Below are 71,469 nucleotides of genomic sequence, written 5' to 3'. Positions count from 1 at the left end.
ACTGGCAGAAAATAGAGCTGTTAATAATCAGTTAATTATTATTTCTCTACTCATCTCCAATGGATGGGAAGAGAGTGTATTTTGCCTGCATGTGTCTTCCCTGGCTTTCAAACACTGAGTTGGAACATTGGCCAAAAACCTGAATCAACCCTCCCATACTAAGTCAATACCTTGTAAGCTCACTGCCTCCATGTTGTCTCAGGATTGATTTTTTCAAGTTTCTTCAATGCTGATGAAGCATGCTAGAGAGGATTTCCCTTGGATTGTTGCCTCTTTTCCAGGGCTGGCTATGCCAGGAACACTAGGTGCTCCTTTCCAGAAATACCATGCGGGACAGGTTTTTCATCTTGGCTGATACTAAACTGTACTTTTTGCTTGCTGGCCATCTAAAATATCTCCTTTCTCACAGATGTGCTGTTCTCCTTGAGACTGCACAGACTGCAAACAATGCACAGCCTGGAGGGCATGTCTATTCCTTGAATTCTGTCCTTGTCACAAAGGGACCCGGAAACAAGAATCAAGCAAAGAAACCAATGTATGCATGTTCATCTGCATGGCCTTGTTCCCTTCTTTCAGCTACCTTGTGCTCGACGAACTCTGGCTGGTGATGGAGTACATGGATGGAGGCTCTCTGGATGATGTCATCGCTGAGGTTCGCATATGTGAACACCACGTTGCAACCATCAGTCGAGAGGTGAGGGATCCCATCTGTGCGTCCCAGGGCTTGGGCAGGATTGTCTGGGAAAGGGGCTCAGGACAGGAGCGATTCCGTGAGCCAGGCTTTGTTTCTGTGAGGCTGATATGCTCTGGGCAAGCAAGAGCATCTCAAGCGAACTGCCTGCCAGTGCCCCTGCACTCACTGGACTCTGTTCTTGTCCTCTTCTCTCCTGCTGTTGCACTTTCACTCTGGCTCTTGTATTTGCTCTTCTCCATCTTGCCTCTCTAAACTTTGGCCTGTCTGCGCTGCATTCCTTGCCTGTAAAAGCAAAGGTGGGGGTGGCACTGTTTGAAAGGAGCAGCAAAGAAGAAAGACTCATTTCTCTGAGTCCTCAGCTGGAAAGGTTAGCAGTGCAGCCAGAGTGCTCTGTACTTCTGAGCACATGCACTGCAGCAGCAGTCGTCCTGGCTGGTTTGCAGGGCAGAGTCTACACCAGCAGTTGCTGTTGCTCTTTGGCAAGCTGACATGCCTTTCTTTAGAAAGGTGCTGCCCTGCCTGTGTTGTAGCAGCGTGCTCTTGCCCTCAATGGCACTGTCTTCTGCCATTACTCCCCATTCCCCTGCAGAGGGAATCTTGGAGAGCTCTTTCCTTTGTTGTGTGATAAAATCACATCACTGATTTTTGCCCTCCCGTTTCTGGTTTCTCTCTCAGTGCCTGCAAGGACTGGATTTTCTCCATTCCAACCACGTGATACACCGAGATGTGAAGAGCCTCAACATCCTCCTCAAAACGGATGGCTCTGTCAAGCTGGGTCAGTATATTCTCGGTCAGGTGCAGCGTTCCAGGGATATGTGGGCTGTGGGGCTGCTTTTGAGTGAGTGCCAGCCCCCCCAGAATGGTGCTGGTGGCAGTGCAGGGAGCCTGTTGTGAGCTGACCACGCGGTGGCAACGTGCACAGACCTATGGCAAGGATCGAGCAGTGCACAATGGCATTGCTCTGTGTGTGTCCCTTCCAGAGGGAGGGGGCTACAAGTCTAAAGCTTCAGGGGAAGAAAAGACACTGCTGGAGGCCGTGTAAAAAATGTGGGGATTTTTGAAGCAGCCAATGCCATATTTCCTTGGCTAAAGTCCTGAGGAAACAGAGCAGGGACAGTTGTCCAGGAGATTCAGCAGCACATTCTCCAACTTCAACTGGGCAATTCTTTTCCTTGCTTTCCTAATTGCACAGGATTCAAATCAAAACGGTCTTTTGCTCTCTCCCCAGCTGATTTTGGCCTCTCTGCTCAACTCACCCCTGAGCAGAGTAGACGGAGCTCGGTGACCGGGACTGCTTGGTGGATGGCGCCTGAAATTGCAAAAGCTGAGTCCTATGGCCCCAAAGCAGACATCTGGTCTTTTGGAATTGTGGGCATTGAAATGGTGGAAGGAGAACCTCCTTACGGGAATAAAGGTCCTCTCTCGGTAAGGTGTAAATACTCTCTGATCCCGCTGTCTTTCTCCCCCATCCCACGTTCTGTGTGCCATTGGACAAAATGCCATTGCCATCTGCTGGAACTACTTCCACCACGGTCCCTTTCTGAAAATGTCCCTGCAGCACATCAGCATCTGCTGGGGTTTTGGTTGCATCCATGGGGGAACTCAAGCCTTAGCCCAGGCAGACAATCTCCCTTCTCAGGCAACACTGGGCTTTGGCTTAGAAGTCCTTCCAGCTCTTTTGGCCGTGTAGATGGCCCTACTAACAGGAAACAAGCATCTTAGAGCTGCTGTTATCTTTCCTGAAATGAAGGAAAGTAACCCAAACCCAACAAAGTTTCTAAAGCAGTGGTTTGGAGAGAAGTGTACCCCCATTCTTCTCACAGGGAAACTTGCCTTAACTGAGGGATTTCCTTTCTTTACTTTTAATTACCATTGTTTTCAAGAACCAAGGAAAAAGCTTGATGACTTTTATAGCAGCTGTGCTTAAGGGACCAACAAGTGCTGCAGAGATGCTTTTCATGTCATACTCCTTGGAAATACTAGAGTGAGTTAGTAGAGCAAAGTCCCTCTTCCAACTAGCCTGTCAAGCTGGTCAGGTGAATCCTCAGAGAAGCAAAGGTGCTTTTGCTGATGTAGTTTCCACTAAGGAGGTCAGTCAATGAAATCAGCTGCCAGGGCAAGATCTGCTGGATGCTGGAAAAGCTGTGACTGCATCAGGCTTTGGGTTTTTTGTTGGTCCAGGAAAGTCATCTCTTCCTCTGTGCCACGGCAGAAACTGCCACTGCAGAGTGCAGCTGAAACAATGGGATCTGGGAGAGCAGTTCCAGATGTGAAAGAAGCAGCTGAGAGACTCGTCTTTCCTTTTTCTCCAGGCTCGATTCCTGATAGCCACCAAAGGGATCCCAAAGCTGCAGCAGCCCAAGCTTCTCTCCCCTTTGCTGCGTGACTTCCTGAGCTGCTGCCTGCAGAGAGACGAGGAGCAGCGCTGGTCTGCCAAGGAGCTGCTGCAGGTAAAATGCCAAGGGGCTGCAGGGGAAACAGTGTCCCAGGGACGGGCTCCTCCTGCACTGAAGTGCCAGGCATCAGATGAGCCTCGTCCTCCTCGCCTCCACTCTTGGTGCTGTTCAAATGAGAACAGCCAGGAATCCTAGACTGGGCTGGGCTGGCAGGGACCTGTAAGGGTCATCTGGTCCAAGTGCCCTGCAATGAGCAGGGGCGTCTTTCAAGAGATCAGGATGCTCAGACCTGAGATATTTCCAGGCCTGGGACATTTAGCAGCTCTTGCAGTAAGCTGTGCCACTGTTGTCCCACTGTTGCTCCTTAGACCTACTCTGACTCAATCCCCTTTTCATTGAAAAAAAGATTACCCTGCCTTTGGGGCTCTTAGCTTGGAAAGTAATGGTTCATTCTTGGCTTTTTTGTTTTCCTTTGTGCAGCATCCATTTGTAACATCGGCCAAGTCTACATCCAGCCTGGTGCCACTCATCCTTACCTTTAAGAGGTGGAAGGAGTTGACAGGAATGGACCAGTCACTTAAAAACTTTTTCTTCCATCACCAGCATTGTAGTAGATTGTAGAGTAGGATTTTAGCCTAGGATTGTAGGGTAGTATTTTGGCCTAGGATTGTAAATAAAGTTTCTGAAACCTCAAGTCATTTTGAAGATTGTCCTCCTTCTGAGCCTGTGAGAATGCTCAACATTTCCTTCTGAACTGTCCATTTTTGCTTAGAGGTGGAAAGTGACATTGATGCCTTCTTTGGTACGGTTTGAAGGGGGAGTAGGCTCTTCTTTCGTCATGCTCTCCGGACCGCAGTGCCTTTGGAATATGGCCCAGGGGCTGGGTTTTACCCAGCTGTGGCACTTGTGTTTGAGGCAGAAAGGGCAGTGGCATTTGCAGGCAGAACCAAAGGACGAGTGGGGCAGCCCAAATACCCTGTGCAGATGCAGGCCTTGAGCTCTGACTCGAGAGCATTTGGGTTGCTGCCACTTGCATTTGTATCCCTAAGTGCAATCTCTTTGTCTGGGGGAGAGTTTTGCCCAAGTGAGACAGCAGAAAGATCAGGGAGGCTGCTGGGAAAGGCGCAGAGCTGGTGCAGAGCTGTCAGCGGCTGCAGGGTGAGCCCAGGCCCCGCCTTGCCCAGGCTGGAGCCCCAGCAGAGCCCTGGCAGAGCCCGGAGCAGCCTGAGCCGGGGCAGAGGCAGCTGCAAGGAGGCCCTTGGAGCTGCAAGAGGCAGCAGCCCGGCCCTGGGTGCCTCTTGGGGGCCCCGGGCGAATCCTGCGCTCTCAGAGCCCAGCTGGCAGCCGGCTGCTCCCGAGGGGAAGCGTGGCCGTGCTGGGCACAGCACAGACCGGTGGCATCGGCCGTCCGGAGCGTGCACAGGAGCAGAGAAAGGCAAACCACAGCCGAGGGCTGCAGGCCTGGCTGAGGATTGCCACCCTTGTGCCGGCTGCCCTCTAACTCCTGGCCAAGGCGAGCAGTGTGTGCAGCGCTCTGGGCACAGGGGAGGGAGCCGGGCTGCTCCGCAGGCTCCGGCACAGGGCAGCCTCCTTCAGGCACGGCGCTTCTGCCGGGGGAACCGAGGCCAGCGGCAGGCAGGGACAGCTTGTCAGGTCACATCTGCAGGAGCCGGGGCCTCACACGGCTCTGGGAGGAAGCGCCTGCAGCGCTGGAGTTGTGCACTGAGCCAGAGCAAAGGGGTGAAATGCAGAGTGTTCTGCAGAAATATTCCGGGGCGCCAGGCCAGCCTGCTTTGAGCTCTCTGGCACACAGCAAGCACTGTGCAATGCAGCCCTGAGCTGCTGGGAGAGGGGTGTTAGAAAGGAGCCAACTCTTAGATGAAATTAAATGGGGAGACAAAGTCATCAAAGCCAAAGAGAACTGTTTCTTAGGAAGGATTCACCTGAGCTGGGTGTGTATCTCCCTCTCCCAAGAGCCAAACACACACACAACACACACACAGAAAATGCTGCTTTTTACTGCCTTTCCCAGCCCAGGGCGAACCGTGTCCCCTTTCCCTTTGGCCGGGAAATAGGAAACTTGTATTCTGTCCCCACCGTCTCCTTTTCTGTCCCCTCCCCTCTTCTCCTACTTCCCTTTTGTTTTGGTCTTCACGCTGGCCCCTCTCCCAGCTCACAGCAACACCCAACAAATCAACTAGAACCAATCCAAACCCTAAATAACAACCCCAAGAACCAACAGCTTTCGTTCTTTCTTCCAATAACCCTGCAGCTGCAGCAAAATATTACCTCCTATCTCACTGAGGGAATCGGGCATGAGCCTGTGGCTCGTGCTTGAGCAGTGAACTGATTTGGAAGGGAGCAGAAGGGTTTCAGTAGGCAGTTTGTGTTTTTCTTCTGAATTGCTGAAGGAAAGACACAATGTGGCTTCAGTCAGCAAAAACATTTTCAAGGTGCATTGAGGACATGCTTGTGAGCAATTCCCAGAGAAGGCAGGTTTTGAGAAAATGTTGAACTGTAACAAATTGTGAATTCCCTTTGCATTAACAGACTGTTGAGCCCTCTATTCCTCCGGAGCAGTGATTGATGTGTGCAAGTGGCTACCTTAGCCTTGAGAATAGAGTAGTCTTCCTAAGAATGTAGCTGGAATGAATTCAAGGGGAAAAGAGTGGTTGTAGGAGGCTCTTGGGCATCAGAGGAGAATTGCAGGAATGGGATGTTCCCCAAATGACCACCTGAGACTCGCAAGAGAGCCCTACTCTCCTGTCAGTAACTTCTGAGAAGTGGTTTAAATATGTCAACTAATTTGAGGGAATGTTTAGCCTGTGAGTTTCAGCAAAGTAATGAGTAGGTCTTATTTCCATGGTTACAAATGAGTAGGTGGGATTTCTGGCTGAGCACGTGTTAGGAAAGTGATTCCCCACGCACCCAGCACTGAAATAAAGTCATGCCTCCTTTCTCACACCGAGCTGGCACCAGGGATCGGAGCCCTTCTTGGTAACTTTGATTTTAGTCGCTTCTATTGAAAGGTGAAAATGAAACCTTTTCCAGCTGTTCCCCTCGGGTTTACATTTCTGGGGGCCAAAGCTCTGTGCTGCAGGTGGCCCGGGTGTGTGCAGAGCAATGCAGCCTCCACAAAGCCCTTGGTTTCCCCACAAGTCATCATGATTTGTTGCCAGGTGTGCCCAGCTGTGGCAGGAGAAAGAGCCCGCAGTGCAGTGGGCGCCGTGCCCTGCCCAGCCAGGGCTCTCTGGCACAGAGGAGCAGCAGCAGCACCTTTCAACCCACTCCTGCCCTGGCCTCACCTGGGACACAGAAGCCTCTGGAAATCAGCACCACCTGGCCCCTTCCCAGCCTGGAGCAGCTCCTGCTGGTGGGCACATCCTGCACTTCTGCTGCTTCCAAACAGGAATCAAGGCACAGGGGGAGACGGACATACAGAGAAGCCCTGGGCTAGTGCAATAAATGGGCAAATGCATGGGGGAATGTGTTAGGAATCATTTCAGCTGTCATGCCAATCCTGCCTTCTCTCCTTTTCTCCCTTCACATTTCCTGTTCTTTTCCCTCTCACATTTCCACCCCTTCCCCCTCTCGAGTCTCACAGTTTTCCTCTCATGTTTGCCTCCCAAGTTTTACTCATTTTCCCCACCCTTTTCAGCTCCCTTTCCTCACACTTTGCCTCTCACACTTCCCCAGCTTCCCACTTTTTCCTGCTTTTTTGTTCTCTCACGATTCTCACAATTTTCCCCTCACTTATCCTGCCCTTTTCTCCCCTCATGCTTTTCTCCTTTCCTCAGTCATTTTTCTCCAAGTTGTCTCCTCATGTTTCTCACTTTTGCCCTCGTGTTTCCCAGGCTTTCCCTCTTACATTTCTCCCACTTTTCCCCTCACGTTTATCATTCTTTCCCCCTCATGTTGCTTCTACTTTTCCTCTAGCATTTTCTGCCCTTTTTTCACTCCTGTTTTCTGCCACTTTTCCCATCCAACTTCCCACCCTTTTTTTCCCCCTAATGTTTTCTGCCTTTTTCTGCCCTCTGGTTTCTCCCTCTTTTCCCCTCAGGATTCTCACAATGTTCCCCTCACATTTGCTGCCTGTTTCTCTCTCTCTGCCAGTAATTTTCTCCCTCTCTTCCCCTCACATTTCCCTCCATTTTTTCCTCTATGTTTTTCAGCCTTCCCTGATCATGTTTCTTAGAATTTTCCCGTCATATGTCCTGCCTTTTCCTCCTCTCACCTTCCTCTCCTACTTTCACTCACATCTTCACCATTTTCCCCTCAGTTTTCTCACCCTTTCCCACTCAGGTTTCCTTCCCTTTTCTTCCCTCACACTTCCCTCCTTTTTCCACTCCCATTTCTCACACTTGTCACCTCATGTTTTCTGCCTTTTTTCCCCTCACATTTCTTAACCCACTGAGTCCTGTCAGTGACTCTTCCTCTTCAGTAGTTGATGAGCTTCTTTTCTTCTTTCCTGCAATCCCCTCCTCCAAAGAATGGGTGCCAGAGCAGCGCTCCAAGAAGCCCCTGCCCGTGTGTCTGCTGAACAGAATGGCTGTGCTCGACTTGAACAATCTCGTGAAGAACAACCTAAACTGCAGTGGACTTTCAATTCCCTCTATTCTTCGTAGTGTTCTAAAGAAATGGGTACCCTGAGGGATACACGTCGCAGGTGCGCAGCCGCTGCACCATCCGCCTCAAGCAGATCCCATCTCCGTTTTCATCACCTCACACTCACTGTGACTCCTGCCTGGACGAAACCACTTGTGATGCTGCTTGATGCTAATTGAAGTCCACGTGGACATTCCCAGCACTTTTTCCTGCACTTTCTGCCCACCAAGCAGAAATGGAGCTTTTTAGAAGCTTCTTACAGTGACACCTGAAAGAGCAGTGCTGCCGTCAGGACGTTCCCAGCCTTTCTTCCCTGGGAATATTTCTTTCCCAGAGCCAGCCTCACACCCTGTGTGCCCCGTAGGAAAAGTGCTTTCCCTACAAAGCTGAAGGGATTTTCAGGGAGTCCCACCCAGCAGAAAATGCCTGAGAGGGGCTGTAGATGGTGTCCAGCAGCTCCTCGTGGCCCAGCAACCTTCCCCAAACACCGAGCGCTTCCAGGATACGGGAAAGAAACACACATCCCATGGGCCTGGGAAGAGGGTCTGGCTGAATCTCTGCTCCTCACACACATCTTCAGGGGAAGGAGAAAAATAAACGGGCTCCAAACAGGATAAATGGCTCCCTGCGGGGCTTGGCTGGGGGTTTATCCTACAGCCACAGCATCCCAGTCCCAATGGATGCAGGGCCTGGCTCAATCCCAGTTTGGGGCTGGAAGAAAAGCACCAACAATCAGCTTTGCTGAGGCAGCAGCCTGTGGTGGAGCTGTGAGAAAACCTTGGTGCTGTTGCAATGTTTTCCTCGTTGCTTTTGTGCGCTCTGCAAACAGATTTGGCAAGCAGGCATTGTTACCCTGGGATCCTCCTCCAGGATTTATTGGGGGTGTTTAATACCTGCCACAACCACCCTGCATTTCCCTGAGCTGGCACTAAATGCTGGCCCTGAAGTGACAATTTATGGTTGGGTCTGTTGTCTCAGGATAAACCACAAAGCCAATAATGGTTGTAAAAGTGCCGCTCCCAAAGCGTCCCACTCCCAAAGAGTCCCGTTCCCAAACTGTCCCAAAATGTCCCATTCCCAGTGTCCCATTCCCAGTGTCCCATTCCCACAGTATCCCATTCCTAGTGTCCCATTCCCAAAGAGTCCCATTCCCAGTGTCCCATTCTCAAAGAGTCCCATTCCCAAAGAGTCTCATTCCCACAGTGTCCCCACTCCCAAAATGTCCCAATGTGTCCCATTCCCAGTGTTCCACTCCCAAAGTGTCCCACTCCCAGTGTCCCACTCCCAGTGTCCCATTCCCAGTGTTCCACTCCCAGTGTCCCACTCCCAAAGTATCCCATTCCCAAAGTGTCCCACTCCCAGTGTCCCATTCCCAGTGTCCCCTTCCCAGTGTCCCACTCCCAGGGCCTGGGGAAGCTCCTGCTGGTTGTTCCCATCACCTCCCAGCTGAGGGACAAGGAAGAAAACCCAGGGATAAAATGTCTGCAGCTCCTGTTCTGATAACAGCTGGGAAGGTGCTTTAGCCCCCAGGCACTGCTGCCTCCAATCCAGGTTATCTTTGGGTTGGAATCATGGAATTTGGGATGGAAGGACCTTCAAGCCCCACCCTGCCACGGGCAGGGACACCTCCCACTGTCCCAGGGGCTCCAACCTGGCCTTGGACACTCCCAGGGATCCAGGGGCAGCCACAGCTGCTCTGGGAATTCCAGCCCAGCCCTCCCCACCCTCCCAGGGAGGAATTCCTTCCCAAGATCCCATCTAAATAGCTCCTCCCATAGTTTAAAGCCATTCCCCCTTGTCCTGGTGCTCCAGGTCCTTGTCCAAGGTCCCTCTGCAGCTCTTTCAGGCTCCCTTGTGGTCTTGGAAGGCCCCAATGAAATCTCCCCAGGTCTTTCTCTTCTCCAGGCTGGACAGCCCCAACCCCCGGTCTGAGCAAAGTCTCCTGCCGCCAGCTGCAGAAAAACGCAAAAATATCCAACAACTTCTCCAATTCTGCATTTTTAGTTAATGAAACAGATTGATGAGGGAAAACCCAAATTGCTTTATCAGCAAGGCTGAGCTGAACCAGCCCCTCCTAAACTCCTGCCCCTTCCTTGCTTTGGAAACACAGCAAATGGAAAAATGGAAACAGATGGAAACACAGCAAAAACAAAAGAAGGAAGGATTAATTTGGTTTGATTTTTGGTATTGACCTTCTACCCCCTCACATTTCTTTTAGCACACATCCCATTTCTGTTGCCTTCTCCAGCTCACTGAAACCTTCTGTGACTGCAGTGATGGCCCCTCCTGAGCCAGGCTTCTCCTGCCCTGGGGCAGAATTGTTTTCTGTTCTGTCCATGATGAGCAATGAGATCATTGCTGCCAAAAAAACCTGGGTGAGTTCAGCCCAGGTGCTGTGACTCTTCCCCTGGCACTGCCAGGCGTTTCCTCTCCCAGCCACATGAAATATTAACATCCCTCCCCTCCCTTTTCAGAGTCTTGTGAAGAAATGGCAATTTATCCCTAAATCCAATTTACTCTGCTGCCCCTCAAACCCTGCAACCACCACAACAAACATGGAAAGCTGATCATTAGACTTCAGAAGGCTGGGAAAAGGAATTGATTACAAAGAAATCTCTGACCTTTGGAGCTGTTCAGATCAGTGTAACTCCCCCAGCAGCACCTTCTGAATGCACCAGGAAGGTGGATCTCGGATGTCTCCTTGTGCCACTGGAATACAGGAGTTTTCCAGGTTGATAACAATTCCCTCAAGGAAGAGGCTCGTGGATCCCGAGGCTGGAGCAGAGCCAGAGGATTTGCCAGGGGAAGGAAAAGGGCTCAGTGGTGAGGGGAGCGTTTGCCATGATTGTGCTGTAAATACCCTCAGCACTCACTCCCCTCCCATTGTTCTCCTCTGGAATCAAGGGCAGGCAGGATCAGGGGAAGAAAGGAAAGTAAAATGTCAACACAGGTTGGAGCTTTCTGCAGGGAAACTCTGCAATGGCTAACACACACAAAAAGGGGAAAGTTCTCCCTTAAATACTCAAATTAAAAATCCTTCCAGAGGGAAAGGTGGGTGATATCAGGGATTCAGGCAGAACATCACTTCAATCATGGGTTACACTATATATATATAGATGTATTTATTTATAATTTATGTAGATGTGGCACTGTGGTGTTGGTAAACACATCACCAATCTAAAGAGATCTATGCTTAATAAATAATTATAGCAGCAGGCTCTTAAGTGGCAGCAAATTATTTCATCTGGGATAATTTCATTCATTTCATCCATACAAATAATTCAGCATATTCTAGAACCTGGAAGAATAAAATTCCACAATTCTGAAGGGATTTTTTTTTGGAAAAAAACCCAAATTACCTAACCCATCCTGGACATGCTTTTATATCCTAAGCCAAACCCAAATATTATAACCCAAATCCCTCCCTGGGAGGTTGGTGAGGGCTAGGATGGAATTCCCAGAGCAGCTGTGGCTGCCCCTGGGTTCCTGGAAGTGTCCCAGGCTAGACTGGAGCAGCCTGGGACAGTGGGAGGTGTCCCCGCCCATGGCAGGGCTTGGGAATGAGAGATTTAAGGTCCCTTCCAACCCATCCAGCGTGGAATTCCATGGTTCTGTGAACATTTGAAGGTACCGAATCCTCATTTGCCTCCACCCACCATGCCACCGACGCCACATAGAGCAAATAGACTGCCCTCATCACACAGCGTGCCCGTATTAAAAACCCAGATCGCCCACACATTTTAAAAATAATTACAAATGGACCAGAAAAGAAAAAAAAACAACTTTAGTCTCACAAACAAAGAAAAGCAAGAACAAGTGACACAAGCTAAAAAAGCTCCTCCGTACAACCAACTGCCGGCAAAAAAACCACGGTATGCCCTTTTAACTGATGGTTCCCGTTGCATTGTAAAAATGAACCGCAAGTAGAAAGCAGCCGTATAAAACCCCACACAACAAGTTGCAAAAGCCACTGAAAGGAAAAAAAAATCAAGTCAGCATGCTAAACTCAAAGCTGTCCAATTAACCCTTGACATTGCTAAAAACAAAGAGTAGCCAAAGCTCTACCTCTACACTAATTCGTAAATAGTAGCCAATGCTCCGTAGAGTTGGCTAAAAAAGTAGAAAAAGGCCAACTAGCAACGTAAAAAAAAACAATCTAGGCTGCTGATGAAAAAAAAACCATTGCCACTCGTGTAAAAAAATTACCTGTAAAAATCTGCCACGTAAATCCCCATGTTCCCAAGAATCGAGCTAATAAAAAACACCAAAATAATAAGCAAGTCAATCAAGCTGCCAAAATAAAAGTATCAAAAATAAATTTAAATTAGCAAGACAGAAAAAAGTAGTTCCTAGCTCAATAAGCCCATAATGCCTCAAATCATCCAAGCAAAAATGCCACCTCCAAGTGAGCCCAAAATCAAGAAGTAAATTTAACCATAGACAGCATTTCTCAAGTTATCCATAACTATAAAACACATGCTGCAATCAAGCAAGCCAAGCAAGTAAAGCCCTTAGAGTATAGAAAGCAGTAGTCCAAATATAAATATAAAAAAACCTAACTAATTAACTACATCACCCTTCCCCAAACCCACCAGGGCAGGCGCTATGTACTAACCATAGTAAAAGCCATCACTAAATAGTTAAAAACCTACCCTGTGCCTCATGCTACTGTCCAAAACACCATCCTGAGCCTAAAAAAACAAGTCCTGTGAAAACACCGCACCCCTGAAAAAATCAAATCAAACAATAAAACCCATTTCAAAAATTGTCTTATAAGCACCTAAGCTAAAAAACATAGCATTAAGTAAGTATGCCATATTCCTTATCATGCACCAGCGGTCGAAAAAATTAAACAGTGCAATAACCTGCTTAAAGCTACCTTAAAAGCACTAAGTAAAAAAAACTTTCAAAACCTAAAGTATTAATTTAGCAAAAGCCACATAGCTAGTAAACACTCAAAGTTCCACCAACCAAGCAAATCCTGCCCAATCTAAGCCCGTGCAAACAACAACAAAAAATAAAGTTCCAATAGTACACATGAAAAGTATACTGAAAAAACCTGTTTAAATTAATCCTGCCTCCAGCAAAAACAATCCCATCCGTGAAATTGTCTTCACTCAGAAACCAAGTTGCACCTGGTAAATAATGCAAAAAAATAAAAAAAAAACCAATGCATATCTTAAAAAAACCTTGTCTTAAAGTAAACTACCCATGACAATGTGACTGTATCCATATTTGCATGTATATATATATAAATATATATATATATTCTAACAGTTTAAACTCAATATAATATGTTAGTATAAAAAAAAATTCAAAGTAGATAATGTTGGGAGTTAGGTTTGTTCCTTCTTTCTCTAAAGAATTTTTTCCCCATAAGTTACCAAAGAGACCAAATGTTAAACACTTCAAAATACTTAGCTGAAACAAAAACAGAAACAAAGTAACAAAAAACGCCCACGCAAGTAAAAAACAAACCTTAAAGCAGCTAGAAGCTGTCCTTTTTTTTTTTTTTCCCCCCCTCCGGACCTTCAAAAAAAAAAAAAAGAAAAAAACCGTCTAAACTGTTGCTAACTGGAAAAGTTTCACTGTAGCCAAAAAAAATCCAGTCCTCAAAAATCTACTCTGGCCAGTTCAGCCGGAATCCGGAGCCTTCTCTGCCACCCGCAGGAGTTAAGCCAGCCCTGCCCCGCCTTCGGCTTCTTCAGCGCTGCTCCTCTTGCTGCAGAGTGACCCTGCAGCCCCGCGCTGCCGGGACACCCTGCCATCCCAGCTACCAGCCCGAAACTTTCCCCTCTTTCAGCTTGCTGCTCTAAAAATCCTGCAAGAACACCAAAACCAAACTGCCCTAAGTTTTGTAAAACAAAGCCCTCAAAGTTCTTAATACTGTTTTTCTTTTGTTATTAATACTGTAGTTATTTGAAGGGGGTTTGTTTGTTTACTTTGTAATACATACTAATAAAAAACTGCTATTCCTATTTCCCAAATCTTTGCCTAAAAACCTCTAATTGTAAATTTATAATTTAGCAAAAAAAAAGTTTACACTCTCCATTCCAAAAAACCCTCCAACTTTTACCTAGCAAATACCTGTCTTCCCAAACCAAAACAAGTTGCCATGCTCATCCATAAGGATAAAGTGGCTAATCCAGCCTTTGCCAACTCAGCTGAGTGGAAGGGGGAAGAGGAGGAGAGGATCAGCAGTGACCCAAAAAGAGAAATTAAAGAGGAATTGGTCATTTTGGATCGAGCAGCCTTTTGGAGATCTTAGCTGCCCAAGGGTTTGCCTGCACTGAGCTGGCTTTGAAGTGAAAGTCTGACTTTGGTTGAAGACAATTATCAGCTGAGAGAAGGGAGGCCGTGCCAGCTTCTGCGGCAGGCCCCATGCCCTTCCCGCTGCGGCTGCGTCGGCAGCCCTGGGGGCTCCTTCTGCCGCCCTGAGCCCGCAGAGCAGGGCAGCGGTTGCCGATGGCTCGAGCCATCAAATCATTCAAGGTCCTGTTGGGCTCTCTTAGACACTTGGGCCGAGGGATTCCTTCCGACCTGGGCCACTTTGGGTGGAGCGGGGGCAGGGCCGGGGCAGGTGGCAGGGTGTGCATGGGCCCTTTGTGACACGGTGCAGCAGCATGGTCACCGTGGCAGGGAACAGCACAGGGTGTCCGAGGAGCCTTTGTGACACGCGGTGACATAGGTGCTGGCAACAATGCAGCCACGCCACAGTGCTCGGAGCACGCCACGGGACAGGACGCGCCGGAGAGGTGCTGTGAGGAGTTCCCACACAGCCCGCTCGTTTGTGCCTGACCCGGAGCCTTTCCGAAGCGCTGCTCCTGCAGCTGACCTCGCGGCCAGACTGCGGGACTTGGTGACTCGGAGCTTTCCCGAGGCATCTCCCAACCCTGCGGTCGGTGCCCTCGCGGCCAGACCACAGGATCTGGTGACCTGAAGCACCACAAGGAGTCTCCTGTCATTGTGGCAGGAGCCCTCAAGACCAGTGTGCAGGACTTGCTGTCCTGCAGCCTTCCTGAGGCTTCTTTGTCGCAGGTGCCTTCAAGGCACAACTGCACGACTTGTTGCCTCAGGGTTTTCCCTGGTTTCCTCAGCGACATCTGTCTGAAGGTGCCCTCGAGGCCAGACGCTGACATGGCGGGCAGATTTCGCGACCTCTTCACAGTTTGCTGGAGGAGAAGAAATACGAGCCCTGGAGATGCTCCAGCACAACCCCCTCAAGAGCTGGAGCAGTTCCAGCCACAGCAGGATGGTGAGTGGCAGAGCCGGGCCACAAGGCCGATGACTGCGGACAGCTTGGCCCCATCCCATCCCCGTTCCCATTCCGCCCACTGACAGGATGGAAGAGGGGCCGAGGCTGCCCCTGCAGCAGCTGTGCTCCATCCCCTGGGGCATCCCGGGGCTGTCCCTGCCTGGGGAGAGCAGGGCTGGCTTCTCTGGCCTCTCCTGCAAGCCCTCAGCTCTGGCTGCGCTCGCTCTTTGCCAGATGCAACCATGGAGCAGACACAGGAGAAGAAGCCCACCCGTGGCCGCTTCCGCAGATCACTGAAGGTACGTGCAGCCATCCCCGCCTGGGCTGGGCCTGCTGTCACTGCTCGGCCGAGCTCCGCGCTTGGAGCACTCCATGGAACGCGTCTCTCTTCCCTGTCCTTTGCTCTCCTGCAGATGTTCCGGAGGCTCGTGCCCGTTCGCCTTAGGATGACCAGAACCCGTGCAACAGCTGAGCCTGACCGCAGGCTGACTGAGCTCCAGGCAGAGCCCAATGTCAGCCCAGATTTGGCTCAGCGCTTGGATGCTGCAATCAGTGACGCAGCAAATACGGACATGGCAGTGACTGAGTCCGTGGCCTTCAGAAACACCAACACAAAAGAGACCCTGAGTCTTGGAGGCCAGGAGAGTGTGGCGGGAGGGGAAGCACTTCTTGGGGAAAGCTGCTCCCTTGGACAGAGCTCCAGGTCTTCCCCATGTCTCCTCCAGGTGCCAGCCATGGTGAAGGACCTTCACCAGAGACTGGCAACCTGTGTCACTTTGGATGCCAGGATGCGCTTGGACTTTCTGAGGCTGGCTGAAGAGCAACCTGCTGACGTTGTGCTGACCCTCCTGCGCTGTGCCCCAACGTGTGACAGGTATGGGGCCCACCTGCCTTGAGAGCTCAGGGCTCAGCAGCCTTTAGGGCCCATTGCCCTGCAGAGCCTGTCCAATGGGCTCTGCCAGACAGGCGGAGCGGTCCAGGACCCTTGGGCCCCTCTGTTCCACCAGCCTGCTGCCATGCTCCCTCCCTGCCCCTCAGGGCACCAGGGCTCTGTCACCTGGGCCTCCACAGCTGCACAGGGCATGCTACTGTGACTGAGACGGCCCTGACACAGAGCTCCAATCCCACAGAGCTGCTGCAAGCATGTGGAGAGCCATAGGCTCGTCGGCTGTGACAGCGGAGAAGGTGCTGCCAGCACTCATCCACGTGATGGAGGATTGGCCTCTGCATACAACGACCACCTCCGATGGCGATGACGAGGACGTTTTTGCCCTGGCGGTGAGCTTCTGGAACCGGCCTCTGCTCGCTCCCCGGTCGCCTCTCCATCAGCTCTCCGTCCTCTCCCTGCCTCAGGCACTGGCTTAGGGCAGGCTCAGGGGGCTCCAGGCCCGTCGCTCCCCCTGCGTCTCCCCTCGGGCCCTGCCACACGGACATCTTAGCACTGAGCTCTGTCTCGGGCTGCTTCTTTTGCAGGCAACTCTGGGGCTGTGGCTGACTGTCCAGGTGCCCAAATGCCACAGGGCAGTGCTCCTTCATTCAGCCCATCTGTTTGTTGCTCTCCTCTTCCACATTGTCATCACCACACAAGAGATGCCAGTGGAAGTTGCTAACTTCTGGAGAGCGTGCCAGGAGGAACACGGCCTTCCCAGCAACCCCAACAGGTGCCAGTCCTCCTGTCTTTTCAATGTCCTTGTGGCCGGCGCCAGCGCTCGCCGTGTGACCTGGGTTTTGCTCTGCACACAGGTTTGCAGTGCAGGCCATGAAGGCTCTGTTCAGCCAAATGTGGTGGAACACAGAGATGATGGCTATGGAGCGCAAGCGTGGCTGGGACACGCTGCTCTGTGCTGACACCCAGCACTATGCCGTGGGTCTGCTGGCCAGGTGAGAACTCCTTCTCTCCCACATTTGTCCCCTGTGCCCCACACAGTCCTTGTGCTCATGGCCTCGAGGGCCTCGTCACCGAGGGACGGCCAAGCCGACTGGAAAAGGCTGGCAGAGGAGGGTGCCCAGAAGGGGCCGCCTCCCAAAGCGCCCACATCCCCCTCCAGGGATACTGGGGAAAGACCGGACCTGTGAGTTAGACCTCCTGGGAGAAGACTGTCCCCCCACCTCAGGCTCTTGCTGCCTTTTTCCCCCTGACAGGGAGATGCGCCGTCACTTGGGCCACACCTGTTCCCGCATTGGCTTCTACCTACTCCAGCCACTAAGCAGGGAGGAGCCACGCTGGGATCTGCCCTCCCTGGCATTCCTGGTGGAGGTGAGCCAGCGCTGCCTCGCTCAGCTGCCTCTCAGCCCTCTGCCCTCTCGTAGCTGCAGCTGCCTGGGCCGGTGCCCGAGCCCTGTGCTGCTGCTGCTGCTGCTGCCTGGGCCCAGCCCTGTGCGCTTCTGGGCTCCTGCTGTTCGGGTCACCTGTCACTGCCCTGTGCCTTTCAGGTCATCGAGTACCTGGACCTGAGGGAATGCGCAGGCCCTGTCCTGGAGGAGATGTCAAGGCACCTGCGGGGCACCTGCAGGCAGAGACGTCACCTGGCGCTCAAAGGCCTTGTGCTGCTCAGCGAGGAGCCCTCGATGGTGAGAAGGGGGCAGCGGCTGAAGCTGCGCTGGGGAAAGCAGCCCCTTGGGCTGGCTGGGCTTCAGGAGCTGAGGCAGCTGCTCCCAGCTCTCCTGCCTCCTGCTCCAGCTGCTCGAGTGCTTCGGGACAGGCCTTTGGCCTCTGGGCCCAGCAGCGGCAGGGTGGGCTAGCAGAGCCAGGGCGGTGTTGGCGCTGCAGCTCTTGGTGGCTTCCCAGCACAGCCTTGTGTTCCATACAGGCCGGAGGTGTACGCAGCCTGCTTCCAAGCCTCCTGGAGCGGCTTGGTGATGCCGACGGAGAGGTGGTCGCCATGTCCCTCTCTGCGCTCACCAATGTGTGCCAGCGGAAAGACACCGTGATCGGCAGGACCACTGCCCTGAAGCTAGCCGACCTCCTCCTGTGGCTCTTTGGAAACGTAAGGCTCTGCGTGCCACGGGCATTAGCTGCTGCCCAGAAACTTTGTGCCCTGGGGATTTTTAGGCTTTTGCCCGGCTGGGCTGGGGAAATTGGTGCTGAGGCCTCTTCTCCTTCCTTTCCTTCAGGACAACAGCCAGGTGCAGCTGCTCTCCATTCAGCTTTTCCAAAAGGTGATGGGCTTGGTAGCGGATGAGGGCAAAGAGCCACTGAACACAGTTGTGAGCCAGAGCCTGCTGCCACTCTACTTGCACTGCCACGAGGTGAACGAGCGCGTGGCCAAGGTGAGGCGTTGTGTGATGCCGGTGCATCCCTGACAGGGGGCTCGGCTGCCTCCTGCCCGGGCACCTCTCCCGGCTCGCAGCCTCCTGCTGGCCCCGGCGCAGGGACGCAGGGCCCGTGCCCTGGGCTGGGCTGCGCTGCCAGCTCCCGTCTCTGCTGCTCTCCAGGCCTCTCGGGAAACGCTGCATTGTGCGGCCGGCTTCCTGAAGAGGAGCGACCTCCAGCACGTGCTGAAGACAGAGAAGCTGTTCAAGTTCGCCGAGTGCGTGGTAAGGACGGCCTCTGGAGAAGCCCCCTGACGGCGGGGCTCGGTGTGCGGGGCTGGCAGCCGTGGCCCCTGCCCAGCGCCGCACGCAGGGGCTCCGGCCTGCGCCCCACACGCCGCTCCCTTCCCTGGGCCCCGCGGGCTCTTCTCCAGGCTCCTGTGCCCCGAGTCGGGCGCCGACGGAGCGCCGGCCCAGCGGGGCCGCGGGGCGGGGCGGCACCGCGGCTCCCCGGGCAGCGCCCGGCCCTCCGCCCCCTCCGGAGCCCGGCGCCCGCTGGCCGGGCCTCGGGGCTGTGCGGGCAGCGCAGGCCGGGGCTGGGCGCCGGGAGCGCCCGGCCGAGGGGCTGAGCCCGCGCCAACCCTTCCCTCCCTCCTGCCGTTCTCTCCAGCTGGCAGACGACAAGAGCCGAGCGGCCGAACACCTGCGCCTGGCCCTGCCCTACCTGGAGCACCCACAGGAGCCCCTGCGAGAGGCGGCCATCAAGCTCATCGGTGAGCCACGAGCCCGGGCTCCCTCCAGCCCCAGCCCCAGCCCCAGCCCCCGTCCCGGCAGCGGCATCCGCGCCCGGCGCCGTGGAGCCGCGCCTGCCCTCGGGGCTGCTGCCGCCCTCTGCGGCCGTGCCCTGGGGCGGCAGGATGCGGCAAGGGCCCGGGCCGAGCCCTGCCGGGGCAGGAGGCCGTGTGGCCACAGGGCTGGCAGCGCCGCTGGCAGGGCGCCGTGCCGCTGGGGCCCTGACAGGCTCTGTGTTCCCAGGGATCGCCGGGGTGCGCCTGAGGAGGCAGAAGGAAGAGCTCCAGGCCCTCAGCGAGGGTGAGTGAGGGCAGCGGGCTCTCAGCGGGGCTGCCGGGGGGAGCCGCAATGCTCGCGCAGGGGGCTGCAATCCCTGTCCTGGCTGCGGAGGGCCTGGCTCCCTGTGCGGACAAGGGCTGGCGTGCGCAGAACACGGAGAGATTTCGGGGACGCGGGCGGGGCGATTCGTGTTTAGCACCTTGCGGCGAATCCCGTTGGCCCCCCTCTCCTCTCTTGTGGTGGCCACGGCAGGAGCTGGCTCGGATGGCCCTTGGCAGGAGGGTCTCCTTGGACTCCCGCACATCCGGGCTCTGACCGGGGCTCTGTGCCTGTCTCTTCCAGCTCTTCAGGCCCTGAGAGACGACGACAGCCCCTCCCAGATAAGCCTCTTTGTCCAGCTGATGTTCGAGGAGCGAGTTGCAGAATTGCAGTCATCTGCTAGCTCAGAAGAACCGGTGGCCTTAGAAGACCTTCAGGGGCCACAGAAGATGAGACCGCCTGGAGACGGGGGAGCCGGAGCTCCAGGCACAGCTGATGATTGACGCAGCTGATGCCTGTGGGAAGCTCCCGTGCCTTCAACCCTCTCCCTGCCTTGCTACACCATCCGTCCCTTTTCCCTCCACCCTTCCTCCCTTTTGACAGCTCCATGTCTTCAGCCCTCAGACCATGCCCCTCCCCTTTTTTCCCTCCCAGCTCATCCCTTTGCTTTGCCTTCCATTAATAAACATTCAAAGAGAAGCTGATTGAAGGCACTGAGGTGCTTTTCCCAAAGACTGGACTCGGTTCCATGGGATCACAGACTGGTTTGGGCTGGAAGGACCTTCAAAATCACCTTCCACCATGCCAGGGTGCTCCAAACCCCAATGTCCAGCCCAGCCTTGGACACTGCCAGGGATGGACACCCCAGGATGGACACCTCGTGCCAGGACCAAGGCTGGTGCACATCAGGCACCCAAACAAGCCCCAGCAGCTGCAGCCTCGGTGGTTTTAATCCCAACCATCCAACATTCCCGAGCCGGCAGCGCGGCAGTGCTGACCTCTAGTGAGAGGTCCCTGGAAAAGGGAGGATTTCTTGGGATAAAGTTCCCTTCCCAAAGCCTCCGAAGGCAACACCAGAACCCTCAACAACCAAAAAGAACGGGTGACAGTGTCCAACGAAAGGTTTTTTTTAAAAAACACCCCAAATTCACAAGGAAAGCGTCCAATCAAAGCCTCAGGGCTGGTCCCGAGGAGCCCAGAAAGGACCAGGACAGCTCAGGGGGACAGGGAGCTCCCAAACTGCTCCTTTGGGTCCCCTCATTGTCCTCCAGAATCCAGAACTTTCACCCAAAATGTCCCTCGGGAAGATGAGAATTTTCCAGGCACGTCAAAGAAATCTCCACTGCACAAAAATCTCTTTTAAAACCAAGCTTTAAGACTGGGAGTTCTGCTTAGATTGAAACGATGAAATTCAGGATATTCTACACCAAATGCAGCTTTTTGATTCTAACGGACTCCTCTCCCTGCAGCCAAACAAACGTCAAAGGCTCCTGAGCTTTTTGTGGCACACCAGGATTCCCTGGAGCCATCCCAGGAACATTTCCTGGAGTATCCCAGGAATGTTCCCCATTCCTGGGGCTCCACAAACCTCCTGCCCCTTTACAGCAAGCTCAGCTCGGGTCAGAGATAATTGATCCAATTACCTCCAGGAGGAATGAAAGCAAAGCAAAGCGCACTCTGCAGGAGCCCTGGGAAGTCCCTGTTCAGCAAGGAGCTTCCCACTGAAATGATGGGAAAATGATGAGTTCCAGCATAGAATTCAAGGCTTTTCCCTCTGGAAGCAAAATCCAGTCCTTGCATTAACTCTTTTTATTGGTTTTAGTCACTAAGTCTTAAAAAATAAATCGGTTTTCACATTGTTCAGGCTTGGAGAGGTTAGTGCTTTTCCTGAGCTGGGATAAATTCCTGAGGCTGGGCACTTTTTGTACTTCTGGAACTGGAGATTCCTCTGCAATATTCCCTGGGGAGCTTCTCCTCACCTTTTCCTCCCTCAGAAAAACGAAGCAGAGCAAGGAAGGTGTCCAAGAAGGAGAGGCTGGAGAAGCCCCACCTCCCTCCAGGCTCATCCCAGCACTTTCCTGATGGAATTTTCCCATTTCACAGCCAGAGAGCAACCCCTGGCCCCTGACTCAGCTACTCACGGAGTAATTCGAGCCAAGAGGCTGGAGCAGGTACTCAGAGGTTCCACCAGAGCCACAATCCCCCATCAGGATCCTCTGGATTGTCCAGGAAGGAGGAGTTTTTAGGCAATATTGGAAATCTAGGATCTAGGCTTGCAGCAAAGCACGGAGCATCTGCTGGCGCTGGGCTCTGCGTCCCAGGAAATTCAGTGGATTCCTGCTTCTCCACAGGGCCAAGCTGCTATTTCAACACACTTCTGTGGGCCAGGATTGAGAAACAGGAGGAGTAATGAGCTGGGAGCTGCAAAAAAATAAAGTTCAAGACATTCCTCAGCTTCTGAAATGGGCTAACCTTCGAATCCTTTCTCTTCATTAGATTTTTCATTACTGGGAGGTTTCTTCCTGAGAACAAATCCCAGGGATTTCACTCAGAGGTGGAGTTGCTGGCTGGTAAAACCCGCCAAATCCTTTAAATAAACCCCTCAGCATTCTGGTTTTTAATCAGTGATACCTGAGTTCCAAGTTTGGACAGGTATTTATTCCTTAAACTAAAGGCATCAGCTTTTGGCAGCAATTTGGCCAAATCATCGTCCTTCTGTCTCCTGAGCCTCTCCTGCTCTTCTGCGCTGCAAAAGAAAAGCGGCAAAAGATGGTTTGCCCTGAGGGAAAAGCCTGCCAAAGCAGGGATCTGCTGTTATTTGAGTGTTAGTTCCTATTTTAATGTTGTTGTTGTTGTTTGAACACCTAGGAAACGCTTTGGGGCAGCAGGTGAACGACCCTGAGAGGCGCAGGGCTCAGTAACTCAGTGTAAAGAAAGAGAGAGGCTGATTTCTGCAGGTTCCTTTTATTTCACTCCAAGATTTCAGTAGAAAGAGAAACCTTTTGGTTTTTCCCCAGATTACAAGGTGCTCCTTTTAGGATTTTTTCAGATGTATCTCAGGAGGAAAGAGCATTTACCTCTCTCACCTGTGGAAGCAGCCTGGGTTTGTGCACACTGCCAGAAAGAGTCAAACATGCCCACAGGCTTTAGTGCGTGTTGCTTAAACACATGCTCTGGACATTTTCCTACTGGCAGCAGAAAGGATGATGGAGACAGTTACATCAATTGAACTGAACTCTAGAATTCCATATCTAGTTTTTTAGTTCCTTTTTTTATGCATTTGCAAACCATCATCTTACCTTCTGCCCCTTCTCTTACTGTTATTGGATATTGTCTTGTTGGATGTAATGTTTTAGGGTAGCTCAAAATAGATTTTAACAGCTTGAGATTTCCTGACACCTTAATTATAGAGGTTGTAAGTCAGTCCGTATTTTTTTCTGACAGATGCCTCATTTTTATACCTCAAGCTTAGTGTATTAAAGTCTCTACTGCTTCAGAACCCACAGTTATCATGGATACAAAGAACAGTTTAAAATGCATCATTCAGTAATAGATACAAAGCTGAGGGGCAAATGGGCATCATGTACCCTTTGTGAGAAGCCAACTCTAAAAGCTGTACAGACACATTGCCACTCACATCTCAGGGAAGGGATAGATTCTTTCATTTAGGTCAGCAGGAAATGGAAATTTTCTGGCAGTTTGAAAATTATCACCAACTCCTGAAGTTTTGTGCAAAATCCCAGTGTGTAACATCTGGGTATTTTGCAAAGTCACCTGGCTGCAAACCTCAGCCTCCAACAAATGAAGCGCAGCTCAGCTGTGAGGATTTTTCTGTAACATCTTTAGAACATAAGAGGTAATTAAAAACCAGTTCTGTTGCCTAGTGTTACAAAATTGATTACAACTACATGCAGTAACTGCTTTAGACTTGGGAGTTATTTTTAAAAGAAAAAAAGTCCACCACATAAAACATTGCCCAAAAAATCCCCTTGCAAGGTAGTTTTAATGAATCTTTCATGGTTCAATGAGCTATTGTATTAGGTCATTCTCCTGATGAAGCAATGCTCCAATCTCATTACATTTAGTCAGAAAGAAACAAGCTGCTAGTGTTATTTGATTTCTTATAATTAGTTAAAAAGCAATTTCTTAGAATTTCCTTTCATAGGGTTGGGGGAGGAGGGAAGTTGAGACAAGTAACATTGTGCTGCATATAAGTAAAATATAGTGCTCCACACACAATAACCATTCCCAGCTGAGATGTGCTTTAAGGTTTGGGTAAGTCAGCCTCTTTCTCCTGTATCCTTCCTTCCCGCTCCTGTCATCTCTGCTTTTCCAAACAGCAAACCTGAGAACGAGCTCAAAAGGCTGAAAGTCCAAAGGAAAAACACCAGGCAGTCCCCATAGCTGGTGGTAATTAATAGAAAGTGAATCAGTTGCTTTGTATAGCAGATAAAGGAAAAGCCCAGCCAGAATAACCTGCCTCATCACCACATTGTGTTCCCAACAGAAATTAATTTTGTGAGCTGTGGGAGTTTGAAACAAACATGTGAGGGCTAAAAAGACCTAATGCCATCATCCCAGCGTGGAGAGGAAGATTGGAAGGTGCTTTCAGGAGAACGGCTGCAGTCTCTGGGTAGCGACAATGTTTTCCCCCCTGTGGCCTTTATGAAAAAAGAGTAGAATAAATAGTGCCACATGTCTGCACAGCTGGAACATCTGTGACTGGTTGGCACAAATTTACAATCCTACCTGACCGCCTGAATCTGGCTGTGATTGACAGACACGGCCGTAATGGCAACATCCTATCGATCTTCCCTGGGACCAGAGCACCTCAGGCTTGAACGACTAAATTGTGGAAAAAGAGCACGAGATCCCTCAAACATTCACAGAGAAAAAAAGCATTCTCACATTTTAGAACGTACGTCTGATTTTTCATACGAGCCCAAAGGCAGCCTGCACAAGTTGATGTAAAGGCATCTGATGAAGGTTGCTAAATACACAGAAGCTCATTAAGTGCCTGCTTCAAAAGAGCTGGAGCCTGGAAAAACTTTTCAAAATACCAAGTATGCTTATCCGGCATCTGGGCAGAAATCTGCTGTCAACACAGCTAGAAATGGGCTCATTGAACTCCATGGAGTTCTCCTAAATCCTTGTTTAACATGAGATACAATGTATGTGATTGCGAGTCCTTGTATGTAGGTGATAAAGCAGCCCATCCACAACAAAATAAATGCTATTTTATAAAACTACAGCTTCTTATTCAACATGCTGAAGGCACCTAAAAGTTTTGCAGTGCAGCATGAAATACATTACCCCAAGTAAACAGCATGAAAACACAACTGGTGCGAGCAAAAACCCTCTCAGATTTTCAATACCTCCACTCTCCTCCCCACATTCAAGTTTCCTCTAGATTCAAGATTATTCTAGTATAAATTCCTAAAGACATGATTCCATCTTTATACTAGTTGGCGTTTTTATTTATTCCCACTAAAATGTGTTTTGCAGAAAAATATTTTCCAATACAAAACTCCAAAACATTTCACAGACATACTTCAGAAAAGAAGAAAATCATAGGTTTGCTAAGGAATTCACAGGCCTGCCGTGCATAACTACAAACCTCTTTCAGCTGTGATCAAGACACCTTCTGTAGTTATAAATCTTAAAACTTAAGTCTTATTTACTGGATAGAAGCTTGGGGTTTTTTTGTTTTAGTTTTTTGGGGGCTTGGGGGGGGTTTTTTGCTTGGTTAGTTTTTGAGGTTTTTGGTTTTGGTTTGGTTGGTTTTTATTTTGATTATGTTGGTTTTATAAGAAAGAAAAAGCATGCTGTGATAAGACTGTGAGATTTTTTTTTCCTGGGTTCATTTCTTGCTTTGGGAAGCACTGCCTTTTTAACAATATTTGCAAAAGAGGTTCAGGGATACACTGAAACACACTCTAAAATACTACAGAGATAAACAGGGATCCACCATCCCTGTGCCCTGGATTCCTATCCCTCATTCCCACTCCTGGAAATGCTTTTGATAACAATAAAACATGTTGAACTCTTTTTTGTACTCGCTGACACCACTGCTAAATCTCAATAAGATATAAAAGTTTGGCAGCTTGCTTGGATTTACATCCAAAAGAAACAAAAGGCACAAGACTGGGAAAGGGTGAAAAGTCCTCCACAAAAGCAGTCATGCTTTGCAATGTCCAAATGAAGGAAGACACACAAATATTTTCAGGAAGACCGAATGTAGAATGGAAACACTTGGAGACAGGCAAAAATAAAAGAAAAGTGAGCAACCTGAAACTCCTGGCATGCCCAGAGACCTCCTGACACCACGCCAGCCTTAAAACAGAGCTACTGCTGCTCACAGAATAACCATTCTAGGGAAGCTATTTTGAATTATTTCACACAATTTCAGTTCCCAAAGGGGCTATATAGCACTATTGGTAGTCATCTGTACTACAGTCATTGATCTTAACTTTAATTATTATTAATGCAAAAATAGTTATGAACCAAAGCTATTCCCTTCAATTTCTCTGTCCCTTTCAAAGCTGCTAAGAGCTGGATAACTAAGCGAAGGAGTGCCCTCTGGGAAGTCAGCGGTGATTGCCTCATCCTCAAACGGGAAATTGGAAATTCAGAGTAGGGCAAGAAGCTTAACTCCAGCTATTGAACAGCTGCCATAAAAGAAAGAGTTACGTAGACAAGGGCACTTGTGTGGAGAAGAGGCAGCTGAAGAAAAGGTAAAAACCAGACAGCTGTGAATGCAGGCACTGGACAGAAAGCAATGATTCTTTTTTAGAAGAATATGGAAACATCAAACTAAACCAGCAGAATGAAGACCAGGATTCCTCGCAATGTGCAATGGGGACACTTTTGGACAATCCTATGTCCCAGGTGCACAGTTAGGGACTCTTCCAGAGCCAAAAGACTAGACTGGAAATCTCCTTAACTGGATTTAGCACACGCCTGCAGCTTCATTGTGTTCAGAGGAACACTCACCGTAAAGGTAAAATCCCCAGGAAGCCACACACAGCACACTGTGGAACAAGCAATTTCCTCTTAACCCATTTTAGTTCCTTCCCCAAGACCCAAAACCAGAAGAATGCCAGCAACGTGGATTTTTCCCCTGATATACCTAATCTTTCTATCAATTAAATGTATTCCCAAATCTTTTCATGGACGGGTTTTAATTATTACTTCTACCACTTAAAAAAATAGTCTCAAAAATTTGCTTAAAAATCGCTGAAGCAAGGCACCGTTCAAATGAAGGATACAATTAAATGGGGCTATTGATAAAAATTTTCTCCATATTCAGAATTTTCTCTGTGGTTTACATGCATTAGCAAAAGCAGTATCAACTGTTCCCTGCCAGAGTAATTGAGCATGTTCCTGCTACTAATTCAGCACACATATTTCAGCCATTACCCAGGGAATGCAGTGATTAGGCAGCTTTCCAGTAAACAGTCCTTAAAACAGTTCATAAAAATTCCATTTAGAAAAAGGTTGGTTTCCTGCTCGAGAATTTGAAAAGATATTGCAATTACTGCTTAGGGATATATTTCAAGTCCGCCAAGTGAGTTAAATTCGATTTCCACACACGCTATCATAGCGTTTTCAGGTTAAAATGCCATAAAGTAGTTCTTACGTACTGATAAGATGCAATTAATTTGGGTGCTGCTTTTTTATAAACACACACTTAGAAAATCCTAAAAACTTGCAATGAAAAAAGTGAAAATACCCATAAAACAGGCCACAAAAGGTAGATTCTCAAGTAGAAATCTAGCAGCATTGTCTGAATCACAACTTGCCCGAATCAAAAACTGCTCCTAGTAATGGAGAGAAAACAGCATCACAATCTATATATTCTTTTGACATCCCACCTGAGGTAAGACCCCTAGTTCAAAGGTCCCAGAATAACCAGAAACAGTCAGTTTTACAGGTTACAAGGAAATCAAAGAAATATTCAAATTTTGGCACAGTAATTCCTAAACTTAGAGCATCAGTTTGTTATCCATAAATGGAAAGCATTTAGCTTGTTTTAACAGCTTCCTAAAAAAGACAAGATTCAATTGCAACATTTATTATCTAAAAGTGTTCTGGTCAAAATAAAAATGAAACTCAAAATTATGAACCCTTTTTATGATAATAGCTGATACTTCTTAAGCAATAAACTCTTGCTCTCTCCTGTTTTTATTTCCTCAAAAAAGCAACATAAACTAAAACAATGTAATCTCATGTGTTCAGGCTTCATATTTGTTGTTTTGAGAAAAGGCTTTATAACAGCTTCATTGAAGGCTCTTTAAGAAACTAAATCTTTCTAGTTTAGTAGAGCAACAAGGTGTATATGAGGGCATCAAATGAAAAGGAAAATGAGCTGTCACAATAAAGTACTACTGAAAGCCTTAGCACAAACTGCATGACAAGCTAAAAGAAAAAGAATTATTTTGTTCCTTTTGCTTTAACCAAAGTCCTAACACTTTGGACCTGCAAACCACTGCCATTTTAGAGCCAATCTGTATTTTAAGTGGATGTAACTAGCCCTCGCAAACGTAGCAAAACTTGAAATGTTCTCAAATTGGTCTTAGCATGTGCACTAATCCATCCACACCACATCATGTGGATCTTGTAGTTGATAATATTTTACATGCTTACAATAATTACTGTAATTCAGAACCTTGACACCCATTTTCCTAAGATAAATCAACATGACAAAAATTATTCAACCTCCCTTTTCTTCTAAGGGTAAATGCAAAGCAGTTTGAAGCTCACTGTAGGTTGAAATTTTAATCCAAGGGCTGATGGTCTGCAACATGATTACAGTCTTTCCAATGTCAAAAGTTAACAGAGGAGTGGAGTCTATTTCAAATGACTGGCTCTAAACATCTCATAATTACATTAGATAAATTACACTTCACACATATTTACAACAAGGTTTTGCATTATTAGGCACCGGTCTGAAATACTTGGCAGTTTCACAGTGAGACACTATTCCTGTTGATGCATTTGGATGAGGTCCTTACCCTTCTACCATCACAGTCAGGGATCTGCCACTGGCATAAAATTCCAGATGGCAAATGCCAGCAATCCTAACTACTTCACAAAAACACAGGTAAGGAGGGAAATAGATTAATATGCTGTTCTTATCCCCTTTCAACTGACAGAAGTTTTGCATGCTTAAAAAAAACAAACCGGTTTTCCCATGACATCATTCGGCTTGAATACTAACGCTTTTCCTTAATGCAGCTACATGTACATGGATGTACAACTTGTCTTTTCACAGAAGCAACGCCCAACTTTATATGTTTTTCATTACTCTGTTTCCCCTGATTCTAAGATCCTTTCTGATTTTTATGCCATTTCCCTGTCTTAATTCTTCAGTGTTGTTAAATGAAGTGCCCCTCTCCATTCTGTGAAGATAGAGTGATTTACAGCAGCTGAAAATCAGGGGATTGTCCAGTAATTACAGCTTTTTTCAGTAAAGTAGTAGTATTGGATTCATTAACAGTGTTTGGATTCATTAAGAATTAAAGTTTATTTCACTCAACAACAAGTACAAAGTTGGGTCAAGCTCCCTTGTTAGGCTTTGACACTTCCTTCAGGAAGACTACAATTCAACCCAGGGTTTCATTTTCTGTTTGGCTGCTTGTAAAATAGAAGGCATCTTGAAAATGATACTTCTATTTAGGGCTCTTACTATGGACCTTACAGGCACTGTAAATGTGGAGTGGCTTTGTCTTAAACAGCCTAATCCTGCCCATTCCACAGAACAGACATTTGGAGTACAACGACGATGGGAGCATGAAAACGCAGCATTAACAACTTCTTCATTGCAAAGAGTAAGCGCAATCCAAGTCTGGCTATTTCCTTGGTAAGACCATTAGAAATGAGGCAGGGAAAGTGAATGTTTTGGGCTTGCAACCCATTTTCCTTGAGCTGGGACATCTGCTGACTGCAAGGGGTTTCAGTTTGGAACTGAAGGCATGCTTTTTACACCGCTGCCATTAGACAGATTCTATCTGACACCCTACTTCAAAATTAAAACAGCAGGCAAGTGGGTAAATAGGAGCAAAAATTGAAATTTTCAGTACTTGCTCACACCTTATTTTCAGATATTCTCCAAAATAGGGAGCAGCACCAGTGAAAAGCACGTTTGCATCAACAGGGCCTGGATGGACTATCCCAGGTGATACAACCACTAACCCACAGATGACGTGAGAGGTTTCACAGCACAGTGTTTAAAATTCAAGCAGCAGAAGCCCTTCCACCAGAATTTCACCCTGCTTTGGGAACAGATCTTCTGTCTGTATCATTAATTTCTTTGTTTTCCAATTGAGTTGCCGTGCAGCAAGTATTGCAGCATCACTAAAGAAACAGAGCTGGAGCACAGAGCAGCTCAACTGAGTGAACTTGCAGCTCAAACCATCAGAAACACCAAGAACAAAAAAGGCTGGGCCAGCTTTCTCAGCAGCCTGTTTGTGGCACTCAGACCTGAAATTACTCACTGCAAGTGTTCTCTCTAGGGTCTGACAGGACTGACATATATTGGAATATATATAACAAAATGATAAGGCAGCTTCAAAGAGTGACTCACAGAAAACCGGTGCTGGAGCACTCAGAATTCATAAGGGACTTTAACCACAGTCACAACCCTCAGTTGTTTGGTTTGCCTCCTTTATTCCTCTACTCTTGGGCTTTTCTTCCAGCTTTCTACCAACTGTGATATAAAACCATACTAATTAATCCAAATAAACACATGTGCTATGTATTTCTTTCAAGATGGGTTAACTACATACTCATCATTCCTGAAAACAAGCCCACAGTAACCAAAAGCGGTCAAAGCAGCACTGTTGTTATAAATTATAGCCCACAGCCATGGGTGTTCCTGGATGGAAGAAATATCAACCCAACCTCCTGGTCTGCTATGAGAACACTTGTTATAAATCATGTTTTTCCAGTGTTCTATTTCAACTGCATAGATCAGTATCCAATAGAGAGCTCCTTAAGTCACAGACAAACCCACAAAAACTGCTTAAGACCAACATTCCACAAAAACATGACAAAAAACTTCAAAGCAACCCTACAGTAGAGAAAATGCGGATTTAATAGGAGCTTAACATTAAGAATCCCATCCTCAAAATAATGCAAATTGATTTTAAAGTGGATTCAGGTTTTTAAATATTAAGAGCATAAAATTGAAGAATTAATTGAATTTACTGTCGGTTCAACATTGCTAATGTAAATGATAGATAACTGTATCGGGTCATTCTTGACTAAATGAAGCGCTATCTACCATTATTACACGACTAAAGGCTTTAAAAAATTCTGTTGTTAAATGCAATCAACTTTAAATTAAACTATGTGCATTCAGTCAGTGTCTTAAGCAATGATGAGGCAGAGATACCTTAAGGTGGTAGTAGGGATTTAGACCTCCACAACTTCTGATGTAAAATTTAAATAAGTTAGAATTTGAAAAAGCAAATTAACCTGTACTGCATTTTGCCCACAAAGCTCTTCCTTCCATTTTGATTTACCACTGGTCTCCACTCATTAGATCAAAGCTCACAAAGTATTTTTGAGACCAACCAGCACTTTCAGCCCAATTGAAAAGTCACTGAAGGCAATGAAAATTACTTCTGTCAGCTTCAGTAAGGCCTTCTACAATCTCAGTACTCAGTAGCTACAAGGAGTAGGACTGAGAGGGTCTGACCAACTTTGCTGAGGATATCACTTGGCAATCAAACATCATTGGAAAATATCAGAGATTACTATTTATATTGCTTCAGCACAGCCACTGCTGTTCTGAGATTACCTGCTGCACAATGGAAAAAGCAAAAAAAAGGATGTGAAAATACATATACCGACACCTGACTTATACACATCAGTATTCATCAATTAAAAGAGCCTGTGATGACTTCTCCAAACTGTCACTGGGGAATGACAAGCAACAGTCATTTCAGCCAAACTGGTACTCACATATCCTCTTGGGTGTGGGAATTCTGGGTCACACCCATTTCTTTTACCATTTTTTCCTGCAATGTAACTGAAAGTGACATTGACATTTGTCCCTTGGAAAAGTTACTGTTATCCTCCTTGTTGACAGGATTATTCTACTGCCTGATCTTTTGTTTATTTTCTAAGCAATTGCCAAGAATACTGTCTGTGCCTGTCATCAGTCTACATGTTGACTGGTATCTACGCATCACACTGGAAGATCAGAATCCTTAAAAGACACTTTCCTTCTCAACTCTTGAAAAGATATTCCCAACACCGCCAGTAGAATCTGAAGATGCCAGCTATTAGGAGACAGAATTGACCACAATTTACTCAAAGTGCACCATCACACCTCCTACTAAGAAGATTTTAAGAACTGGAAAGTCTGTTCTTGTGGAAAATCCATGGCGGAAGAAATGTGGCACTCAATATGAGTGATCGGCAAATCTCGTTTATTGATAATTCACACAATGCTTTTATAATAACACTAATAAGCTCATGCATATTGCAAAAGTTAAGCTCAGGATTGGTGCTCAGACTAAAAGTCAGCTACGCCTCTTTCTACATTTCTTTGTGGTTACATAGTTTGAGTAAGTTTTTGTTTTACCGTGCTTCTCCCTCATATCTTTCAGCTACAAGGTCTTGTTATCGTATCCCAGCTGTGCTCAAGGACATGCGAAGCTTGCTGCCTTGCTGGTTCTCATGAGAGTGCCTGTGTGCTCAGCAAAGCTCCCTCATGTCTACGTGACCTTTTGCAGCTAGCCAGTTATCAATCACACTCTCCACACAGAAACTTTCTCCCTCAGAAATGCCCACGATGAAGGAGAAAGGCATGCATGGCATTGTGTTTGTTTCCAGCTGTCATCGCTGCGTAGCCCTAATCTTGGCATTCAGGTGGCCTGAGATGCTCTGAAGATGGTGTATTTAAATGATTATAATGCAACAACATTGTTTTCAGTCTTATTCTCATAACTGAAGTCTCCTTTATGTGTTACTGCACACTGGCTTACTTGAGACAAGCAACCAGGTTATCTGGGTGGGTTGGTTTTGTTTTTGGTTTGTTTGGTTTGGTTTTTTTTGTCAGAACCTTAAACTGTAGGTCTCTGGCAAGTCTTGTTCTGTTCTGCAAGCAAAACATGTTTTGTGCAAAAAAAAATAGGAGCAGGAGTCTGCCAGCTCCAGCTAGGAAGTAGTGAGCCTGGGTTCAGGGAAGTATTGGATCTCTTGGTTCATTTTAGGAGATAATGTCAAATCATTGTGGGGAAGGGTTAATCTAAAGAGTTACTAAACAAAGCAAGGCCTGACACACTTGCATCTATTACAAACAGGAATGACGGCACTGAGTTTGGTGGGTCTGTTTATCAGAAGGTTACTAATAAGGTTGAGACATCAGTCAATCTTGCATGGACTGCTGGCAGTAACAACACACGTTTTGGTATTGCTGGAAAGTACCAAATGGATGAGAAGACTTCCGTTGTGGTAAGAATTTTGTTACAGAAATGAGTATTTCAAGCTCCCCTAAATACTGAAAATTTGTAATGAAGCAGTTGCTTGAACTAGTTACTGAGGAAGTATGGTAGATTGTGAACTGTGGCTTCTGTTGTGGTTCAAATTTAAATTGGGACCTCACACATCGTACTTGTGAACTTATGGAGGAAAAGAAATCTTAAATATAATTTTGTCCATAGTGAAATAGTCTGACTAGTGTGCTTGGAATAGCATGCTACTGTGCTGAAAAATGTCTTTTAAAAGACAATGAAAGTGTCCTTTGAATTCTTAAATCCATAATGTAAAACCATATTATAATTACAATGGTGGAAGTTTACCTGAGCTTACAGCCTTCTCCTAACAGTAAGTTAACCGTTGAAAGTTAGCTGACGTGTGTGTTTTAATACCAAGAACTGAAGTAGCAAGCATTTATGTTTCAAAACAACCATTAGTTCCAGGACCACTGAAGCAAAATTGAAAATGAGAAATACTGTTGTTAAGAGCTCAAAACTTAGTAATGCAAAAAGGGGATTGCATATTCATGTATTTCTTGCTCATTAGAAGAAAAAAGAAAATCACTCCTGAGTGATGTGAACAAGACAGGCTCTGAGGGACTGCAGTAAGTAGCTCTTTAAAAGATATAAAGACATAATAGAGGAGGCAGTGAAAAACAGCATGGCATTCTGTGAAGGCAGAATTCGCACCATTTGCTTAAGCTGAAAACTCCTGAGAAAAGGAAAAGACTGGAACATGCTTCTAAGAGAGGTTGGTCTCCAAGTAGCTCAAGAGTGTTAATGCATAGGCCACCTTCTCAGGGGACTGGGATACTTCTGTATGAATACTTACACAGTTTATAAATACTGTGATTTTTTTTTCCTATAGGCTAAAGTGAACAATGCCAGCCTCACTGGAATTGGTTACACTCATGCCCTTCGATCTGGTACGCAGTTCTCACTGGTAGCAGCAAATGGTGTTAAGTACTACACTATGGTTTAATTCACTGTCATCTTAAGAACAGACTAGATGAACAAAGGAGCTAGAAGTCTACGCAGACTCAGAGAACTAAAGGATGTCTATGGATGCAAGTTCCTGTGGCAACTAAGCCACATTAGTGAGGTCAAGGACCTGAGGAAGAGCACTGTACTGGGATGTCAGTGCATGATGGTTCTCGTGACTTGCTTTTGTAGGTGTAAAGCTGACCCTCTCGGGCTTGATTGATGGCAAGAATTTCAGTGCTGGAGGTCACAAAATTGGGCTGGGATTTGAGCTGGAAGCCTAACACAGCTTTAAGTAAAACAACTGGTGGTGCTCTGGAAGATGAAGGAAAAGTGTACCCGGTGCATTTCAGCCTTAATATTACTCGGAAATTTGAAGAAGTGTGAACTTTCTACTCTGCCCAAGAATGACTTTAACCCAATGCTGAAGTCCAGAGTGTGCCAGCACAACAAAGGAAGACACTTGAAGGCATGCATGGAAGTTGTGATGTTTGTGCCACATTTCAGTTTCCTGTATTTTAAATCTGTTCCAAAAAAACCAAAAGAAAATCCAACCTCTCCCCATTATTGTATTGCATTTTGCATGTCCTATACTTCACAGCCTTTTATAAAAGGAGGTCTCTGTGTTGTAGTGGAAATTTGGGGTTAGAACAGAATGAAATAAATTGGTCACAGTCAGAACACAAGGTTGGTGTGTGTTGACTCTCACCAAGGTTCCATCCAGCTGGGGTTTTTGGTCTTTTTTTCATCTTTTCATGCAACTTTAAGCATGGTTAATAGATAATCTGCAAATGCTTTGTTACACGATACCTGTACACTGAAGATTTCCTTCTTTGGTTTCTAGGCTAACATTCTTACACCTCTCACGTTTTAGAGACCTGCACAGTGAAAGCAGCTTTTTCCATTATAGTGTTATTGAGCGCATCAAAAAGAGCAAACCAAAAGTTTACATGTTTTAGATAATTTTGTTCCCAGACAGGAAACAAGTATTAGGTAAGTACAACCATTACACTTAAAGAAAAAAAGTGCAAATCAGCAAAGTTAAGCAATTAAGTTCACAGTTCATTAGGAAGGTGACAACTACCAGTGACTGGGTATACCTTGTCCATTGTTCATTAGAAAGCCTAAAATGCAGCAAAACAGCCCCAGGCGATGCCTAAGGGAAGACGTATCAGGACAGAGATCTGCTGTCTTAAGGCACAATTAAGAACATTCTCCAAGCAGTTAGAACAGGCATTCCCTAATGTATCTTTGTGAAAGTGTCTGAGAAGTGGATACTAAAAGCTAAGCCATATGTATCACATAAGCAGTTGGTGACAGTAGAAGGCAGCTGATATTCCCTTCTCAGAGGCAGCAGCTTTTCACAGTTGGCTTCCCAAAGCAGCATGGCTTCAGAGGCAACCAGAGTGATTCTACATCTGGGTTTGTTCTGGATTGTTTGTTTCTTCTACCTGAAGCTGCAGCCAGCTCCAGTCTAGAGCCGAAAGAATAAATGAAATTCAACACCAGGCTACAGTTGGGCTTTTTCTAAAATAAAGGTAAAGTGTGTTAAGAGTTATAAAAAATTTACTGGGAACAAGTTGGTCAATTTCATGATGAGCCACGTGACTGCTGTCAAGGAAACAACCTACTTGCACTCTCCAGTATTTTACTCTCTCTTCAATATTCTGCATTGTTAAATTAAGGATCCCTGACACCCGCTCATCCCAAATTTGTGTGCAGTTTTGCAGTAGTTTTGTACAACAGCCAAGTGCTTTGCCCCATCCCTTACTGTTTAGCGCAGCAAGTTCCCAGCATGTGGCTCCCAGTTTTGGCAAGCAGAGTAAGTCAGGCGGCAGATTATGAGGGAACCGGTGCTTCCTATCTCTGTGCATCTCCTACTCTCCCCCTTGTCCACGAGTAAAATGCAGATTTCATTTAGCTGTGTTAGTGGTGGCAAAGTTGCGCATTCAGAACTTCGAAGCCAGGCACTTCCTTAGTCCATTTACAGAAGAGTGAATACATTACCAGGAAACTCTGCTCTTGATCCTTCATTGTGTCACGCATCACATTTTCTAGTTGGCTACAAAGTTCCCGAGATTCCAGCAGCAGCTCCTCACTGAAAGGGGCAATTATTACACTATTAATTTCTGTGGCAGTTTAAAGAGATGCTGCCTCTATCATTAAGAAATACTTCTGGCAGATACGCTGCAGAACACTGAAGTTAGTCAGGTCATAGGCTTGTAATTCATACTGCAACTTGAAAAGTTGGTGGCAGCCCCCGATTTACCAAATGGGGGAAAGGAAATGTATTCCAAGATGGAATTGGGCTCTTATTAGGTGGAACCACTGTTGCTAGAGGAAAAGCTGAGAAGCCTATAAACTTAAGGATGGGGCAACAGGCAAATAAACAAACCAAGGTCTTTCATTCCAAGTGGTAACCCAGTTCATTTAAGCAAGCCGGAACTACGCATGCAGCAGTCTCAATGACACAGCTCAGCTACTGTGACCTTACATGACAATACTTCAACAGTTCTTGCTGGCAGTGTACTTCCAAGTGAGCCCAACCATCTCAGATTAAAGGAAGAAAACCAAAAAACCACTTTTGTTACTGAGGCTGGGGGAAGTGAAGCCATACATGATACCCAGTTTTCATATGGAAGATCTGAAAGCCCCAGCAAGTCTTAACTACCAAGTAAACTAAGGCTGCTGACAATGCAAGCTGAACACAAAGTGTAAAATATGAGAAACCCTGTGTGCCATTATTTCACAAAGCAGGAAGCCTAGCTTTGTAGAGGTGGCATTAGCAGCCGAAGAACTCCAGACTTTGCCTCACCTTTTTCTTACAGATTCTGATACACTGAATGTTCCAGAAGGGACTTGCAGCAGCAGTTGACCTGAGCTACCAAGACGGGATGTGTTCATGCTCTCTGGACTGCCAGTAACAGGACCACGCACTTTACTCTGAAGAAAACACAGAATATTCAGAGTGCAATTGTTCCCACTAGTTTTCAGCAGCCGGGAATATGAGACAACCTGGAACTTGGCTTTCATACTGATTCAAAATAAAGAAAAGAACCATAGGAAACACTCAATTTACTATTGTTTCAGTAGCCTGTGCTACAAACCATATTCTCAGGTTAAAGGGGAGTTCTTATTTTACTTACACAAGCAATTTTCAGCAAGTTCCACAGTTCTTTCTGTCGTTTCTCCTGAAGCCTAACAACTGTTTCCTCATCTTCACTCATCAGATTCATCACTTTCTCCACTCTGGGGAACAATTCCAATGCCTTCTGTTTGCAAACTACAGTTTTACTATTAAAAAAATAAAAACTAATCAGATCACACATGGGCCACTGCAGTAGGAGAACAGTTCTGAAGTTAATTATTTTCTGTTAACACTGCAAGATCTCAAGAGCCGTATGCAATGAGTTTTAAACCTTCTCTTGCTGGAAGAGAAAATACCTTCTCTCAACTCTGAATAAAATGTACAAAGCTCACCTGAGCTGAGCATAAATGACTCAAACTTCTTTTTCAAAGGTCTGGATTGCCTGTAGAAGCAGTCGTACTATTTCCTGGCTGTCACCGCCTCTCCTCTGATCTGGAATGAGAGCCAATATTACACAGAAAGGTCGATTTATAGGACAGAGTGAGAAGATTCTTAGCGGCTCATTTCCACTACTGCTTTAATCCTGAAACAGCCAAAGTTCAGGATATGCGAGTTTGAGTGGGATGAATTACACTGAATTTTAGCCACCTTCTTCAAAATTTAAAGAACTTGAAAAGGAGAGTTGGGACTGGATCAAAGGAACAGTTGTGTCTTTCATCCTTTCTACCCAGAAAGGTTGGTTGTTGCTTGTGGCAACAGCCTGCTCTGAGAAGAGCTCCAGAGGAGTTTCGAGAACAGCTCACAAAGCACCAAGAAAGGAAGGCTGGCCTAGTGTGAAACTGACTCCCTGACTTCCCTCTCGAGAAAAGGCAATCCAGGAGAGCCCATGTGCTGCTAGTGTCTGGGCAGGCCTAGAAGTCAGATAGTTTTCTCAATAATCCTTACTACATCTCCAAAGTTACACACAAAGCAAGCTGACCTTGAGCTAAAGCATCTTTTACCTCTTGGCTTCTCTCTGAGTCTTCGGTACAGCTCTCTGGCTTGTTCTTCTCTAGAAGAAAAAAAGCAGGAAAGAAAAGGATTTCCAAAGAACCAAAGCATGGAACAAATAGTTTGAGAACTCAAATCTTTTCTATACCTGTCTGCCATTTCAGAACAATGACAGATGAGTCAAAAAACATCTTTAGTGTTAAAGTGCTCCCAGTCCCCCACAATTTGGGTGGAAGAAACAGCCCTTTCACTGTCCTCTAGTGAGTAAGCTTAGCCAGAAACACTCCTGCATCTGAAGCTCAAGGTAGTTCAACTCACAAATCCTCCAGTGTTCCTCCTTGTTTACGACCTAGCGGGCTTCTCTGCAGGTCCACGATGTCTGTCTGCAGGGCCATCATCCTCTTCACTACCTGCTCCACATCATCTTCCTGAAAGCAGGGTAGAACATAAGCAACACAACAGTCTCATACCTAGAGACACTACCACTCACACTCACACTGGTTCTTCCTTTCTCATTCTTATTTCTAAACAAACCAACAAGATGCAAACAGCAGCCTTGGCCAAAGACAAACGAGTCGTTTCAATTCAAGGAAATTCCAAGATGTTTCTGGGGCTTCGCCAAGATCTCCCATTTCCCCCTAAGCCTTACAACAGAATGAGCTTCATGTAGTACTAATAATGGACAAAAATTGTGCCACACAAACCAAGGCAATGTGAAATCTGACATCAGTGCAGATACAAGGGGTTTCTATTTAAGGCAGGGACAATGAAGCTAAAGGGGGAGGAGGGGAGAGATAACAAAAAACAAACCTCTTTATGATTAGCAGTTAGATTTAAAAACATACCCGCCCACAAAGTTCCACAGCTTGCTCCATCTCTTTCCAGGCAAACAGCAGCTTCCCAGAAGCTAGAGGAATCAAAGAAGAGTGACTGGCTTTCTCAGGTTCACAGAGAAGGAGGCAGGTGTTTTTGTGAGGAGAAGAGTCATGAAAAGACCCGTTTGCCAGATGCTATACTCACTAACTCCAAACTCAATCTGCTCTTTATACTTTTCCAGGTCAATTTGGATGCTTGTTTTAAAGAAGTCCAGCTTTGCTTCCAGCTGCTGAGAAAGGGAGGCCATAGAATTCTTCATCTTCCAGAGGGTACTATTGTAACGCAACAGATTCATCCTGCAAGGACAAGAAGTTCCTATTAGCCTCTGAAAGTAGAAATCCACCAGGCTTTCATTTACATCCAAAACAGATACTTGAGACAGCGGTGAGGACAAATGCAGTTGTGCCAAAGGGCTAACTCTCCACTTTTCATGAATTGCATACAGCTCCAATCACGGGCTTCCCCATTCCAACAGGGTCCCATTTCTGTCTTCCCTTCCACCAGCACACAAAGACAGAGATAAGTATTGTGGAGAAACGGCCACCGTACATGGCTGCTCGCTGCCCCTGCTGAAGCCGATTACAGTCCTCTTTCAGCATCTGGATCGTGTGCCAAGATCTGACCCCACACTTTCCGCAACTGGAAAAAGTGGAGATTCTTCTTTGGATCCTGAACTGAAAACAGAGGAGGTGGGAGAAAGGGAAATGGACATATCAGCATGAAGCAGAAATACTGTGTTATCACAAAACAGACCAAAACATTGCTCCTTTGAGGGGCATGTTACTGCCTGCAAAGCCTAGAGCTGGATAACCCCTGTGCAGCTCCCCTAGCATGTCAAAATCAAACCCCTCCCTTTTTTAGTTATTCTGATAAACTGAATGAATGACAGTCCATTTTCCTGCTTCTTCAGTCCCAATACGCAAAAGCTCCCTCTACTCTTTGTGCATGATACAGACCACAAAACACAGACACCCCTCTCAACACTGACCCCGGCCCGCCCTTCATATTCATGCCAGAGGAGTCCTTACGGATGCAGCCAACACTTTCTGGATGAGGACGCAAGGCCACCTGAGCCTCAGGAAACTTTCTTGTTATCAAAGAGGAAGAGAAGGTCTGTGTCTGCTGCTGCAGTATCATTCCCCTGCACAAGACAAAAGACCCAACCAGGTTTTCTTGGGAAGAGCAAGCCTTGGCAACACCACAAACAGAAGAGTCCTCCTCAACCAAACACAGAGCACCAAAGGCAACAGGCTGCCTACGCTACAGTGGCTGTTAGGTCTGTGAGGTTACCATGACAAAAGCATGCCACAACAGCAGGGAGTGCTGTGATCCCAAAGCGAGTGCAGTGACTTCTGATTCACTCAAACTCAAGAAAGGAAATACCGAGACTCACTTTGCCATCAGCTGTATGTTTAGTGACCAACTTCTGAGAAAACAATTCAAGTCCTGCTTCCTGCAGTAGTTCCTGGTCCTGTTCTGGAATTCCTGTATCTGACTGAATCCTGGCCTTCACACTCTGCAGAGTCTCTTCCTCTGTCACAGGGTAGGTGTGCACAGTTCCCATAACCATGTTCAAAACGTGAAGCACCTACCAGAAGAGTAGCATGGCATGAGAAAGGCTGAAGATACATTGGTCATCTTAGAGCAGAGATTGAGGGACCGAAAAAATGACCACCAAGAAACTCTTCAAAGCACTTGGCAGAATCAAGAAGTCACTTTACAGCTACTTCCTAACATTATGGCAAAGTTCTTGTCCTCCATCAAGTGGAAGAGAGTTAAATATGGCAGTTAAACATGGCAGTTAAATACCTGTAGAATCCTCTCTCAGAATATGGAACCAAGCATGCACAGAAGCTCTTCACTACTCCCAACAAGCTCAGGGAGTATTTGTCCTCAAAGAAGCAAGAGGAAAGCACCTGTCACTAACGGTCAGGAGACAGTTCTATGAGTTTCTGCCTCACTCTTCCTCCTAAGTCTAGGATTCAGAGGCTCAGGAAACTGCTCTCTGGAAAACTTTTTAGGCTAATACAGACATATTGCTTACCTTCAAGTTCAAAATGTCATCCAATGCTTTGAAACACCCATTGGGTCCATAGGTAGGATCTGTACCTCTCTGACGTGGGTGCCACATTAACATGAGTTGCGGCCATTTCTCCAGCCTCCCAGACAAAACACTGAGCAACAAAAACCAGGAGATCAGAAAAGGTAAAAGTGCATTTGCAGTAACGATACGGCCTGTTCTGTGTGGGAGGACTGACAAAACTGCCCCCCTCCTTCTCCCTCCAGCACTCCACCTCTCCCCATCACAAACGCAGCGTTTAGAAGGCAGAAACCAAGACTACACAAATTTGACAAGCGACAGTAGTACTGCCTGTGTCACGCACTCAATGTATTCACAGATTAACACAGTAAGGCATATAACACAAACTTGGTCCTTTTGCAGAAGAATCAGTTTATCTCAGCACAGCAATTTCTAGTACTCACCTGTTTAGATTGTTGGGGCAGGGCAAACTGCTAGAAAACTTGACTTCTCCGGATAAGTCTTCTGAAACAACAATATCCAGCTCACTCTTCTGACGCACTTTTGTATGCCTAATGTAAGCGAGTACAATGGTGAAAAAATTGCCCGCCTTTCCCAGCCTGCATGCTAGTAGGCTCTTGAAAGCTACTCTTGACATATAATACAGATGCCACTTTGGTTTCTGTTACCTGCCCTGCGGGAGTCAGCCCTTATCCCATAGAGCAAGTCTCAGGAATGCTGAACTTGCTCAGGTGAGTCAAGCCCCTGTGAAAGGGGTCACTTTCCAAAAGGGCAAGAAACATAGGGATATTATCCTCAGAATCAAGGGACCACACTTCTGCTTCCTGTAAACAGGAAAGTCACATCATGCCCACTTACCACCCAGCCACGGTTCACTCACCATTGCACTGGCTGCCAGTTGGGTAGGAATGGTCGGAAGCCTGTAATGCACTCAAAGGCAAGCGTGCCAAAGCTCCAGGAATCCACTGTCACCCTATACTTCTGCTGTTCCAGCAGCTCTGGAGCCTGATACAGTTTACACGCATGAGACAAAGCCAGATGGCTTTGGCCAGAAAGCTCTTAGCTTTCTCCGTCCCTTAACATCTCATTAACATTTGTACAAATAATTAAAGACATTACTGAACGCTGCCTCTCACGGGCTTTAAGACCCTCCTGGAGTGAGTAGCATAGGTTACTGGCACTCCTGCTTATTTATAACAGATGCAGGTAGCACAAAACCCAGTCTCAGCAAAACCCAGTGTCAGCAAAAAAGCAGTCACCTTTGCTAGCTTCAGCACCACAAACGCACCCCATACCGTGCAAGTACCTAATCCCAGCCCAAAGCTTGGTAACAGTTAATTCTATCCCTCTAGAAAGCAGTAGCTGCTCTTCTAGCTGAATTCCTTTCTTACCAAGTACTGCAGAGTCCCAACAAAGGATGTGCACAGGCTCCCCTGATCCAACTCCTTAGCATAACCAAGGTCAATGATTTTGTGTATTAACTGAAACACACAACAGAGAATAAGAATGCCAGACTGAAGTCCTGTTAAAAGCACATCATACAGCAGAAAGAAAAGGTCTGGCTCTTCAAAGCTATGCAGGAAAGGTGCCAGTGAAGAGATAGAAGCAGAAATGGGAGGCTACTGTAGATTTCTAAAACCACAATAAATTTGAAGGTGTTGGAGCACACTTAGCAGTTACGCCTCTAGCTCCTTCCGATCTTTGGTCAATCAGTACAGTCTGCTTCTTTCCTTAATAGTTGAAAGTCAAAATGTCAGGTGTTAACAGACGTCTAATACAACGTCTCACCTCAGCTGCACACAGAATACTATGTGACAGTGACCTGAGACAGGTGTTATCCTGGGCTGAGTGCTCTTGCAGAGGGACCATGTAACTGCATGAAGCACATGCAGGTTCCTTGTAAGTTTACTTGTCTGTGCAGGTAGAGACGACTGCTTCCTGCTTACCCTTTGCTCTCCTTGCTGCAGCACAATGTTCTCTGGCTTCAAGTCTCTATGGATGACCCTGTTCTCATGAAGGTATTTGAGAGCAGAAGCTGAGACAGAAAAAGCCAGTTGTTAGAGCTAAGTAACAGTACCTAGCATGAGCTCAGTAAGGATTCATCTATTCTATCTAGTAATAAGCATGGCTTTCACATCAGACCTTGTACAATCAAACATACAACGAAACGCTGAGTGTCAGGGGTAAAGTCAGCACCATAGAACTCTGGACACAAATTGAGTTCTCTCTCTGGATGTTCCCTCACATCCTTCCTGTAAACTGTAGTAATGCTGGCTAGCTTCCAGTAGGCAAGAACCTCCCCAGACTCCCAACACTTTTGGGAGATGATCAAGATCATAAAAGGTCAGTCTGAAATGAAGTCACTAAGGTCACTACTGTATATCCGGAGAGTGGATTCAGGACTAAAAGGGTTTCCATAGTTCAGACAACTGAAGGTACTGCCACCACTTACCAATGTCAGATAACAAGATAAGAATAGCTTCTTCCCACAAGCCACAGCAATTCTCCAGCTGGTTCAGGTACTGCAAGTAAGGAACACAGAATGTAATCTTTCCCTTCTCTATCCCGAGTGAACTCCAGAGTTCCACAAATTCTCAGGGATGCAAGAAGTTTCAGCAACAGCAATTAAATTCTCCAGAAGCACAAAACTCTATGGACTGTGACCTGCGGTAGCAGCAATTACAGCTTTGTGCCTTGGTTTAATTGCATGGGAAAGAAGATGAAAGAAGTCACTGTCATCCTGTTTTCATCCTCCTATTTGTTCCATCCCTCTTGGCCTGACACTATCAACTCTAATCTGAGGCCTAAGGTCTGTGTTTTAGCTATGGGCAGATTATAGCAAAGGTCAGAAAAGCCTTAGGATTAGAACTACCATGTGTTATCTCTTCCTATGACAGACAAGAGTTCATCACTTTCAGGAAGGGTACAGCCTACAGATGCACCTACCCCACAATGGTCTTGGCCATACTCAAATACTGTTGCACGTCCCCTACACTTGCCCTCATTCTCTGTGTGCAAACTCCTCACAGTGTCACTTGCACCTAAAAAAATACAAAGCACTTAAGTCTTTAAGAGCTGAACATAATACCAAGGACAAAGCCACCAACACTTGTTGATGCCATGACTAGAAATAGGAAACATCAGGGTATGAAAGCAACGGTTTGAAGGGAAAACTTCAGTAGAAAACCTAGGATCAGATCAGAAGGTGATCCATTCCTAGGTTACCATCCTAGGGACCCCACCTTGCGGAGGTCTCCACCTTGGCAGTACTCCATGGCCAACAATGGCAAGTCATTTGGTGCGAGCTTCTGCATCCCTTCAGGGACATCGCGGGCAGCCACCACATTGGGATGGTTCAGTCTGTAGAACAAAAATTAGGCAAGTATACATGATGTTCTGAAACTGCTATACACTTTCATGTGCTCGTGGTCACCACGCAAAGCCCAACATGGTCACAAATGCTTTGAGAAATTGAGTTAGTGAATTCTAAAGGTTTCCATCTCTCACGGACTCATTTTAACTCCTGGCACTTCATATGGAAGACAGTGTGTTTCTTCAACATGTATGCATTACAGATCTGTCTAGAAGGTACAGCAATGAGCCCTGCACAGGAGTGCAAGTGTTATAAATGGGCAGGAGACACAGTTTCCTCCTTTAAATGCCTTTTTTAATAAACAGGGTCTCGAGGGGTGGCCTACGCTGCTGCTGCTCCCTTTCGTCCACACCGCTGAGGAGGAGGTGCAATCCACTTTGCTGCTGGTGCTGCAGAGTGGGAGTTCTCGCCTCGCGGGGGTTCCAAAGAACTCTCTTGGCTCATGGAGTCCAGGGGTGTCTTGCTCTTTAAGTACTTTGTAAGTTATGGCAAGATACAAAAACTTATGAAAACCCTCGGCATAAATACTCTTGTGTATGCTAAGTCCAGTGCTGTCTTTGGTAGATTGAAACTTTGAGCTGGCTCGTTTTGGCTAGGGGTTCTTGGTGTTGATATGGTCCCACCATGCAGCTGGGCTCTTCTAATTACCGTAAGGGTGGCAGCAGCAGCCTGAGTGACAGGCCGGCTGTCAGCAGGAAGTAGGAAGAGGATCCGACAGGAAGTGGAGCAAGCAGGGCACAAGCCGATGGGACAGGCTGGGTGCAGGCAGGCAAAGCAGCAGCAGAAATGGAGAGTGGTGATGCCAGGGAGCAGTGATGCCAGGGAGCAGTGATGCCAGGGAGCAGCAACAGCTTGACTTGATGGAAAGGCTAAGTGGGATTTTTGGGTAGGGGATACAGAGTGGACAAAACCGCCAAACAGCATTATAACTCTTGAACTAAATTTAACAAAACATTACAACTCTATAACCAACAACTTATAACTTAATCACCATTCTTATTTATCACACAAGGGAGTCTGTTGCTACCGTCCAGAAAAGACCCAAACTGCAATGAGACTGCTGCAGCCGAAAATGTTAATCCAACACCCCAAGGGACTGCCACAGCACAGACGTTAAGTCAGGCAAAGCGGCGGCTCTAGGTAGCAGCGTTGTTGTAGCGCTGAGGGCACGGCAGACGAGCCGAAGACGGCAGTGTGAGACCCAAGAGTCTCACGCAGCAGAAGGCGAAGCTTTCTTAGGCGTGAACTGCCACGCACTTGCCGCCGCAGCCGACTGGGCACCTCCCGGAAGAGAAATCCTCGGCGGCCGGCGGCCGAAAGCCTCTCCCCCCCATTTCCCTCAGCGCACCCGTCAGATCCGCGCTCCAGGGCCGTCTTGGCCAAGCGTCCCGGGGCACTGCCGCCACACGGCGCAGCGAGCCCTCCGCCCGGCCCGGCCGCAAGCGGGCACCGGGCTCGGCCCGGCGCCGCCGCCTCCCCGCCTCACCTCTTCATGATCTGTATTTCCAGCGCCCAGCGCTCGCGGCTGCGCGGGCTCAGCTCCTGCCGGCACTGCTCGATGGCCGCCTGCTCGCCGGTTTCCTGCGGACGCGGCAAGGGCTGGGCTAAGCGCGGGTCCCGAGTCGGGGCGCCGCGGGCCCGGCCGCCTCCTGCCTTGTTGTGCCAACGGATGACGTTGCCGAAGCCGCCGGTGCCGAGGCGCTCCCGCATCTCCCAGGGCCCGCAGGTCAGCGCCCGCAGCGCGGGCGGGCGACTCACGGCGGGCCCGGCTCCGCTCCGCGGGACCTGCGCTTCCGGCTCCGGCGCGACTGCCCGCCCGCCCGCCCGCCCTTAAAGGGGCCGCCCCGGCGAGGAGTGCAGGAGCCGCCATCTTCGTGGCCGCCATACCGCGTGAAGTCATGGGCTCGGAATGACAGGAGAGTACAGCTCGTGGGCTGCGTAAGTAAAATTGCAGAGTTGCCGTCTTCTTCCCACAGCATCTGCCAAACTTGCCAATCCGGGATGCGCCATTTGCGTTTCCCGCCGCACCGCCCGAACCAAAGCGCTCTTCTGGGCATTACACCGGGTTCGGATAGTTCTTCCTCCTGGCCTGGCTTGGCGTGAGGTGCTTTAATGCCACTGCAAAGACGCACAACGGTACGGGGATGGAAAATACACTCCAAGACCTACCGCAAATCCAGTCACCTGCACTGGACCTGCCAAAGCCACCGAGCACAGAGGGTCCCGTCTGGGTGACATGGGGCGGCTGTGGGATGTCATGATGTCACACTTCGTCACTGACATTAAACAGTCCTGCTGAAATTATCCCGAGGATCAGCTTAGAGAAAAGCCAGTAGGTGGTGCTTGAGAGAGCAGACACTTTTATTGCCGGTTTTCCTAAAATATGTTAAGCCCTACAAATGGCACTGCACTCCGTAGACAATTATGGTTGTCCTTAAGCTGTGAAAAGTCAGAAAAATAATTTTTGAAATCTTCCCCCAAGGCCATTAGTTTGTTAGCATCTTTAATCTAGGCTGTTATCTTTAAAAATAAAATAAATTAGCCCCTGTTCACTCAGCAGTGTTTAATCTCAGCAACTGGAAGTCCTTTCTGGAAATGGTTAAATGCAGCTACACTTAAATCAGATTTATGGCAGTAATGTTATCACCAGCACCATGACTCTTGGGGAAATACATTTGATAATCTTGACATAGATCTCCGTGCAGAGAAGAGCTAAACATATAGAGTACGCAGTGTTTCATCTTTACCATTATGCAAAATAACCAGTGCCGTGCTTTCCAAAGGAGGACTCCAGACAGCTGCTTCCTGAAAATGAAGTCACTCACATACTAGTTCTTATGCCTTACACTAAATTCTGTCAGGAGCCTGATTGCTAGTGACTCAGTCCCAAGTAGGTAGGACACATTCATCGCTGTAACAATTGCACCACTGACTGTTTTCATAACAGTGCCCTAAGATCAGCTCTAAAACTAATCATCGCATTTGTCTGCCACACTTTGATAACTGAATACCTCGTGACCACACCCCAGTGAGTAGATCTCAGTTTTCTAGGATGAGTAGCATCAGTGAACATTTAGCTCTGGTCCTCAACATGCTGTTCCTTATTTATATCTAAAGTTCATTAGAAGTTTTGTTCATTTAACTTGCAAGCTCCCCTGACTGTTTCTTCTCCCATGGCTCTGTGCAGGGCATGCTTTGCTCTACATGCGGGTCAGGGCCTCTCTGCCAAACATCTTAATTAGGAGTACAGCACACTACACTCGTGCATGAAACAGGAGTTTCTCGTTATTACTACTAAGTCTACATACTGCAGACTTCTGATTATATTAGAAAATAATACAGCTGTGCATTCATTCACTCACACACCCAGAAGCATAATGGGACAGGACAGTTCACTGTAAGAGATAAGTACTATTCTGTCATTGAACAGTAAGGTATTCAGTGGGGAAAAAAAGTTGTTACGAAGGCTGAATCTGCTCTCTGACTGGAAAAGAGAGAAAACAAAACAAACTGGTCATAAAATCCAGCAGCATGCCAGCAAGGAGCTTTCCTCCCGTCCCTCACAGGCTCCCCCCCAGCCAGCCGCCTGCCTGGACCATCCCCTAGATGCTCGGGAAGGGGTGGGATGTGGACAGCACGCCCCACGGCCCAGGGAGTCTCCACCCCCTCGAGTGGCGCTACAAGTAGGACAGAGATCAGAGCAGAGACGCAGGAAACACAAACCCAGCCTGGTCTGGAAAGCAAATCATCAAGAGAATACAGAAGAGAAGAAGCAAAAAAGTAGGCACGACTCTGCACCTGTTTCAAAACTGGCATTTCCTGTTTTCAACATAAACGGCATTGTCATTAAGTACTATTAAATACTATTATTTAATAAATCCCACTGAAGCACCATGACAGTTAACTAACTGAACTATTGCCTTCCAGTTTTTGAAGAGATTCATAGTGTGGGTAAAGCTGCTAACTTTCAGTAGTTTCAGGAAAGCTGAAGCTTTCCAGGGAAAGGGCTGACAGCCTCGGGCTCTGACCAGTTAAGCAAGGAGGAGTCCCCCGCACAAAGGACATTAGCAGAAGAACTTAAAGGGAGAGTTGTGGACCAATATCTTGATGGTAAGGTAAGGAGACACAGAGAACTAGCTGCAAAAGGAGAATTTATCTGATCTTCCCAGGAGATCAGACTATGCCTTTCACTCCAGGTTCCAAAGCATGATAATGGAGGGACACGGAGGAGGAGGAGGATGGGTCATCTTCAGTTCTCCCTAAATATGCTTCTCCTTAAATGTGGCCAAACCCACAGGAAATACCGAGAATGACTCCAAAAACAAAGACTTTGAAATACTCATTTCATCCAATGTCCTAAAAGACTACAGCATCTTGCTTTTGTTTCCTTTTGGGTTTTTAGCTCTTTCCCCCCAAAACAGAGGTCTGTTTGTTATATTTTTAAGGAGAAATAGTTCAATTGTGCTATTCATCTGCTCAGTTCAGAAAGGGGATGCAGAAACACTTTATCCAGAAGGCAGTCAGTTGCTTCAACTAAGTCAAGATAGCTGATCATCATCAAGAAAGCTATTAGTGCTATAGATTCAGAAACAATGTATGTTGGAATGGATGCATTGTGTCATTGGGAGGAAGGAGAGCTACTTTTAATATCTGCATCTATAGATGTCACACTTAGGGACATGGTCTGGTGGATTTGGCAATGTTAGTTTTAAGTTGGACTCAATGCTCATAAAGGTCTTTTCCAACCTAAATAATTCTATGATTAAGAACTTTCTGTTCACACTTCATAAGTTACAGCTCTTGTTTTAGGTCTTACTTCACATTAGTAAGATAATGCACACATCATTACTGCTTAGAAAGGCTGTTAGTAATAATAAGGTTAATATGTGGGATTTTAAGCGTTCCCGTTGATGATGCTTCAGCCAAAAGAGACAAATGTAGGGAATCGCACACTGTTATGTCCTAATGTACTTGAAAGTGTAGAATCAAAATGGCAGAACATCGCATCTAGGTCTTTGACTTATTGTCTAGTATTTTTGACGTAAAGGAAGTACAGACTGAGATCAGAAGGTGCACATGTTTATGAGAGCCCTGCCAGATGCGCATTGCTTGCAGGTTTCTACTTGGAGCTTTGTAAATACACTTTTCAAACAGACATAAAATTCCAATTTGACGAGGCTTATCATTCAAGACATTCCAATTGACTGGCTTAAGTTGTACCTTCCCAAAACTGAAAAGAAACATAGGGTAACATCTGTTACCAGTTTTCCATGCATAGTGGGACAGCAGCCATCAGTGGATGGACAGGTATCCCACAGGGAGCTGGGGAGAGATGGGGGAAAGGCTGCAGCATTATAAGCTAAGATAGCCTGAAGAGGGGCAACAGAAATCCATGGAAGACAGGGTGTGGCATCTGATGCAAAACAACTTTAGAGAGACTATCTACAGCATTTGCAGTATAAACACATGCTGTGTAAGGCTAGAATCTACTTGTACAGATGAATATATGAGATAAACTTGATTAAGCCATGCAGGCGCTTTTAAAATAGAGACTCCTCATGTCAGTCTTCCAGGCAAAGAAAAAATAAAAAGACATTCAACTACCCCCTGAAAATGGTCTGCAGTTTCCTGCTGGTTTCACGTAGCTAAGATTTCTTCCAAGATATCAGTTAGGCCAGGGGAAAAAAAAAAAAAAATCACTGGTGTTGCCTTGTTTTGGGGGCATCTTAGCAGATACCTCAGAAATAAGATCTCAACAGTTCTTTACCGAGCTTCCCAGGAAGAAATTCTAAGCAGGCAGCTCAACTCAGATCTAAGTAGTTTCACTGAACAAAGCTTTCTTTGAAAGCGTCTTAGCTACCGGAATCTTGTTTCTAACAGTTTTAAGAACTTCAAGCCTTCTCTACAGATAACAACAAAGATCACCAGTGATACCAACAATTAGCAAGTTATAATATTGCCACTGTGGGATTCAGAACACAGGCCTGCCTAGCTGTAATAATGAGCCACAGCTGCGGGGAGTAAGGATACTATAACACAGGGTTACAGCAGAAACCAACCGACTGGACAGCGGTTCAGATCATTCACTTCGGCTTTGGGAACGCTGCTGATTTAGTTCAGATGCAATTGAAGTTAATGTCTATTTGGGAATTGCTTGTACCACTTTTTTTTAAAAAGGCTCACTATGCAGTGTTTCCTAAGAGGTGAAAAATGACTTGAAAGTATATAAAAAGTGTACTGTGAAATCTATGGACCAATACAAGTCACTGAGAGATGCTCCGAATTTTAAGGATTTTATTGTCAAGATGTGACCTAAAGATAAAGCATGGAGTAATTAAGGTTCTCGGAAGATGTTCTTGTGAATCTTTTCAGTCTGACTTGCAACTTAAGTCCCTTCTTTTTGCAGCCTAATGATGAGAAATCACATCCTTAATTATCCTGCTGTACTTCTGGTTCTGCTTCAGAAACTGGACTATTTATACCTTTTGCTTTGAACAAATTTTAAAACAAACAAACAAACAAACAGACAAACAAAAAAGCCCCAATGACAAAACTACTAAAAACCCAGAGTCTTTCTCCATATTAGCCCTGAATCCAAATTTATGACTCATCTATCATACTCCAGTTTCACCAGCTGTTATCCAGCTGCCTTCTTTGGCTTTATATAAACAGAGTCTGAGCTCATGATTTCCGGAAGTAGTAGTTTTTTCAAATAATTGAGTTAGCTTTCTGCATATAACATAGATGATAAAAAGGTGATAGTGTGGGCAACGCTGCCTGAATATTATTTCAAGTATTTGGAACTTCAGGGCAATCCTAGAGACTGGAAATTAAAATCTATCTTCTTGCCTGTATCTTGTGCCTGCTACTTTATCTTGCTCCCAGCTCTTGGTTTGTATGGGAGGTATTATATTTTAAAAGGAAGAGAGAAAATGGACTTGTGGTGCAGGACTTGTTCAAAGCAGGCAGGGTCCACCACATCTACATGACACCTTACAATCTTCCACTAGGGATCAATGAAGGTTCTCTCCCAAGAGTACTGATAGACGAGTCAGACGATGTAAATCGATTTGGAGAAAGCAGAAACTCTTCTTGGTGGATTGAAGAGGGCTTTGAAGTGTAAAGCTGCTGAAGAGGTTAGAGGGAATAATGTATAGTTGTGACTGCATAGAAGTGACATAGAGAAAGATGCTGCAACAAATAAATGAGACTATCAGAAAAAAGCTAGCCTGCCAGACCATTGCCACAACTCTGCCTTTTTAGCAAAAGCGTATGATACTAGTAAAAACTAAAGGCTTAGTTGGGAAGGATCGGTAGAAATATTGAAAATAAGTCCTCACCTATCATCAAGCAAAGTCATTTTGCCTACACATTCTCTACACAAGAGAGAATCTTCACTCTCACCCAAAGTAGCAGTCTACAAGAAATGCAGATCCTCTTAAACCACTGTTAACACAAACTGACCCTTCAGCAGACCCTCTGCAAGAGATCTCTTACGTAGGTGTCAGTAATCAGAATCTCAATTAACGCATTTAAATCACCATTACACTGCATCATCAGATAAGCCCATCTCTCTAATAGTGCACATGGTACTACTCTTGGCATCCTACAATTTAGGGAAAAAGTACTTGGAATTTACTTCTGTATTATTCCCCAGGAAGCACTCTCTCAGTTTCCTCCAGATGTAAATGAGTGTGCTTTAGCTTACAAGTTTCTAAGTTTATCAAGTAAAAGCACATCTGGATCCAGCCTGGCAGTTTCCCTAGGAAGACCAGGACAGTTCGACCAGACAGCTGAGAAGTGATGGGTTGAAAAAATGTATAAAAAGAATTCTCATCATTTAAAACTTTCATTTAAAGTTACACCTTGAACTGCATTCACACTGTAAACTTCCTTTGTTCAACATCCTATTTTTTGTCTCTACAGATAATTTGATATTTAGAGCTGATGTGAAAAACACTCCGAATGGAAGGCAAGCTCCCATGTCTCCTTGTGCTGGTAGGAGCAATCATGACTGCCCAGTGCCAGGTAAGAGGCTAATGCATCAAATAATTCTCTTGCCATCTTCCTGTATTTTCAGCAGCATTTCTTTGCCATTGGCTGCAGCTGTCTGCATCAGACAGAATGAGAATCTGCTTAGCTCACTACAAACCAGAGGAAGAAAAATGTTACAAAGTGGTCTATCATTGTGGATGTGTTATGTGTTATCCTGGCTCGTTTTCATTTCAAGACTTGCAAGTAAACAAGTCTTCTCCGGGTATTCTTGGTGTATCTGTTCACTGTCACCTTTCACTGTTAATTAGAACTCCATTGTAACCAGCCTTCCGTTTTCTATGGTCATCATCTTCATCACTATTCTCACTTAAAACTGCACGTCAGTGGTTCCCTTGTCCCCTCACTTTAAGCCTCACACCACACACAGCTTGAGTAAATGCTACACAATTCCAGAACGTTTACTCCCTTTCTCAAAAAATTGCTATCCCACCTTTCCTCCTTCTTATCTTCTTTCTCTTGTGGCCTAATCAAAGAAGCTTTCTAAATTGGTTTCCTCCATTAAACTTTATCCAAAATATTTCATTTAACTGGCTGCAAGAGACATATCTCTTAAAGATAATCAAGCTACAAAGTCTCATGGGGAAACTGCATGTCAGTGAGCAAAAGTAACTGCTTGTTGACTGTACCTACCTTGGAAATTATTTGCTTGAACCTCCTTCAAATAGCAGAAAGCTGGCAAGCTTCAGTTAGCATTTGCAACGCCCCAAGAACACATAATGACTTCACACACAATGTGAGTACTGCATATCCCAAATTCACCTCACTGAGATGACAAGCAATCACCTGGTAATCTGTGGAACAAAATGATTTACAATTCTTAGGAACCCATACTGAGGTACTGGAGGCACATTTCACTGTATTGTCTGACAAGAGGGCAGACAATTCCTCAGAGCTTCCTGATTTACATGCCCTTAAGAAAAGGACTGACTCTTTGAAGGTACTTGTTCTCTCATCTTTTTTAAGAGAGCAGTTACTCACAGAATTAACCTTCTTTGCTTGCAGGGCTTACACATGCGTTTCAAACGAGGAGCCAGATCTAGAGGTAAGCCAGGCTAACTAAAACCATGTTAGCTGGAGCATTATGAACATGGGAGGGGAAAGCAAATCATGCTGAGGAAACAGAGCCTGAGAGCTTTTGGTCATGGTTATGTGGATGAGAGATTCAGAAGGCAAAATACCAGCGCATTAATACCATCCACAACAAAGTTTTCCCCTCCCTCTGCTCTTCTTGAAAGAAAGAGAGACGAGTCAATAGTGGAACAGTACATTTGGCAGCACAGCAGCGAGAGAGATGGGACCGTTGTGGTCGGAGAAGGAAAAAGGGCAACCCATTAGACAAATGCTCCCATCACAGATCCTTTTCTCCTGGAAATAGAAGGGAGTCCTTTTGCTCAGCCAGGTCTTTTCCCTGAACTAAAAGAGGATTTCCTTTCTCCGATTACAGCCATTTGCACAGATAATTCATCTGCAGAAATTTACCAATACAGGGGGACCTGGCTGAGGCTTTCAGGGAGCAGAATCGAATACTGTGGGTGTGACAGTGGTCGGAGTCACTGCCACACTGCGCCTGTCAGAGGTAAGTATGACAAAGAAAAAGGAAATGGTGAGAGCTTGTCCATCAAATCATCCACTGTCAGGGCCAGAGTTACTGCACAGAAAATTTGTCTGGGAATAGAAGAGGATAGAAAAGAAAATACCAGTATACACTGTCATGGGCGGGACTAAGTGGGAGTGGGCATGGAGCTGAGAAAGTCTGACAGAATATGTGGAGAGAATGAAACAGAGAAAAAAATTGAAGCGCTACACAAAAAGGCTGTAAGCACATGGCAATAACAGGTGGGTAGGGAAAAACAGAACAGGCTAAAAGAGACTGACAGGAAAATGAAAGGTGTGTCTACATTTCCAGCTTCTTGCTTCTGTGAAATCTAACAGTATTTCCTGGCTTTTGCTTATTTCACAACCTGCACCAGAAATAAATGCTACAATGGGGGCCAGTGTTCACAGGCACATTATTCCCCACAGCTCTTCATCTGCCAGTGCCACCAAGGTTTCTCAGGGAAGCAGTGTGAAATAGGTGAGTATACCGCATCAACTGCTGTGAACACAGCTATTGGGGTTAGCTGTGCAGTACACAAGGATGAGATACCCAGAAGCTCCTGCTGTAGGCTAGGCTCTCTAGTAAGTTGTCTTTTTTTATTCTAAAGCTAATACTACAAAGAACTTTTAAGCACATCTTGGTTGTTCTAGGTGCCTCTTAATAAAACTCTAAATTTTGTAACTGAAGACCTTCATATACACTTACAGACTGCCTGACAGGGCATTTTCACTGACTTACTAGACAAGACATTTGAGAGCCAAGTTTGAACAGAGCAGAGACTGGGGAAACTGTCAGGGAAAAGAATTGGTATGCTGTCCTTAGATTTTCAGATCTTACCTTGTTTTCAGATACTGAAGTTAAATGCTACAAAGACACTGGAGTAACATATAGGGGTATCTGGAGCACAGCAGAGAGTGGAACTGAATGTTTAAATTGGAATAGCAATGGCCTGGTGGACTGGTTCTCTCCACAAACAGAGAAGCTTCTGCAGCACGGAAAGTGCTTCTCTTAGCCTGGGAAGCGAGAAAGCGCCTGTTCTCTGCGCCAAGTGCAGTCAGTGGTTCAACGCTGCAGGCAGGCTGAGAACAGTGCTAGGTGCCGTTTCTGAGCTCTCCAAAAGCAGAGAAGCTTCTGCAGCACGGAAAGTGCGTCTCCTAGCCTGGGAAGCGAGAAAGCGCCTGTTCGCCGCGACTAGTAACTAATAACTAGGACTAGTTCCATTGACGCATGCCACACGAGTTTCTTCACCTTACATAGCTTTCATTTCTACTTATGAATGCAATTGACTTTCCCTGCTGTTACTAGTTTTCCTCAGATTTTTAGTCCAGAGGGACTTTTATCCAAAAGGTCCAGGGACAAATAAGCACCAGAGTTTAACTTAACTGTGTTTTCATTCATTTCCACTGTGCTTAAAATTCAAGACTTAAATAAAACTGAAAACACTCCTTCTGCAGTATCCTATACGTAGAATTTGAAAGTTTAAGTAAACTTTAGCATTCCAAGTAACAAGAACTTCCTGTGATCCCCATTTTAATGATGGAGAAGTGGAGCCTCCTCACAATTTCACAGGAGAGCTGGCAAAACCAGGAATGGGTGTCATAATTTCGATCTTTAACCACAGGCATATATTATTTGCTAGATAATATTTTTCTTACGTTGTCTCTGAATTCTGCACATCGTACCGCTCAATGCTGTTCTGATTAGTAAGACGAGCTGCTTTTCAACCTACTTTGTAACTCTATTTGCCTGAGCTCCCTCCTCTTACTGCATTCTTATGGTGCAAATGGTGTAAGTCGTTAACTTTCTATTACTGTATTCTGTCTCAGTTGTGCTTTTGATGATTACTTGCATCGTGCACTGGGAACGTGTGGGCACGAGGAACTGTGTGGTCTCCGTACTATGGCTGCCTCTGCTTACTGACATCTCTTGACAGACAGTTTTTCTGGCTGGAAGCTTTGATTCTCAAATAATATGCTAATAGTTAATTATGCTGTCTTCTGATTGTGATGGAACGTGAACAACTGTATTAATAACTAAAATGGGCTTTTTCTTCTCCATTTGTAGTGGTTTGGAAGCAAAACAAATGAGAGGCTCCAAGTCAGAGATACAATTTAATAGGAAAAAAAAAGGAAAGAAAGTAAACTAAAATAGATGCAATAATACAAAAGACCACTGACAGAGTCAGAATACAACCTGAGCGGAGTGATGGAAGCAGTCCAGATGAGGTGGTCTTCCTGAAGCAGTGATCCTGTAGAAAGGTCTGGTAGCTCGGGTCCTCTGGGAATCCAGTGGGTAAGCGCCCCTCTGGTGTTCAGAGTCTCAGCTTATATCCAGGCTGGAATGCTTGGTTCCTCCCTCTGGGCGGAGCATCTCACAATGGGATGGTGAGTCATGTGATAAGGCCTGATGGGCCCATTAACAGGAGGTAGTCCAGGAGGGGGTTATCTGTGAGCTGTGTAGCAAAGGTGCTGATGGGCCATTAACAGAAGATAAGCCAGAGTGGAGGAGGCAGGGAGCACTGCCTCACCTGGTTTCAACAGTTCATGAAGATGGTGATAGAATATACTTCAACCCAGGACAAAATTTTAAAGCCCCAAAATCCCCTAAATTCACCCCAAAATTTCCACCCAAAATCCCAAAAATTCACCCCAAAATTCCCACTAAAAATTGGGATTTTTAGAGCCCAAAATCCCTAAAAATTCACCCCAAAATTTCCCCCCAAAATGCCAAAAATCACCCCAAAATTCCCACTAAAAATAGGAACTTTTAGAGCCCCAAAATCCCCCAAAATTCACCCAAAATGCCCCAAAAATGACCCCAAAGATTCCCACGAAAAATCGGGATTTCAGAGCCCCAAAATCCCAGAACATGACCCCAAAATCCCGACTGAAAACTGAGATGTTTTTAAGCCCCCAAATCCCCCAAATTCACCCCAAAATTCCCACCCAAAATCCCCCAAAATTCCCATTAAAATTGAAATTTTTAGAGCCCAAAAATCCCCAGAATTCACTCCAAAATTTCCTGCTTAAAGTGGGAATTTTTAAAGCCCCAAAATCCCAAAAATTCAACCCCCAAAACTGAGATTTTTAAAGCCCCCAAATCCCCCAAATTCACCCCAAAATTCCCACCTAAAATCCCTCAAAAAACCCCAAAATTCCCACAAAAAATTGGAATTTTTAAAGCCCCCAAATCGCCTAAAGTCACCAAAAATTTGGAATTTTTACAGCCCCAAAATCCCCCAAATTCACCCCAAAATTTCCACCCAAAATCCCAAAAATTTACTCCAAAAATCCCCTAAATTCACCCCAAAATTTCCACCCAAAATCCCAAAAATTTACTCCAAAATTCCCCCCCAAAACTGAGATTTTTAAAGCCCAAAAATCCCCTAAATTCACCCCAAAATTTCCACCCAAAATCCCTAAAAATGACCCCAAAATTTCCACTGAAAACTGAAATTTTTTAAGCCTCAAAATCCCTCAAATTTACCCCAAAATTCCCCCCAAAAATTGGGATTTTTAGAGCCCCAAAAGTCCCAAAAATTCACCCAAAATTGGAATTTTTAAAGCCCCAAAATCCCCAAAATTCACCCCAAAATTTCCACCCAAAATTCCAAAAATTTACTCCAAAATTCCCACTAAAAATTTGGATTTTTAAAGCCCCTAAATCCCCCAAAATTTACCCCAAAATTCCCTCAAAAATTGGGATTTTCAGAGCCCCAAAATCCCTAAAAATTCACCCAAAAATTCCCACCCCAAATCCCCCCAAAAAACCCCAAAATCCCCTCTAAAAATTGGAACTTTTAGAGCCCCAAAATCCCCCAAAACTCACCCATAATGCCCAAAAAACGACCCCAAAAATTCCCATTAAAAATCGGGATTTCAGAGCTCCAAAATCCCAGAAAATGACCCGAAAATCCCGACTGAAAAATGGGATTTTTAGAAGCCTCAAAATCCCCCAAATTCACCCCAAAATTTCCACCCAAAATGCCAAAAATCACCCCAAAATTCCCCCTCCAAAATTGAGATTTTTAGAGCCCCAAAAATCCCAAAAATTCACCCCAGAATTTCCACCCAATATCCCAAAAAATGACCCCAAAATTTCCACTGAAAACTGAAATTTTTTAAGCCTCAAAATCCCTCAAATTTACCCCAAAATTCCCCCCCAAAATTGGGATTTTTAGAGCCCCAAGAATCCCAAAAATTCACCCAAAAATTCGAATTTTTGAAGCCTCAAAATCCCCAAAATTCACCCCAAAATTTCCACCCAAAATCCCAAAAATTTACTCCAAAAATTCCCACTAAAAATTTGGATTTTTAAAGCCCCCAAATCCCCAAAATTCACCCCAAAATTTCCCTCAAAAATTGGGATTTTCAGAGCCCCCAAATCCCTCCAAAAAACCCCAAAATCCCCACTAAAAATTGGAACATTTAGAGCCCCAAAATCCCCCAAAAGTCACCCAAAATGCCCCCAAAATGACCCCAAAAATTCCCATTAAAAATCAGGATTTCAGAGCCCCCAAATCCCAAAAAATGACCCCAAAATTCCGACTGAAAAATGGGATTTTTAGAAGCCCCAAAATCCCCCAAGTTCACCCCAAAATTCCCACCCAAAATCCCCCCATTAAAACCCAAAATTCCCACTAAAAATTGGGATTTTCAGAGCCCCAAAATCCCCAACAATTCACCCAAAATGCCCCAAAAATGACCCCAAAAATTCCCACTAAAAATCGAGATTTCAGAGCCCCAAAATCCCAAAAAATGACCCCAAAATCCCGACTGAAAACTAAGATTTTTTAAGCCCCAAAATCCCTTAAATTCACCCCAAAAATCCCACCCAAATTTCCCACTAAAACTGAGATTTTTTAGAGCCCCAAAAATCCCCAAAATTCACCCCAAAATTTCCTGCTGAAAGTGGGAATTTTTAAAGCCCCAAAATCCCCAAAATTCCCCCCAAAATTCCCACCTACAATCCCTCAAAAAAACCCCAAAATTCCCACTAAAAATTGCGATTTTTAGAGCCCCAAAAATCCCAAAAATTCACCCAGAAATTGGAATTTTTAAAGTCCCAAAATCCCCTAAATTCACCCCAAAACTTCCACCCAAAATCCCCTAAATTCACCCCAAAATTCCCACTAAAAATTGGAACTTTTAGAGCCCCAAAATCCCCCAAAATTCACCCAAAATGCCCCAAAAATGACCCCAAAAATTCCCATTAAAAATCGGGATTTCAGAGCCCCAAAATCCCAAAAAATGACCCAAATTTTCGCCCCAAAAATCAGGATTTCAGAGCCCCAAAATCCCAAAAAATGACCCCAAAATTCTGATTGAAAAATGGGATTTTTGAAGCCCCAAAATTACCCAAATTCACCCCAAAATTCCCACCCAAAATCCCCCAAAATTCTCACTAAAATTGAGATTTTTGGAGGCCCCAAATCCCCAAAAATGACCCCAAAATTCCCACTAAAAATTGGAATTTTTAGGAGCCCCAAAATCCCCAAAATTCACCCAAAAATTGGAATTTTTGAAGTCCCAAAACCCCCCAAATTCACCCCAAAATTCCCACTAAAAATTTGGATTTTTAAAGCCCCAAAATCCCCCGAATTCACCCAAAATTCTGACCGAAAATTGGGATTTTTGATGCCCCAAAATCCCCAAAATTCTCCCCAAAAATCCCAAAAAAACCCCAAACCCCCTCCCAGTACAAACCAGTACAAACCAGTAAAGAAAAACCCCAAACCAGTACAAACCAGTACAAATCAGTCACCCCAAATCCCTTCCCAGTTCATCCCACTTCATCCCAGTGACCCCTAAACCCTGTCCCAGTACAAACCAGTAAGGAAAACCCCCAAACCAGTACAAACCAGTATAACCCAGTACAAACCAGTACAAACCAGTATAAACCAGTAACTCCCAGTATCCCCCAGCGCCGGGCCCTGGGCCTGAGCCGCTCCCTGAAGGCCGCCGAGCGTCGAGAGATCCCAGTTCAAACCAGTACGGACAGGTGAGGGCACTGGGACGGGGACTGGGGGGCACTGGTTTATACTGGGATGGACTGGGAGTGGGTTTGGGGTCACTGGTTTATACTGGGATGAACTGGGAGTGGGTTTGGGGGTTACTGGTTTATACTGGGATGAACTGGGAGTGGGGATGGGGGTTACTGGTTTATACTGGGATGAACTGGGAGTGGGTTTGGGGTCACTGGTTTATACTGGGATGGACTGGGAGTGGGTTTGGTGTCACTGGTTTATACTGGGATGGACTGGGAGTGGGTTTGGGGTCACTGGTTTATACTGGGATGAACTGGGAGTGGGTTTGGGGGTCACTGGTTTATACTGGGATGAACTGGGAGCGGGTTTGGGGTCACTGGTTTATACTGGGATGAACTGGGAGTGGGTTTGGGGGTTACTGGTTTATACTGGTTTATACTGGTTTCGGGATTTCTGGGCCTGGTGTAACCTTTGCCCCTCCCCCCACAGGTGAACCGCTTACGCCCTTTGTCAGGCCACGCCCCCTTCCCTTATATGGAGCGACAAGGGCGGGACAAACTGGGCGGGGCCTGGGGGTTACTGGGTTGTACTGGGAGGGAGTGGGAGGGGCCAACGCGGCTCTGACCCCGCCCACCGCACCGATATGCAAATTTATGTAAATGAGAGCACAAATAAACGCGAATTACATCACTTACCACAGGGACTGGGAGTTGCTGGTTTGTACTGGGAGGGGCCTGGGCGTGGCTCTGACCCCACCCACCTCACTGATGCGCCAGCCTTATGTAAATTTATGCAAATGAGAGGCGAAATAAATGCGGGTGACGTCAATTGTACACCGAGGAGCAAAGCGGCGCCGGGGGAATGATGGGATACACCGAGGCACAGAGCGGCGCAGGGCATGACGGGATACACCGAGGCGCAAAGTGGCACTTCAGGGAATGACGGGATACACCGAGGCACAGAGTGCCGCAGGGCATGACGGGATACACCGAGGCGCAAAGCGGCGCGGGGCATGACGGGATACACCGAGGCGCAAAGCGCCGCCGCAGGGCATGACGGGATACACCGAGGCGCAAAGCGGTGCGGGGCATGACGGGATACACCGAGGCGCAAAGCGGCACCGCGGGGCACGATGGGATACACCGAGGCGCAAAGTGGCGCCGCAGGGCATGACGGGATACACCAAGGCGCAAAGGGGCACCACGGGGAATGACGGGATACACCGAGGCGCAAAGCGGCGTGGGGCATGACGGGATACACCGAGGTCCCAAATGACCCCAAAATTGTCCCGAATTTCCCCCCCAAAAAATCCGCCCCAAATTTCCCCAAAAATCCCCAAAATTCCCCTCAAATTTCCCCAAAATGTAAAAAAATTCCCAAAATTTCCTCAAAAGTCACAAAATATTCCCAAAATTTCTTCAAAAATCCCCCAAAATTCTTCAAAATTCCACAAATATCTCCCCCAAAATTGTCCCCAAATCCCCCCAAAATCGACCAAAATTCTCCCGAAATTCCCCCCAAAAACAGCCCACAAAAATTCCCAAAATTTCCTCAAAAATTCCCCAAATTTTACCAAAATCCAAAAAAAATTCCCAAAATTTTGTCAAAAATCCCCCCAAATTCCCCAAAATTATCAAAATTTTTTTCAAAAATCCTCCAAATTCTCCCAAATTTCACCAAAATCTAAAAAAAATCCCAAAATTTCTGCAAAAATCCCCCCAAATTCCCAAAATTTCCCTCCCAAATCACCCAAAATTTCCCCCGATATGACCCAAAATGGTCCAAAAATTCCCAGGATTTCACCATTCCTTCTTTGAATTCCTCCGAATCCCCCGGATTTCCCCCTAAAATTCCCAAATTTTCCCAAAATTCCCCCAAATAACCCCAAAATTTCCAGAAAAAAAAACCAAATTTCCCCCCAAAAGTCCCAAATTTTTTCCCAAATTCCTCCCAAAATCCCCCAAAATTTCCCCCCAAATCCCCTGAATTTTCCCAAAATCCCCAAAATTCCCCCAATTTTTTCCAAATTACCCAAATTTTCCCCCAAATTCTCCCAAATTTCCCAAAAAATTCCCCCAAATTTGCCCCAAAATGACCCCAAATCATCAAAATTCTCCCAAAATTCCTTCAAAACTCTCCAAAATTCCCCCAAATTTTCCCAAAATCCGCCAAATTCTCTCCCTGCAGAGCGCCCACTGGTGGCCCTCGAGGTTGGAAAGTTTTGGGGGAAAAAACCCGAAATTTGGGGTGAAAATTCGAGAATTTGGGGGAAATTTGGGATTTTTGGGGTCGTTTTTAGGGGAATTCTGGGGGGAAAATGGAGGATTTGGAAAATCTGGGAGAATTTTGGGGAAATTTTGGGAGATTTGGGGTGAAAATTGGGAATTTGGGGATTTTGGGGGGAATTTTTAGGTGATTTTGGGGGAAAATCGGGAAAATTTTGGGATTTTTTGATGGTTTGGGGTCATTTTTAAGGGGATTTTTGGGGAAAATTTGGGGGAAAGCCCCCAAAATTTGGGAAAATTGGGAAAAAAAATGGGAACATTTGGGGGGATTTGAAAGATTTGGGAATTTTTGTGGAAAATTTTGGGGAATTTTGGGGGAATTTTTTGAGGATTCTGTGGGAAACTTTCGGAATATTAAAAAAAATTGGGAAAAATTGATAAAAATGGGGAAAAATTGGGAAAAAATTGGGAAAAATGGGGAAAAATTGGGAAAAAATTGGGAAAAATGGGGAAAAATTGGGAAAAAAATGGGAAAAATGGGGGAAAATTTTGGGAATTTTTTCGAGGAAAAAAATTGGAATTTTTTTGGGGGGAAATTTGGAGTTTTTGGGAAATTTGGGGATTTTTGTGGGAATTTTGAGGGATCCCCGCTCTGCCCCATAGATCCCGAATCCCAAACCCCGCCCCACAGATCCCATCCCCGCCCCACAGATGGCTCCTGCCCCACAGATTGTCCCGCCCCCGTCTCTGCCCCACAGGAGCCGCTGGAGCCGCCCCACAGGATCCGGCGCCCCCCGAGTGACCTCCTGAGCAACCCCTGCCACGGTGAGCCCCACGGCTGAGCCCTGACCCACGGATCTGTGACCCACGGCTGAGCCCTGACCCACAGAGCCCTGACCCACGGATCTGTGACCCACGGCTGAGCCCGGACCCACAGAGCCCTGACCCACAGAGCCCTGACCCACGGATCTGTGACCCACGGCTGAGCCCTGACCCACGGGTCTGTGACCCACGGCTGAGCCCTGACCCACAGATCCCTGCCCCACAGATCCCTGCCTTGCCAGGGGCCGGGGCTCAGGCCTTGGCCTTTTGGATTCATGGAACACATCCAGGTTTGCTCAGCACCAGAGACACCTTTGCCTTGTCTGTCCCCACCTGTCATCAGTGCCTGCAGTGATGGAACCTGGGGACACTTTCTCCATTGGGTCTCTCTGTGTGTCCCATTAAAACTGCAAAAAACTTCAGTATTTTAATTTACCTTTGAGCTCTTGAGAAGTTTTTGGAACACTCTTTCAGGGACAGAGTTGAATGGAAACACCAAATCCACGGGAGGGTCATTCAAGTCCTTGTGCTGTTTCTGTGCTGCTGAGCTGGGCCAGGCTCCTGGCACAGAGGCAGCTCCTGGCAACAAAGGAAACTTTTAGAAAGACATTTCTCCTGAGGAGAAATCCTCCTTCAGATGGGTCACCTGTATTATTTGAAATGTAGACTCAGAGTGAAAGTTTACAGTGGCATAACAACCTTTTCTGTTCCTTTCTCATTAATTGTTAACCCTCTCCTTTTTGTTTGTTTTGGTTCATTTTGCTTTTAACAGTAGAGAACATCATTCTTACATGGAATATTAGGTTTTGCACTTAGGCTAATTGATATCTACGCTTATGGAACCCATACCTATGGAATATTAAGTCTTAAATACAATACGTAGGTTTCATGAGCAAAAAACCACGTTGAACTAAACAAGTGCCCCTCAGCCCCTCCAGGATCCCTAACTGTTCCCTCAGCGCCCATTCGCCCGCCCCCAAAGCGTCCCCGGATCCCTTGAACGCTCCGACCCCACAGATTCCCCTTAGAGCGACTTCAGGGATTCATCTCCAATCATCCCCCCTGGCCTCGGAGCCCCTCGGAACACGGTTCTGCGCCTAAAAACTCCTGCCCCGCCCCGCGCCCTAGAGAGCTCGGTGACAGCTCCCCAAGCTCCCCGCAAGTGCTCCCGAGCCGTACACGTTCCCCCCGAGGACCTCAAATCGCGGCTCGGACACAAAAGTGTCCCCAAAGCGCCTTCCCGGAGCCCCAGACGCCGCGTTCGAGCCACTTCCGGGACTACAGCTCCCAGCATGCTCCGCGGCGCACTCGGAGCGCTACTCCAGCCGTGACTCCATCTCCCATCATGCCCCGCGCCCCGCCGACAGCCATTGGAGCTGCGCCTTCACCTCCCGTGATGCTCCGCGGCGCCGTTCAACCCTGTTCTACCCGCGCCTACAACTCCCATCATCCCCCGCGCCCCAGAGAGTCCCCTCAGAGCCCCCCAGGTGCCCGCCCGGACCCCGAAGGGCCCCGGATTCCCCTCCCTGACCTCCAAGTGCCCCCCTGGACCCCGAATTGTCCGACAGAATCCCTAAGTGCCCCTCCAGGTGTCCACCCGGTTCCCAAATGTGTCCTCCAGACCCTCAAGTTCTCTCCAAATTCCCTGCCCCAAATGTGCCCCAGAAATCTCTCCATGAACCCCAAAGTTGCCCCTTTTACCATGTCTGAGAAAATGCTAAAGAAGATGACAAAAGGACTAAAAATAGAGCAAATCAGCATGAAGAAGAAGAAATCAATAGCCAGTAGTGGTCAAGCAATTCATGAAGAGAAGTGTGTTACTTAGAACCAATGACCAATAGCTTTTTTTGTTCCTAAAAATATATTAATTTTTTAATGTCAATATAAAAATTAGGTAATAAAATATAGAAAAATGTTATTATAAAACTGAAAAATAAATTTCTAATTTTATTATTTACATAAGTTTGTTTTTATAAAAAAATGCTGAATTTTCTTTTATGTTTTGGGAGCGCAGTCCAAGGTGGGTGATGTCACACGTGGTGAGGTTGGGTGAGAAGCAGGTTGTCCAAACAGGGTCAGCCTGCAAGGGGCTCATTCTTCGCTGTGCTCAGAACTCCTCAGGAGACATTCAGCACCAAGATCACCTAAAGAACGCTTCAGTCAACTCTTCAATGAAATGAAAAATAAAAAAAATACTCCTGCAATTAAAAAACCAAAAATCACGAGGTGCGCTTTGATATCTTCCTCCTTAAGAGAATTCCGAACTGATTCCAAGCAGCTGCACAAGCCATGGAGACTTGAAGACAACTGAAGGAAGACCAAGAGCTCCGCAGGGATTTCGGTGGTTTTTTATCCGGTGGATTTGGGGCTGAGTCCAGGAGCCCCGAGGAACAGACCCCTGAGGAACACCACTGGTGACCGGCTGCCAGCTGGATGCGGCGCCATTCCCCACCACCCTCTGCCTTTGCCTCCCCAGCAAAGAGTGCTCCTGTCCAAGCCGTGGGCCGCCGGCTTTTCCAGGAGTGTGCTGTGGGAGACAGTGTCAAAGGCCTTGCTGAAGTCCCAACAGACAACATCCAAAGCCTCTCCCACATCCACCACGCAGGTCACCTGTTCATAGAAGAGGCAGGTTGGTCAAACAACACCTGCCCCTCCTAAACCCGTGCTGGCTGGCTCTGATACCCGGGCCGTCCTGTAGGTGCTGCATGATGACACTCAATATAAACTGCTCCGTGACCTTACCGGGTACTGAGGTCAGGCTAACTGGCCTCTAATTACCAGTTCCTCCTTCCCACCCTTTGTGTGAATGGCTGTCACACTGGCCAGTTTCCGGTCCTCCGGATCCTCACCAGTGAGCCAGGACTGTTGGTAAATGATGGAGAGCGGCTTCACAAGCTCATCTGCCAGCTCCCTCATCACCCTGTGGTGGATCCCACTTGGGCCCACAGATCTGTGAACATCCATTTGGCTCAGCAGTTCTCTGGCTGCCTCCTCCTGGATAACAGGGGCACCATTCTATTCCCTGACACCATCTACCAGCCCAGGAGGGCAGCTGTCCTGAGGACAAGCCATATTCCCACTAAAGACTGAGGCAAAGAAGGCGTTAAGCACTTCTGCCATCTCCTCACCTGCAGTTCCTAAGTTCCCTCCCACATCCAGCAGAGAACAAAGGTCGGTTTTCAGCCTTCCTTTTGCCGTTAATACATTTGTAAAACCATTTTTTATTTTCCTTCACAAACTTGCTGCCGTTGGTAGGACATTTAGTGACAGAAGCTGCAGCTCGTTCTCCAGGAAGGGTTCTTGGAAAGAGCAGACAGGACTGTGGAGAAGATTCTGGGAAAGCTGAAACAGCTTTTAAAAAATGAAACAAAAATGGAAAGAACCAATCCAAGATGGTTTTCTCTATTTATTTCTATGCTCCCCTTTTCCATTTTGCACTACTTCTCCATCCCATTAACTACAAATAGATCTCACCTCTAAGATCCATGACTTGGCAAGTTTTGGACGCTGTAAAATACCATGAGCTACACACAATTTGCCTACCCCCGTTTTTCTTGGAAAGCAATGCTGGAGACGCAAGTGCAGTGCTTGGGCCAGGTACGAATTCTGCATTCAAGGAATGTTCTCTGACAGTGTGTGACCCTCAGCAGGGACAATGCACAGCAGCAGCCAAGGGGATTGCTCTGCCACAGTGCAGGAGTCAAGGCTCTGGGTCTTGGCTCAACGGGGCAAAGTTCCCGTGTTTGGAAGGCTCAGGGGCTGCCCCCGGGCGCACGGGGCTCGGCGTGGGGCTGAGCGGGCGACGGACAAACGGCCCCGGGGAAAAACGGCCCCGGGGCTTCAGTTGCAGCGGCAGCAGCGGCAGCAGCGGCAGCAGCGGCAGCAGCGGCAGCAGCGGCAGCAGCGGCAGCAGCGGCAGCAGCGGCAGCAGCGGCAGCAGCGGCAGCAGCAGCAGCAAAAAAAAAAAGCTCCTCTTGCGACTCCCTCCTGCTTCTCCTCTCCCTCTCCTGCAGTCCCACACCCGCTCCCAGTCTCCCTGTCCCGGTGTCCCCCTCCTCTCCCAGTGTCCCTCTCCCCTGCAGGGCCGGGCCATGCCCCCGGCCCGCCCCCGGCCCCGGGCGGGGCTGCCCCGTCCCCGCCCCCGGGCCTCCCACCGCGCTCTCGCCTCCGCCCGCCTCTGGCTGTCCTGGCGATGGCGGTGCTGGGCGGGGATCGGTGCCTGGGCCAGGGACAGTATCGCCGCGCTTTGCCTCCGCCTGTTCCGAGCCCGGCCCCGGCCCCTCCCGGGCCCCGCTAAGGACACACGCGGCGCGGCCGCTCCCGCCGCCTGCGCTGCGCCTTCCCCGGCCCGAGCTCCGCCGCTGGCCAGCGCGGCCGCCGGCCCCGAGCCGCCAGTGTCGCCTTCCCAGGAGCGAACGCCTGGGGATGCCCGGCCTGGGGTGGTTGAGGGGCGCTCAGGGGCCGTTCCTGGCCCCAGGCCGAGCGCTGACAGCCGCGTCTCTCCGGCAGGGAAGGCGCAGCGGGGCCTCCAGGAGCAGTACCGGCTGGGTTCGCTGCTGGGGCGCGGCGGCTTCGGAACTGTCTTCGCGGCGACGCGGCTTTCGGATGGCGCCCCGGTGAGCGGCGGGCGCAGGAGGAGGGGGTGCAGGAGGAGGAGGAGAAGGGCGGAGGAGGAGGAAGAGGATGGGGCTGGGCAGGGCGGGCGGTGAGCTCAGCCCGCTGCTCCCCTTGCCTTGCAGGTGGCCATCAAAAGGGTGCCACGGAACCGCGTCCAGCACTGGGGAGAGCTGGTGAGTGAGCGGGGGCCAGCGGGAGAAGCCGGGGCTTGCCGGGCGGGGACGAGCCGAGGCCCGGCAGGGTGGAATCCGCCAGGACGCCTCGAGGGAGAGCGGGCGTGCGGCCACTGGAGGGTGCAGAACATCCCGGGCAGGGTGAGCGCTTCCCCACCCCTGGCAGGGCCTCAGCCCCACTGACGGCATCGTGGTCCTCCCACAGCCCAACGGCACCAGCGCACCGCTGGAGATCGTGCTGCTGGACAGGGTCTCCACTGGCTTCCCTGGTGTGGTCCAGCTGCTGGAGTGGGTGGAGCTCTCCAACAACATCGTGATGGTGCTGGAGCGCCCGGAGCGGTGTCAGGACCTCCAGCATTTCATTCGGGCACGGAGGTTCCTGTCCGAGGAGGTGGCGCGGGAGCTGTTCCGCCAGGTCCTGGAAGCCGTGCGGCACTGCACCAGCTGCGGGGTCCTGCACAGGGACATCAAACCCCAGAACATCTTGGTTGACCTGGCTACCGGGCAGGCCAAATTGATTGACTTTGGCTGTGGCACCTACCTGCAAGAGAGAGCATACACTCAATTTGCAGGTGAGCCCACGCAGGGGTGTGCTCCCGGTCCCAGCATCTCATGGCCCAGCCTGGGTGTGGCAGCAGGGACTCTCCCTTTTGCTGCCAGACACGGCACTGAGTCTTCAGCCAAGTGGCTTTTGAGCAGGGGTGTGTGAGGGGCCAGCTTCCAGCCCTGCTGGCAGCCTTTGCCAGCCACTCTGCCCAGGACTGGCACTGGGGTTGGGGCAGGCAGCTCGACAAAAACACCTGTGGGTGAGAGTAGCAGAGAAGCGGGGGCTAGAAGCAGTGCAGCAGCCAGTTTGGTGTGCAGGCAAGAATGGGCTTGGGCTGCTCTGCCTGCCTTATTTGCCCTGGATTCATAATGTTTTTTGGGGCAATGCAGGCAGGGAGGATGAGGGCATGGTTTTTCCCCGGCGCCGAGTGGGTTTTTCCTTTGGATGTCATGGCCAGGCCTTGCCACGGCTTCCGCTGCCCCCTTCCGACACTAGTAGCTTTTTTTGCAACCCTGAGTTTGTAAACAAGTCACTGGTGCTGGTGAGAGAGCAGCAGGTCACCCCACGTGCCACTGGTGCAGTCCCCGCATGCCCAGAGATGCTGGGGCCAGGCTCTGGGAGCAGCAGCATCCCCCTGATGAACTCCATCTGTATTCCATAGGAACACCGTCCTACAGCCCCCCGGAATGGACCCACTGTGGCTGGTACTATGGCGAGCCAGCTACCATCTGGTCCCTGGGCATCCTGCTGCACCAGATGGTCTGTGGAGAACACCCTTTCAGGAGGGGTCAGAAGATCAGCTGGGACCATCAGCTCTCCCTGCCACAACGGCTCTCTCAAGGTGGAGGCTCATCTCTGGGCACGGGGGGAATACCAGTGCTGGGAGACAGCAGTTGGCTTGTGAGCATCCTGCTCTGGCAGCTGCTGAGGAGGTGGCACATGTCCTGCTCTCCTGATCTCCTCCAAAACAGGGAATTGGTGGGAAGGTTTGGGCCCAGCTCTGAGCACATGCAGCATGGCCTGGGCATGGGAATAGTGGGACAGGAGCTTTCTCCAACTGACTGGCGGCTTCTGGTTTCTCTCCCCAGATTGCCAAGATCTCATCAGGTGGTGTTTATCAGTGCACTCCTTGGACAGGCCCTCATTAGAAGACCTGTTCTGTGATCCTTGGATGCAGGATACTCATCTGTCCTAGAAGAAGGGAGAGAGCCACAGGCACACTTTGATGCAGGGCCCTGGTAAGTTCCAGCTGCACACATGCCTTGGCGATCAGAAGCAGAGCAAGCCAGACTTTTTGTCCTGCCTGTGTCACTGCGCAGGGCTCATGGGATGGGCGCAGGCAGCCCTCGTGCTGGAGCCGAGCTGCTCTGCCCAGCACTGGTGGCTGCCATCCAGGCTGGTTTTGCTTGTCCTGGTTCACTGACAGCTGGGGCCCTGGGCAGAGCCCTGAGAGCCTGGTCTCACCCCCAGGGAACGAGAAGGAGCCCCTGGAGAAGCTGGACAACGTGGGGCTGCTGCTGCTGGAGACAGCGAGGACAACATCAAGGATGAAAACCTCTTCTGGGACCTTGCCACCACAAAGCTGAAGATGACTGACTTCGATTCTGGCACCTTCTTCAAAGCCAGGCTCCACAGCCAATTTGCAGATGAGTCCACGCACAGGGGGATGCTCCCAGATTTGGGCATTGCACGGCCTGTCCAGGAACCACAGGTTCCTCCCTTTGCTGGGGCAGGTCCAACTGATTGTTCAGTGGGCTGCCAAGCTGCTTTTTGGCAGGGCTGGGGGCACAGGCTGGGGTGGTTACGAAATGGGAGTTGGCTCCTGGCCCTGCCAACAGCCCCCACCACCCACCGTGCCCTGGGCTGGGGCTGGGGCAGCCAGCCCGACACAAACAAACCCCCAAGGTGGGAGCAGAGGTGGGACTCCAGAGCCTGTCCATGGGCTGCTTTGCTTTGCAGGCAAGGAAGGGCTTGGGCTGCTCCACTGCCCTTGTTTGCTTTGGGATCACCATTATTTTGGGGGGCAGTGCAGGGGGGAAGAGTGAAAGCATGGGCTTCCCTCACTGGTGGGTGGGTTTTTCCCAAGTATGTCGGAATTGGCCCTTCCTCAAGCCCCTGACAGAGATCACATCTTTTACCTTTTCCCTTGTTTCCCCTTTTTGTCTGTTAATTTGTTGTTTTTCTAAAGGAAGTGTTCTAGGTGGTGTCCAGTTTGGATTGGGAAGTGCTTGGGACCAGCTGTGGCGTGGATGGGCCGCGCCCTTGGAGAAGGCTGAGGACGTGGTTTGGGAGCAGCTTTTCTTCCAGCGGCGGATGGCGTGAGGTGGGTCCCCGTCTTCTTGGCACGGGTGGGGTAAGAGCTTTTGGGAGATGGCAGCCAGCACAGGAGCATCTTGCTCTGGGCAGCTGCTGAGGGCTGGATGCGCCGTGGCTGGCTGCAGGCTGGGCACACGTCCTGCCAGCAATGATGGGCAGCTTTGGGCCCAGCCCTGAGCACGGCCAGCGTGGCCTGGGCACCGCGGGCGGCTGGGACAAGGGCACAGGAGCCTTCAGCTGACGGGCGGTTTCTGGTTTCTGTCCTTGCAGCTGGGCTCTGCGGGTGCTGAGGCTGCTCTGGGCTCTGCCAGGGCTCTGCTGGGCTCAGCACCGGGCCGGAATCAGCCAAAGAAGAAACGGTGTGCCCTGCAGCAGAGACTTGCCTTGAGCATTTTGGCAATGCGGCTCAAGTTTGCAGAGTGTACATCTCCAAGAGAAAACATGATACCGCTCAAAAAATAAACTTGTTCAATACCTTCTGAAATGAAATCAATCTGGGATGGCCCCAAATGACATTTTTAAGCTTGCTCAAGCTGTAGCTCAGCTCTTCTCTGAAGAGTTCTGTCCTCCACCTGCCTTTTCCTTCACAGTGCTCTCTATTTTTCCCCAGTGAGTTCCCAGCCCATGCCAGTCTCCATCACACTGTTGCCTTCCTTGGTGCCCCTCAGCATGAGGAAGACTGAGTCCCAGGCTTAGGGACTGCCACTGGCTGAAGAGTAGCAATGTCTCAGAGGCCCAGAGACATTTTAGTGTCATTCAGAGCTGCTCTCCAGCCCTCAGCTCTCCTCACTGCTGAGTTCCCACTCCCTTTTTGTCGTCCTTCCAGCAGGATGACCAAGGGGCTCTTGGATGTCTCTGTATCCATGCACAGAAGGCTCTGTCTGCGCCAGGGTTTCCATTATGTCTTTGTACCCATGGGTATGGAATGAACACAGAGAGGGAAAGTGTCAGGCACGGTGCTTGTGCACTCCTTCCTTTCTATA

The 71,469-nt window shown here is 47.7% G+C and overlaps 1 long non-coding RNA gene and 1 pseudogene across 1 annotated transcript; one reads left to right on the top strand and one right to left on the bottom strand.

Moving 5' to 3' along the window:
• Nucleotides 1–34,258: 34,258 nt before the first annotated feature.
• Nucleotides 34,259–45,861, bottom strand: LOC136304311 (inhibitor of nuclear factor kappa-B kinase subunit beta-like; annotated as a pseudogene).
• Nucleotides 45,862–46,043: 182 nt separating this feature from the next.
• LOC136304312 (uncharacterized) lies at nt 46,044–54,692 on the top strand. Its single transcript, XR_010724467.1, has 6 exons — nt 46,044–46,086; nt 52,075–52,176; nt 53,206–53,245; nt 53,648–53,779; nt 54,226–54,277; nt 54,649–54,692. It is a non-coding gene; the product is annotated as an uncharacterized lncRNA (long non-coding RNA).
• Nucleotides 54,693–71,469: the final 16,777 nt, after the last annotated feature.

The sequence above is a fragment of the Chamaea fasciata genome, unplaced genomic scaffold, assembly GCF_029207755.1.
Source record: "Chamaea fasciata isolate MVZ Bird 193981 ecotype frontalis unplaced genomic scaffold, bChaFas1.0.hap1 SCAF_71, whole genome shotgun sequence".
NCBI lineage: Eukaryota > Metazoa > Chordata > Aves > Passeriformes > Sylviidae > Chamaea > Chamaea fasciata.
Note: the sequence above shows the minus strand (reverse complement) of the source record. Positions and strands in the feature narration are given on the sequence as shown.